The sequence below is a fragment of the Gobius niger genome (assembly GCF_951799975.1).
Source record: "Gobius niger genome assembly, chromosome: 12".
NCBI classification, from domain to species: Eukaryota; Metazoa; Chordata; class Actinopteri; order Gobiiformes; family Gobiidae; genus Gobius; species Gobius niger.
This window is the reverse complement of record NC_136863.1, coordinates 2,257,313-2,329,401: the sequence shown is the minus strand read 5'-3', so window position 1 is coordinate 2,329,401 and position 72,089 is coordinate 2,257,313. Positions and strand designations below refer to the sequence as shown.

General features: G+C 43.1%; 2 protein-coding genes across 2 annotated transcripts; one reads left to right on the top strand and one right to left on the bottom strand.

Moving 5' to 3' along the window:
- Nucleotides 1–12,834: 12,834 nt before the first annotated feature.
- On the top strand, nt 12,835–32,590 carry eno4 (enolase 4; the record flags this gene model as incomplete). Its single annotated transcript, XM_079568422.1, has 13 exons — nt 12,835–13,066; nt 14,411–14,539; nt 14,614–14,762; nt 20,472–20,596; nt 24,919–25,085; nt 26,122–26,250; nt 27,858–27,926; nt 29,634–29,798; nt 29,983–30,108; nt 31,015–31,189; nt 31,310–31,371; nt 31,459–31,576; nt 32,448–32,590. Exons 1-13 carry the CDS (start codon nt 12,908–12,910, stop codon nt 32,588–32,590), a joined length of 1,716 nt encoding a protein of 571 aa, XP_079424548.1. The 5' UTR covers nt 12,835–12,907.
- Nucleotides 32,591–43,127: 10,537 nt separating this feature from the next.
- Nucleotides 43,128–71,667, bottom strand: shtn1 (shootin 1; the record flags this gene model as incomplete). Its single annotated transcript, XM_079568421.1, has 14 exons — nt 43,128–43,253; nt 43,331–43,381; nt 47,444–47,544; nt 49,782–49,867; nt 49,957–50,074; nt 50,641–50,794; nt 51,979–52,125; nt 52,199–52,293; nt 52,356–52,437; nt 53,726–53,886; nt 64,438–64,897; nt 69,747–69,841; nt 71,178–71,238; nt 71,602–71,667. The coding sequence occupies 14 exons, from the start codon at nt 71,665–71,667 to the stop codon at nt 43,128–43,130; spliced, it is 1,803 nt and encodes a 600-aa protein (XP_079424547.1).
- Nucleotides 71,668–72,089: the final 422 nt, after the last annotated feature.

Here is a 72,089-nt window from a genome sequence, read left to right as displayed (position 1 = left end):
AAGTTTGGGCATCTTTGCTGAGACTGCTGCCCCCGCGACCCGGCCCCGGATAAAGCGGAAGAAAATGAATGGTCGCTGCATTTTTGTTTGTTGTTTTCTTTTTTTTGTCATGTTTTTGTTGTTTTTTCATCGCTTTTTTCATGGCTTTGTCGTCACGTTTTTGTCACATTTTGTTGCTTTTCCAGCACATTTTTGTTCTCGGTTGCTTTTCTTTTAAGCTTTAAGATTTGGGTAAAGCTCGGTTACGCCCGGGGGTGAGGGTATAAGGCGGCACGGTAGCGCAGCGGTTAGCGCCTCCGCTTCACAGCTAGAAGGTCCCAGGTTCAATTCCCACCTGGACGGGGCCTTTCTGTGTGGAGTTTGCATGTTCTCCCCGTGTCTGCGTAGGTTTCCTCCGGGTACTCCGGTTTCCCCTACCACTAAAAACATGTGCAATAGGTGAATCCTCCAGCCAGGTGATTCTGACCATCAGCCTGGCTCCACATCATGGAGACGGGTCCCCGGGCGCGGCACTGCCGTCGACCACTGCTCCTTACGGGTCGCCCCAGCGGCATCGAAGGATGGGTTAAATGCAGAGGACAAATTTCCCTACGGGGACAATAAAGTTAACAAACAAACAAAATAAGGTGAAGTGAGAGGCGGGACCGGTGGCCCTTCTGTGCATGTGGCCAGTCCGCCCCTGGGCACAAATCCAGAGACCGCGGTTTAAAATGGATCACCTCGTGATCTAAAACCCGGTCATGTTTCTCCTCTGGGTTTCAGACGGGAAGGAAAAACTAACCAGACCAAAACTGAAACGTCCAGATACAACATGAGAGAGAATAAACTTTTAACCCCTTAACTCCTTAACTAAAAGCTTCTGGAAAAAAGAAATTAGCAACAAAACTGACATGAAAATGATGATGAAAATGTCACGAAAATGTCACAAGAAATTGACAAAAATGTGACAAAAAATTTACAAAAATGTGACAAAAATGTGACAAAAAAAATGACAAAAATTGACAAAAAAATTACCAAAAAATGACAAAAATGTGATAAAAATTTGACAAGAAATTGACAAAAATGTGACGAAAAAATGACAAAAATGTGACAAAAAAATGTGGAAAAAAATGGACCAAAAAATGACAAAAATGTGACAAAAAAAATGACAAAAATGTGACAAAATGTGACAAAAAAATGACAAAAATGTGACAAAAAATTACCAAAAAATGACAAAAATGGGATAAAAATTTGACAAGAAAATTACAAAAATGTGACGAAAAAATGACAAAAATGTGACAAAAATGGGATAAAAATTTGACAAGAAAATTACAAAAATGTGACGAAACCCCCCCCAAAAAATACCAAAAAAATGACAAAAAAGTTACAGAAATGAGTTGAATACCCAAGGAGAGAGAGACAACAAACATGACCCGGAGTCAGACATGACGGAGGGAGACACGGGGAGGATGTGCAGGAGCAGGAAGAGAGTTTCAGGCGGGAAGGAAAAACTAACCAGACGAAAACTGAATAAACATTTAACCCCTTAACTCCCACCTGAACCGAGCACATTTTCTCCAGTTTGGCTTTACCCCAATCCAAAAGCTTCTGAAAAAAAAGGTGTGAAAATAGCAACAAAACTGAGACGAAAACAATGATGAAAATGTCACAAAAAATTGACAAAAATTTGAGAAAATGTGATAAAAAAACATCAAAAAATTACAAAAAATGTGACAAAAATGTGATAAAAATGGACCAAAAAATGACAAAAATGTGACAAAATGTGACAAAAAAATTACCACAAAATGACAAAAATGTGATAAAAATGTGACGAGAAAATTACAAAAAATTGACGAAAAAATGATAACAATTTGACAAGAAAATTACAAAAAATTGACGAAAAAATGACAAAAAAAATTACCAAAAAATTACCAAAAAATGACAAAAATGTGATAAAAATGTGACAAGAAATTGACAAAAATGTGACAAAAAAATAACAAAAAAATGACAAAAATGTGACGAAAAAAATACCAAAAAATGACCAAAAAAATTACAAAAAAGTTACTGAAATGAGTTGAATACTCAAGGAGAGAGCGACAACAAACATGACCCGGAGTCAGACATGACGGAGGGAGACACGGGGAGGATGTGCAGGAACAGGAAGAGAGTTTCAGGCGGGAAAGAAACACTAACCAGACCAAAACTGAATGAACATTTAACCCCTTAACTCCCGCCTGAACCGAGCACATTTTCTCCAGTTTGGCTTTACCCCAATCCAAAAGCTTCTGGAAAAAAGGTGTGAAAATAGCGACAGAACTGAGACGAAAACAATGATGGAAATGTCACGAAAATGTCACAAAAGAGTCACAAGAAATTGACAAAAAAATGACAAAAATGTGACAAAAATTTGATAAAAATTTGACAAGAAAATTACAAAAAATAGATGAAAAAATGACAAAAATGTAACAAAAAAATTACCAAAAAATTACCAAAATGTGACTAAAATGTGATAAAAATTTGACAAGAAAAATACAAAAAATTGACGAAAAAATAACAAAAATGTAACAAAAAAATGACCAAAAAATTACCAAAATGTGACAAAAATGTGATAAAAATTTGACAAGAAAAATACAAAAAATTGACGAAAAAGTGACAAAAATGTGACAAAAAAATTATCAAAAAATGACGAAATTTGACAAAAATGTAATAAAAATTTGACAAGAAAAATCCAAAAAATTGACAAAAAAATAACAAAAATGTGACAAAAAAATTATCAAAAAATGACAAAAAATTGACAAAAATGTGATAAAAATGTGACAAAAAAAAAAAAAAAAAATTGACAAGAAAAATACAAAAAATTACCAAAAAATGGCAAAAATGTGACAAAAATGTGATAATAAATTGACAAGAAAATTAGAAAAAAATTACGAAAAAATGACAAAAATGTGATAAAAATTTGACAAGAAAAATACAAATCGTTGCAAAAATGGAAACCAGGCGTTAAGGTTGTTTTTAAGGCGTCTAAACTCCAATGCTTTTCAATGGGAGACTAGCGACGATATGGAGGTACTACAGCAATGGCGGCCCCCAGTGTCGTGGGCATAAAGCAGAGCAGCCAGTGGGAAACACACACAACAAAGAGGTCAAAGGTCAGCGCTTTGGACCAGGGGGTGATGACTGGATCCAGGACTACATCGCACCTGGACTTTGTAGTTGACCAAAGTGATTCGGCACAGTGGTTAGAGACCATCTTTTAGAGACGAGCTTCTAAACATGATGAATTTCTCTCTCCAGACGGCTGCGTTTAAAGGGGCGGTGGTGAGGCCCCTGTTGAAGAAGAGCAATTTGGACTGTAAAGATTTTAACCAATTTCAGACCAGAATCCAACTGATCATTTTTAAGCAAAATCTTAGAAAAACTTGTCTTTATCCAACTTAATGATTTTATTACTGCACAAAATGTCCTTGAGGAGCCAAACAAAACAAAACGGGCCAGAGCGACCTGAGCCCTGGAGCTTCAGGCCTTTTCTCTGATTGACTTTAACCTGAGCGAACATGTACGACAGGCTCTTTTACACAGAAACATCACATTTACTTTTTAAATAATCTCATTTTACACGACCGGTCACAGGTTTGGAGACGCCTTCATGAGTTGTTTTTCCCGTTTTCGCTGCAGGTCTTCACCGCAGATTCTTTCGCTTTAATCACTGCTTTACATTTTTGACTTTTTCTCAAGGAGCTTCTCAATGTTGTCACAGAAAAGTTTTTCACTTCACAGACGTTGAACCGTTTCAGGGACAAGGACCTGATTATGTGAAGCTCACGGAGGAAACGCCAGGAATTTAAAATATTAAAACACATTTGGAGTTATTTCAGCCATTTTTGTTTCCTGCAGAATCCCATGTGTTCATTTATAGTTTAACGTCTTCAGTGAGAAACAGTGTTTTTTGTTGTTATTTCAGATTCAGGTAAAGTTGTGTTTTTCTGTGTTTGTCTCGGCAACAGTTCAGACCCGGAAGTGACGTCACACCGAACAGACTGTGGTAACTATGGTAACGGTCAAAACGCTGAGTTTCTTGTTAAAGATTCCACCTCGCGGGGTGGGCGGAGTCTCGACTGAGCTCCATCAATCTTTGCCGGCGTCTGAAACCATCAGATTATCTCCTCTATGTCCTAACCCGAGCTCCTGACCTTTAACCTTTCATGGGGTCGACTGTTAGATCTCTATGGAGTTAGTGAACCAGAGCTTCAGCAGCATCTTCCCAATTCGACCGTCCTTACCCAGAGGAAGTGACATCACCAACAGCTGTTTTTCTTCTTCTTTAAGGTTATTGGAAGACTGCAAAAGCGCATGTCGCCCCCTACTGTACTGCATATGCAACAACAACAACAACAACAACAACAACAACAACAACAACAACAACAACAACAACAACAACAACAACAACAACAACAACAACAACAACAACAACAACAACAACAACAACAACAACATAGTGTCCAAACAAAGACATTTAAGTGCAGTGGTTCTCAACCTGGGGGTGTGAAAATGACCTCTTTCTGACTGACCACTTTCTTCTATGGTACAAAAAGAAGAGCCGTGTTTTCCCGAACAAAATCATCTTCATCATGACAACGCCCCATGTCCTGCTGTAAAGAAAACCTCTGTGGCTCTGGGAGGTTATTCTAACATCCTGCAAAGAAATCCAAGCAGAAACTGTCCAAAAACTCACAAGTTTAATGGATTTAAGAATTTTGAAGCTGCTCTCACACAAGGGCTCCTTTGGTAAAATATAACTTGAGCTGTTAATACTTTTTTGATTGAAATAGCTTTTGATTTCAGTAAGTATGACCTCCTAATGCTAAGAATTCAACAAATGACCATTTTCAGTTAATTACAAGCTTTAAAATGTATTGAAACGATGAGTTGCAGAATAAATTGGAACAGTGGATTTTTAGTTTTTTACTATATTTATTTTTGAAAAAAATACTGTTATCACTGGGAGATTTTTTTCAACCACATTTAACCCCTTAACTCCCGCCTGAACCGAGCACATTTTCTCCAGTTTGGCTTTACCCCAATCCAAAAGCTTCTGGAAAAACGCTGTGAAAATAGCAACAAAACTGAGACGAAAACAATGATGAAAATGTGACAAAAAAGTGACGAAAAATGGATGAAAAAGTGGCAAAAATGTCACAAAAATGTCACAAGAAATTGACCAAAAAAATGACCCCAAAAAATCACAAAAAATCACAAAAAATGACCAAAAAATGACGAAAAACTGACAAAAAATGTGATTAAAAAATGTGATTAAAAAATGACAAAAAAATGACAATAAAATGACAAAAAAATGACAGAAATGTGATTAAAAAATGACAAAAAAATGACAATAAAATGACAAAAAAATGACAATAAAATGACAAAAAAATGACAATAAAATGACAAAAAAATGACAAAAATGTGATTAAAAAATGACAAAAAAATGACAATAAAATGACAATAAAATGACAAAAATGTGACAAAAAATGACAAAAAAGTTACAAAAATGAGTTAAATACCCAACAAAAAAATGACGTGAGGAAAAAGATCCTCTCGGTTCAGGCGGGAGTTAAGAGGTTAAATGATCCTCTACCAGTTAAAGACTTGAAAATGATGCTGACTCTCATTTGAGTTGACAATTTGGAACACAGTGTATATTCACAGACCGACTGACGAGCTTTATTTATCCCGTGCTTTTCACACACGAGGCATCTCCAGCGCTCATCCGTCCAATGAGATCAATCATCTGATCTCAGCTTCCTGAATCTGCACAAACAAACAAACAAACGATTCAGAGACGGTTCCCTCGAGCCGCCGGTTGAACCTGCAGACACTTGGAGGGGCGGGTCAAACGGGGAGGACGCGCTCTCCACCGCCGACGACAAAGCGCACCTCAACCCCTGCCTTTGACGGCTCCCAGAATGCTCGGCGGCGTGCGAAAGACCGAAGAACGGCCCATTGTCAGGCGGGGCCAAGTGCGCTCCCTTCGCCGCCGTAATGAGGTGACGGCCATTGTCCCGCCGCGTTAGCATTCAGCGCCCGTGATATTGTTGACGGAGAATGTGGAGATGGAGTTGTTCTGTGAATGCGTTTGGAGAGGCCCCGCGCCCCTCGCTCGCCCGCACCGCTCGCCGGGAGGTTACACAAATACTCCAGCGGCACTCGCGTCCTCCTCCCTCGCCGCGGGGTCAAGTCCGCCGGGTCAGGCTCAGCGCGCGCTCCCATTGGTCCGCCGCTCTCTCTCGGCGCCTTGCAAAGCGGCGAATGGGAGGCGAGGGTCTGCAGAGCGGAGCGCCGCCGCCTCAGGGCCGCGGGCTGGAGCCCCTCGCCTCCTCACGCCGCGGAGGATAAACAAATACTACCACGGGAACGGCAGAAACAGACGGCGACGGTTTGTGTTCTTACAAGGCCACGACTTCACGGAGTTAACTTCCTTTAACACAAAGAAAGATAAGATAAGATAAGATAAGATCGTCTTTACTGATCTCACAAAGGAGAAATTCTCTTGTTACATTCAGCTCTTCGAAGCACTCAGGGCAGACAGAAAATGTGAAAATGAAACAGTAAATAGTGGTATTTTATAGAGAATGACTACCAAGGACTTTGTGAGGACAAAAAATACTATAAAAAACAGTCATAGTCGGTGTGAGCAGTGCAGGTGATAAAGTGATGATAAATACAGTGATTATTGCAGGTGGGGGGAGGTGTTGTCCATGAGGCTCACCTCCATGTACGAGTAAACTGTGCATTTATAAAAGACGGCTCAAACTTACAACTCTCTGTCAGAAGTCCAGCTGATCCTATGGAGAAAAAAATAATCACGATTATTTTCCCACATATTTTTCGATTTTGATTTTTGTGATCGACCTTTATTAAAATCTTGATTAGATTAAAATTCGATTAATTGCTCGGCCCGATCTGACGGATCCTCCAGAGTCTCTGTTTTGCCCAACAGAGAAGTAAACAGCGCCGGCACAGAAAAGCCCCGTCCAGGCGGAAAAGTGAACCCGGGCTGAAAACTGTTCTTTTTGCCCGTGCGTATGATGAATGTATTATATCTGCACTTCTGCCTTTTACTGTAATTAATTAATTAATTAATTCTATGTTTGCAAAAAAGTGACAAAAATCCAGCAAAAAAGTGACAAAAATCCAGCAAAAAAGTGACAAAAATCCAGCAAAAAAGCGACAAAAATCCAGCAAAAAAGTGATAAAAATCCAGCAAAAAGTGATAAAAATTTAGCAAAAAAGTGACAAAAATCCAGCAAAAAAGTGATAAAAATCCAGCAAAAAAGTGATAAAAATCCAGCAAAAAAGTGATAAAAATCCAGCAAAAAAGCGACAAAAATCCAGCAAAAAAGTGATAAAAATCCAGCAAAAAAGACAAAAATCCAGCAAAAAAAGCGACAAAAATCCGGCAAAAAAATGACAAAAATCCAGCAAAAAAAGTGACAAAAATCCAGCAAAAAATAACAAAAATCCAGCAAAAAAGCGACAAAAATCCAGCAAAAAAGTGATAAAAATCCAGCAAAAAAGCGACAAAAATCCAGCAAAAAGTGATAAAAATCCACCAAAAAAGTGACAAAAATCCAGCAAAAAAGTGATAAAAATCCAGCAAAAAAAGCGACAAAAATCCGGCAAAAAAATGACAAAAATCCAGCAAAAAAAGTGACAAAAATCCAGCAAAAAATAACAAAAATCCAGCAAAAAATAACAAAAATCCAGCAAAAAAGTGATAAAAATCCAGCAAAAAAGCGACAAAAATTCAGCAAAAAAACGACAAAAAATCCAGCAAAAAAATGACAAAAATCCAGCAAAAAAAGCGACAAAAATCCGGCAAAAAAATGACAAAAATCCAGCAAAAAAAGTGACAAAAATCCAGCAAAAAATAACAAAAATCCGGCAAAAAAGTGACAAAAATCCAGCAAAAAAGTGACAAAAATCCACCAAAAAAGTGACAAAAATCCAGCAAAAAAGTGATAAAAATCCAGCAAAAAAGTGATAAAAATCCAGCAAAAAGTGATAAAAATTTAGCAAAAAAGTGACAAAAATCCAGCAAAAAAGTGATAAAAATTTAGCAAAAAAAATGACAAAAATACAGCAAAAAAATGACAAAAATCCAGCAAAAAAGTGACAAAAATCCAGCAAAAAAGTGATAAAAATCCAGCAAAAAAGTGATAAAAATCCAGCAAAAAAGTGATAAAAATCCAGCAAAAAAAGACAAAAATCCAGCAAAAAAGCGACAAAAATCCAGCAAAAAAGTGACAAAAATACAGCAAAAAAGTGATAAAAATACAGCAAAAAAGTGATAAAAATCCAGCAAAAAAGTGATAAAAATCCAGCAAAAAAAGACAAAAATCCAGCAAAAAAGCGACAAAAATCCAGCAAAAAAAACGACAAAAATCCAGCAAAAAAGTGACAAAAATCCAGCAAAAAAGTGACAAAAATCCAGGAAAAAAAGACAAAAATCCGGCAAAAAAAGCGACAAAAATCCGGCAAAAAAAAGACAAAAAAACAGCAAAAAAGTCACAAAAATCCAGCAAAAAAGCGACAAAAATCCAGCAAAAAAGTGACAAAAATCCAGCAAAAAAAGTGACAAAAAACCAGCAAAAAAGCGACAAAAATCCAGCAAAAAAGTGACAAAAATCCAGCAAAAAAAGTGACAAAAATCCAGCAAAAAAGTGACAAAAATCCAGCAAAAAAGTGACAAATATCCAGCAAAAAAAGTGACAAAAATCCAGCAAAAAAGTCACAAAAATCAAGCAAAAAAGCGACAAAAATCCAGCAAAAAAGCGACAAAAATCCAGCAAAAAAGCGACAAAAATCCAGCAAAAAAGCGACAAAAATCCAGTAAAAAAGCGACAAAAATCCAGCAAAAAAGTGATAAAAATCCAGCAAAAAAGCGGCAAAAATCCAGCAAAAAAGTGATAAAAATCCAGCTAAAAAGCGGCAAAAATCCAGCAAAAAAGTGATAAAAATCCAGCAAAAAAGCGGCAAAAATCCAGCAAAAAAGTGACAAAAATCCAACAAAAAAGTGACAAAAATCCTGCAAAAAAGTGACAAAAATCCAGCAAAAAAGTGACAAAAATCCAACAAAAAAGTGACAAAAATCCTGCAAAAAAGTGACAAAAATCCAGCAAAAAAGTGACAAAAATCCAGCAAAAAAGTGATAAAAATCCAACAAAAAAGTGACAAAAATCCAGCAAAAAAGTGACAAAAATCCAACAAAAAAGTGACAAAAATCCTGCAAAAAAGTGACAAAAATCCAGCAAAAAAGTGACAAAAATCCAGCAAAAAAGTGATAAAAATCCAACAAAAAAGTGACAAAAATCCAGCAAAAAAGTGACAAAAATCCAACAAAAAAGTGACAAAAATCCTGCAAAAAAGTGACAAAAATCCAGCAAAAAAGTGACAAAAATCCAGCAAAAAAGTGATAAAAATCCAGCAAAAAAGTCACAAAAATCCAGCAAAAAAGTCACAAAAATCCAGCAAAAAAGTCACAAAAATCCAGCAAAAAAGTGACAAAAATCCAGCAAAAAAAGCGACAAAAATCCAGCAAAAAAGTGACAAAAATCCAGCAAAAAAGTGACAAAAATCCAGCAAAAAAGTGACAAAAATCCAGCAAAAAAGCGACAAAAATCCAGCAAAAAAAAGACAAAAATCCAGCAAAAAAGTGATAAAAATTCAGCAAAAAAGTGATAAAAATCCAGCAAAAAAGCGACAAAAGTCCAGCAAAAAAAAGACAAAAATCCAGCGAAAAAGTGACAAAAATCCAGCAAAAAAAAGACAAAAATCCAGCAAAAAAGTGACAAAAATCCAACAAAAAAGTGATAAAAATACAGCAAAAAAAAAAAGACAAAAATCCAGCAAAAAAGTGACAAAAATCCAGCAAAAAAGTGACAAAAAATCAGCAAAAAAGTGACAAAAATCCAGCAAAAAAGTAACAAAAGTGCCTTAAAAAAAAAAGACAAAAACACATAAGGGAAATAAAAAGTGACGACAGTGGCAAAGGGGAGAGACTGCATTAGGTTTTGGCGGGTGGTAAGAGGTTAAACCAGACATTTAAACCCGGCTCTGTCCGTTATTTAGATCACGTCGCTGAAACTATTTTCTTTTTCCCTCATAACCTCTCCAGGTAAAGTCTGTAATTGCATTGTCCCTGTCCCCCTGCGGCGGGGCCTCCAGGGCGGGGCCTGTACGCGCTGGTCTCCGGGCCGCGGCGCCGGGAGCAGCGTCCCCTGGCAACGCGCCACTCCACAGCCGCTAACCTCGGGAAAGCAGGACGGGAGCGGCCTTGGCCTCCGGGTCGACAGCCTCTCAGCCGCCGGAGGAATAATGCAGTCCCTCACCCGCGGGGGAGGCGAGAGCGAGAGGGAGACAAACGGTTAGAACAACAGGAGCCACGAGTGTTGTTCACGTTCCAGAGTCAAACCTGCGGAAAATGAACATTAACTGGTCCAAAATAACAGCGTGTCAATGGGCTTTTCATGAAGTACAGCTACTGCAATACTCTCTGTACTGTACTGCATTCGTGTTGGTACTTTTACTACACTTGAAATATACTGTACATTTCTATAAAGCAGGGGTAGGCAACGTCAGGCCCGGGGGCCAAATCCGGCCCTCCAGCACAGAACCTCTGGCCCTCAAGATGATTTTGAGAAATATTATTATACAAATCAGAAGTACTTTAATCGTTTTAGAGTTTAATCTGAACCTCTTACCCCCCGCCTCAACCAGATGCATTCTGTCCTCTTTGGCTGTTATATAGGCCTGTGTAACACCTCATTTGAAAGCTAAGACCCACAAAACCGATCTTTTTCCTCGCATTGTTGCTGTGTTTTGGATGTTTTTTTTTTTCTTTCTTTTTTTATATTTTTGTTGAATTATTGTCACATTTTTGTTGAATTGTTGTCATTTTTTTGTTGATTTTTTGTTGAATTTTTGTTACATTTCTGTCACTTTTTTGTCACATTTTTTTTTAAATTTTTTGTCATTTTTTGGTTGAATTTTTGTCATTTTTTGGTTGAACTTTTGTCACATTTTTGTCACTTTTTTGTTGAATTTTTGACATTTTTTGGTTGAATTGTTGTCACATTTTTGTCAATTTTTTGTCACTTTTTTGTCACATTTTTTTTAAAATTTTTGTCACATTTTTGTTGAATTTTTGTCATTTTTGGTTGAATTTTTGGTTGAATTTTTGTCACATTTTTGTCACATTTTTGTTGAGTTTTTGTCACATTTTTGTTGAGTTTTTGTCACATTTGTCGCGTTTACATCCTTGTTTTCTTCTCATTTTTTGTGGCTGTTTTGTTGCTTTTTCCCCAAGCAGCTTTTTGATTCGGGTAAAGCCAAACTGGAGAAAATGGGATCCGTTCAGGTGGGAGTTAAGAGGTTAAATGAGGCGTTACACCTATAGGCTGTAAGCTCCAGTTGAGAAGCTTTTAGATTTACGTAATGCCGACCTGGAGGAAATGCACTCGGTTACGGTGAGAGTTAAGAGGTTAAATCCTGAACCGGGCAAACTTTCTCCAGTTCAGATTTACCCAAATCTAAAAGCGACAAAAACAAGGATGAAAAAAAGTGACAAAAAATACAACAAAATGGCAACAAATAAAGGAATTAAAAAAGCAACAACAGAACAAAATAACGTGGCAGTAAAGCAACAATAACACAACAGAAAAGTGAGTGTAGACTCCGGTTGAGAAGCTTTTAGATTTGGGTAAAACTAAAGAAAATGGCGGGGGTCAGAGGTTAATAACACCCAAATAAATAAATAAATGTGTTATATACATTTGTTTGGTATTTTATTTTTGGTTAGTGCTAGATCGTCTGCTCCGGAGGGACGGTCTGCTGTGAGTTTGTATAGATCTATGAGTTGGTTTGTCTAAAAATACAAATAATCCTAATCCTTAAAGTTAACCCCTTAACTCCCACCTGAACCGAGCACATTTTCTCCAGTTTGGCTTTACCCCAATCCAAAAGCTTCGGGAAAAAAGGTGGGAAAATAGCAACAAAACTGAGACGAAAACAATGATGGAAATGCGACAAAAAGTGAGAAAACATTGACAAAAAAAGTGACGAAAAATGTATGAAAAAGTGGCAAAAATGTCACAAGAAATTGACAAAAAAATGACGAAAAAATGACAAAAATGTGACAAAATGTGACAAAAAAATTACAAAAAATTGATTAAAAAAAATGTCAAAAATGTGACAAAATATTGATTAAAAATTGACGAAAAATTGACGAAAAAATGACAAAAATGTGACAAAATGTGACAAAAAAAATGACAAAAATGTGACAAAATGTGACAAAAAAAATTACAAAAATGTGACAAAAATGTGACAAAAAATTGACGAAAAATTGACGAAAATTTGACAAAATGTGAAAAAAAAATTACAAAAATTTGATAAAAAAGTGACAAAAAATTGATTAAAAATTGACGAAAAATTTACGAAAAATTGAAGAAAAAAATGACAAAAATGTGATTAAAAAATTACAAAAAAGTTACAAAAATGAGTTGAATACCCAACAAAAAAATCTGATGACGTGAGGAAAAAGATCCTCTCCGTTCAGGCGGGAGTTCAGAGGTTAACCATTTCCCTGGCCCTAACCTTAATTTGTGTCATGATATCTCACGTTTTCACAGCAGACTGTCCCTCCGGAGCAGACCATCTAGCGCTAACCTTTATTTTTTTTTACCTAGGCCTATGTTAGCAACGGTTGTGGTTAACTGTCGGGCTGGTCTCCATGGAAACAGACAACAAACCAGCCCCGCGCTAACAGCTAACGGCTAATGCTAACGGCTAACGGCTAACAGCTAAACTCTGACACAAACTGTTCCAAACGTGACCGCGCGTGAGCCTCTCGGTGTGCGGAGAACCGGAGGAGCCGATGGAGCTGAGGAAAGGCCGGGGAGAGGAGCCGGAGGACCGGGAGGAGCTGAGACACGCCGCCCTGGAGTTCTACCGAGTCCACCGGGTCCCCGAGCAGCTGGAGCGGGCCCTCAACGAGCTGTTCCTCCGCCGACCGAGCGACCTGTACGGCCACCTGGTGAGGCGGAGTCCCGGGGCTCGTTTAGGATCAAGTATTTCACTTTATAGTTTAGTCACAGGAAACTTTCAAACCACCAATTTCATCTCAATTCAGTCAACTTTATATTTTTGTATTCAAGCGTGTTTAACCGCTTAACTCCCACCTGAACCGAGCACATTTTCTAAAAAAAAAAAAAAAAATGACCAAAATGTAACAAAAAAATGACAAGAATTTGATAAAAAATTGACGAAAAAATGACAAAAATGTGACAAATAATAACAAAAAAATGACAAAAATGTGATAAAAATGTGATAAAACTTTGACAAAAAAATTACAAATATTTGACATACAATTACAAAAAAAGTTACATAAATGAGTTGAACACCCAACAAAAAAATGATGGAAAAAAAATCTGATGACGTGAGGAAAAAGATCCTCTCGGTTCAGTTGGGAGTTAAGAGGTTAATCCCTTAACCCCCGCCTGAACCGAGCACATTTTCTCCAAAAAAAATGACCAAAATGTAACAAAAAAATGACAAAAATTTGATAAAAATTGACGAAAAAATGACAAAAAATGACAAAAATTTGATAAAAAATTGACAAAACAATTACAAAAAAATGACAAATAAATGACAAAAAATGACAAAAAATGTGATAAAAATTGATGAAAAAATGACAAAAATGTGACAAAAAATGACCAAAAAATGACCAAAAAGTTACAAAAATGAGTTGAATACCCAACAAAAAAATGATGGAAAAATAATCTGATGACGTGAGGAAAAAGATCCTCTCGGTTCCGCCTGAACCGAGCGCATTTTTTAACCCTTTGAAAGCTAAGACCTACGAAAGTCACATTGTCTTTGTCACTTTTTTGTCATGTTTTTCTTACCTTTTTTTTTTTTTTTTTCTTGCATTTTTCTTGCATTTTTGTTGCTTTTCCGGCATATTTTTGATGCTTTGTGTTGCGTTGGTCACTTTTTTTTGGTCATTTTATTAAAGCTTTTTTTGTTCTTTTTTTGTCACGTTTTTGTCGCTTTGTCCACATTTAGGCTTTAAAATGTTGAATTTGACTCGTAGAAACCCTGATATAAGTTCTATTTTTACTATAATTAATTTGGAAAACGGGGTATTCGGTTTTATTGTTGTAGAATAGTGGTTCTCGAACTTTTTCACACCGAGTACATCAAATATTAGACCTTCCAAGTACGACCACCAGGCCTAAACCAAGATGAAGAAGTGGTTTTGTTATTTGAATGCTTTAAGTGGAAATGATTCTAATATCATTCTAATATTAAGGGGCCGATCAACTGTTTTTTACAAGAACAAAATAAGCATCTACTTGAAAATGTGACTTGGTTTCAGGCGGACTTCTTCTCGGCGCTCTCCGCTCCTCCTCGGATCAGCCGGGTCCAGGGCCGGGAGGTGCTGGACTCCAGAGGGCAGCCCTCCGTGGAGGCCGAGGTCTACGGCGCCGTCAGGAACCGAGAGCAGGTCCCGCCTGGAGCTGGTTCCACTGCCGTCGGTGTGTGTTTAAACAGTGTTTTAATGTTCTGCTCCGCCCTCAGCTGCTGGCGTCCGGCGCCGTGTCGTCCTCCTGCAGACCCGGAGACGGAGCGGAGCACGTGAGCAACGCACTGCAGTGGATCCAGGACTTGGACCTGCAACTGCGAGACCTGAGCCCTGAAGACCAGAGCCAGGTGGACCACGTTCTCAGGTGAGTGTGGCTCCACATTTATCCTCATCTGCAGTAAGGCTCAGGTCTGCTCTGCTCACGGGGTCACGAGCACGACGGGCGACACAGACACGGACTAGATACTCAGAGTAACGAGTAAAGGAACGAGTAAAGGAACGAGTCAGTTTTGCATCTGCGGGTTAATCTAGCGCTAGTTTCTTTTTCAAATCAGTCACGTGTTCAGTTTGGTCCTGATAAGTAAGTGCTTTATTGTCATTGTACAAGCGCGCGACGGAATAGACTTCAGGTGTCAGTCCCGAGCTGCTGCGACTGTGGGCCAGCCTGACCCGCGTGACCTCGGAGGTCGGGGAAACTGGAACACCTCATCAGTGTCTCAGAAGAAGAAATGTGTAGGTCTCAAAGTCTCGAGTGGAATATAAACAGACAACCACAAAAGGAATAAAGCTTTCCACGTTATTATTTATTTTAACACAGATATTTATTTAATCACTATGTTGTATTCAGATACATTACTCAGATCCCGAAGTCGCTTAAACATCGCAAAAGGCGGACAAACCCGCAGATATAAGCTACACTTCACTTAACACGGCACACCAAAAGCACCACAATGCAGACTCAGGATCGGGTTTGGCATGAATTGGGTTAACAGGGGCGATATTTGTGGACGTAAGGGAAGTGACCAAAACAAAAAAGACAAACAAACAAACAAACAAAAATAAGGAAGGCCGCTCGTACAGTCTATAATACATGTAGTGTTGCCTCCCAGAACGGACTAACGCGAAACAAAAACTATTTACAGGACAGCAGGAAGCGGTAAGAAATACTGCAATAAACAAAAAAGATACATTACTTCATGTGTAAAACACTTTTAATTATACCATTAAAACTCTTAAAATACCGCATACCTGGCGTCGAATTCCCACGCCCGGTCATTCACAATTCTCCCGTATACGACGGTCTCCCGTTAAACCGCGTGACTCTGCCATACAAAACAAACAGCACTGAACACTCTGATCACACAATTAAAACATTCATCCAATTCAAAATATTTACCCCCAATGGTGTCACGCGTTACATAATGCATTGGTTTTATATGGCGCTTTTCTGGACACTCAAAGAGGCTTTACGTGCACTGTCGTTCACTCCATACTCGGTGGTGGTAAGTAGGGCTGCACAATATATCGCGAAAAATATCGTATCGCGATATTAGCTGTTGCAATATCCGCATCGCGAGAAGCCACAATATATCGCAACATCACCATAGCCTTCATCTGACTGAGATCGACCCATTTTTTTTTGCAAACTCAAACTCATGCATTGAAGTCATGTGTAAAAGTTCAGTATTAGTTTAACATTTACTAGCTTTGGTAAATTGTACCCTTGTTTTGATCCTGATTGGGTGTTTTTTAAGTCTTCTTTTGACACAATTTGCGGAAAAAATGGAACATATCGTGTTTGGTGAAAATCGCAATATCGTTATCGCAATATTGCACAGCCGCATCGCATATCGCAAGTCACTTCAATATCGTGCAGCCCTAGTGGTAAGCTACTATTGTTGCCACAGCTGCCCTGGGGTAAACTTACAGAAGCGAGGCAACCAGTCTGCGCCATCGGCCTCTCCGACCACCACCACCACTCACTCACTACATGGTCTTCCATCCGAGTCCTGCCAGGCCCCTCCCTGCTGAGCTTCCCCGGTCTGAGCAAAGGCGGTGTGGCCATGAAAAAGCTGCTTCTTCAGGACCATTTTTGAGTCTCAAAATAACACAAAAAACACAGTAAAGACGTATAAAAGTATCCAGGAACACAGTGTGCAACAGAAACCACAGATGCAGTTCTGAACCAGGAGAGAGGAAGGCTGCTGATCTTTCCCTGGTCTCAGACTCTGACGGCGTCTCGTCAGTGTTCGTAAAAGTACTTCCATTATTTTAAACTTACTGAAGACGAGGACAATACAGACGAAGTTAAAGCAGTACTAAGTAACTCTTCCCCCTAGAGGCCATAAGCGCAACTGCAGGTGTCGTAGCAAGTTACTATTTTTTAACTTACTAATTGTCTTGGAGAGTAAATACTACGCTGACAGGAAAGGCAAAGGACAGAGGGTTACTGTGCATCCAATTATACAATGGAAATATTTTTTTTCACTCAAACTTGGCTGTAAATACTGTTTAAAGTGACGTTAGCCCGCAGTTAGCTTTGCCCGTTAGCCTGTTAGCTTCTTCTTCGTGATTCTATTAGTGTGTATTGCTTTCTCCGGTCCGGTGGCAGACAAGTTGCAAACATGGTTTTCTGTCCAGAGACACCAGGGGGCGATGAAAGACCCTCCAATCATCCCATAAACACTTGTATTACCCCCACAGGGACGACGGGGAGGGTTTATTTAGGTAAACACGTTACTTAGTACTGCTTTAAAGAGGAAAACCAGAATGAAGCTCCCCCCAAAACAACAACAACAACAGCCGCGCTGAGCTTTGGATCAGTCCTTCCAGCTTCATGTGGGTGAGGAAAGCTGTAGTTAATCTGTTGTGTGTTTATTATCACTCATTCAATGCACTTAGTAAAGCGTAAGAGCTCCTTCACAGACGTTCCTTTTGTTTCTGACAGAATAGTAGTAGTTCAGGCTCATTATTGTTGCCTTTAGCTGTTATTTGTCAGCACAAAATAACGCTCAGTGAAGCCGATTAAAGCAGCGACGTTTCCATAGTTACATTTTGTTCTTGCAGCTCTCTTGCGTCTTGCGAAGTCTGAATGAGCCTTAAGGACGTCACACCGGTGTAAAGGCATAAAACGTGTCCCTTAGAAACCCGGCGTTCTCTCGCTGCAGATGTTTCCTGATGGTTCCTCTGAGCGACAGGAGAAGGTCAGAGCTCTCTGCTCCGACAGACCTCCAAATGTCACCGCCAGAACCGGGCCTCTTTTTCCTCTGCCCCCCCTCCCTCTCCCTCTCCCTCCTCCTTTCCTATTCTCTCCCCTTACACTACAAAAAGTCAACATCAAGCATCGGCTTAAATGACTTGAACTGAGGAAATGTATCTTGTTTTGAGCGGTTTTCACTCATTTAGACACTTTTCCTGATTAGTTTGCTTTGCTTGTTTGAGGACATTTCAGACCAGTTCTAGGGTAAATCTCGCTTGAAATAAGAAAGTCAAATTGCCAATGAGATAAGAACAATTTTCTTTCCCCATTGGCAAAGAAAATGACCTGAAATAAGGACGAAATGTATCGAAACGAGTCAGAAACATCTCAGAACAAGTGAAATAATCTAAGACAAATGCCCAACAACTTCTTAACCAGTCAAAACAACTAACATTTGGATTATTATGCTCAAATTGAGATGTTTATACTGATCTAGTTAAATACTTTTTGCAGTGTACTCCCTCCCTCTAGTTCAGGGGTCGGCAACGTCAGGCCCGGGGACCAAATCTGGCCCTCCAGCACAAAACCCCCCAGTAGGGCTGCTCGATTATTGAAAAACTAATAATCACGATTATTTTTGTCATAATTGAAATCACGATTATTCAAACGATTATTTGTTGCCTTTAAAAAAATCCATCAAAAAAAGTGACAAAAATCCATCAAAAAGACAAAAATCCATCAATTTTTTTTACAAAAATCCAGCAGAAAAAAGACAAAAATCCAGCAAAAAAAGTGACAAAAATCCAGCAAAAAAAGTGACAAAAATCCATTAATCGAATTTTTGTCACTTTTTTTGCTGGATTTTTGTCTTCTTTTGATGGATTTCATCAAAAGAAGACAAAAATCCAGCAAAAAAAGTGACAAAAATCCAGCAAAAAAGTGACAAAAATCCAGCAAAAAAAGACAAAAATCCATCAAAAAAGTGACAAAAATCCATCAAAAAATTACAAAAATCCAGCAAAAAAAGACAAAAATCCAGCAAAAAAGTGACAAAAATCCATTAAAAAAAAGACAAAAATCCATTAAAAAAGTGACAAAAATCCAAAAATTTAAAATTTGAAAAAAAAAAATGTGAAAAAATGTGAAAAAAATAAACATTTGAAGAACAAAAAAAAAAAAAATGTAATCGATTTTTTGCGATTACAGCCCTACCCCCCAGTATGATTTAGAGAAATATTATTATGCAGATAAGGGATCAAATACTGGTTGAAGTACTCTTAAAATGCGAGAAATAGCGTCTTCCTGTAGTGTGTTTTTTTATGTCCTTGCAGGATATGCTAATTGGTCATATATAATGTAACACAGTGATTCTCAACTGGTGGGTCAGGACTCAAAAAACATGTTTTCCATCTGAAACGACACTGAAACACACTGGAGTCTGTGAAAATGAGTATTATTGGGTTGTTTTTCAGTCTTAAAAGCAAATCTACGACTAGTCCAATAAAAACGTGTGGCAAATACAATGTTTTGTACGATATATGACAAATGACAGTTTTATTTGGGTCGCAGCTCGTCATGAAGGTAATGGCGTCTCGGAGCCGGACCACTTTAGAACCACTGATGTAAAACATCGGCATTTGCACAAAATGGTTCTTAAGGCGAGACACTGCAGGTGAATAGGGAAAAAAAATAAATGTAGAGATGTCAATTTGAAACTTTTGCTGAACATCACAGATATAAATATGAGAAAAACATGTATTGCACTTTTTCTGTCATTTTATGTTTTCACAGAAACACAAGGCATTTTGAGCATTAACATGACCAAAATTGCCTATATTTTGGGCAACGAAATCAAAATAATGAATTGAGCCGGATTAAATGGTTTTATTTTATTGACATATTAGTAACTAAGATTTTTTCAGAGGGATTTTTGGATATTTTGTTTAGTTTTTCAATAAACTAATCAGCAGTGAAAAAATCTATAAAAAATGAAATTCCGCCTGTTTTTTGTTTGTTTCAAAGCTGAATAAATCAGGCTAGGAATTAGATATTAAAAAATCCCTCTGAAAAAAACTTCTAAATCTTGTTGTGTCTCAGCCTGTAAAGTGTGGAGTCTGTGGGAGCTTCTATAAGGGCTCAGGCTCTGCCCGAGTGCGGCTTCTCTCATTCAGAGAAAACCAGCCCTGAAGTTTTGTAGCGAGTGCTCATGCTCGGCCCGTTCTTCCACTTTTCCGCTCCAGCGTCTCGTAGGAGGAAAAACACCATATTTGGGTGAAAGCGTCATCACGGGGCCCCTTAGCAGGACACGTGGATGTCAAATCTGTCAATATTTATGAATGAAAACCCGCGGGAAAGACGGCCTTTCTACTTCCGGGTCGCCCCCACCTCGCAGACAAAACATCATAAAATAAACATCATCATTTTTATATCTGACATGAAAACTAAGATGTAAAGGGAGGAGAATAGATACAAATCTCCACTTCGACCACTGCGTGAAACATCAATACTTTCACCTGCCGTGTCTCGCCTTAACTTGAAGCTACTATGGTGAGGTTCGGCCCTTGGTGTTTTGGCTATGATGAAAATCGTCCATCCTATCCCTGCTCTAGTGCTCCTCTTCCTCCCTCCTCTCCCCCCCACTCAGTCTTTGATTTATTTAATTATTAAAGTCACTACTCCTTGAACAGACAGTGTTAAACAACAACAGAGCATTTACAAGTAACAAAGTCATAGGTTTGTTTTGTCTGTGGCTGTAAAAATACTGCAGTAAATGTGACTTCCTGCTGATGTGCGAGTCCTTTACTCTTTTGTTTCCTTTGTGTTTCTGTGACGCACTCTGAGCTGCAGGTGAGTTTCTCCTCTCTTCCTCCTCAGTGTTTTTTACTCGTCTCGTCTGCACGAACACGCCGAGGCTCAGAGCAGGACGGAGGAAAGCAGCAGCACCAGCCGCTCCAACATGGCCGACACCCCCGCGCCGCCCGCCGCCGCCAACAGGAAAGGTCTGTCCCGGACTCCGACCACAGACAAACCAGGGCCTAAAGCAGGGGTAGGCAACGTCAGGCCCGGGGGCCAAATCCGGCCCTCCAGCACAGAACCTCTGGCCCTCAAGATGATTTTGAGAAATATTATTATACAAATCAGAAGTACTTTAATTGTTTTAGAGTTTAATCTTAACCTCTTACCACCGCCTGAACCAGCTGCATTCTGTTATATAGGCCTGTGTAACACCTCATTTGAAAGCTAAGACCCACAAAACTGATCTTTTTCCTCGCGTTGTTGCTGTGTTGTCACCTTTTGTATGTTTTTTTTTCTTTCTTTTTTTTTTCATTTTTGTTGAATTTTTGTCACATTTTTGTTGAATTTTTGTCACATTTTTGTCACATTTTTGTTGAATTTTTGTTGAATTTTTGTTGAATTTTTGTTGAATTTTTGTCACATTTTTGTTGAATTTTTGTTGAATTTTTGTCACATTTTTGTTGAATTTTTGTCACATTTTTGTTGAATTTTTGTTGAATTTTTGTCACATTTTTGTTGAATTTTTGTTGAATTTTTGTCACATTTTTGTCACATTTTTGTTTAATTTTTGTTTAATTTCTGTTGAAATTTTGTTGAATTTTTGTTGAATTTTTGTCACATTTTTGTTGAATTTTTGTTGAATTTTTGTCACATTTTTGTTGAATTTTTGTCACATTTTTGTTGAATTTTTGTTGAATTTTTGTCACATTTTTGTTGAATTTTTGTCACATTTTTGTTGAATTTTTGTCACATTTTTGATGAATTTTTGTCACATTTTTGATGAATTTTTGTCACATTTTTGTCAAATTTTTGTTGAATTTTTGTCACTTTTTTGTTGAATTTTTGTCACGTTTGTCGCGTTTACACCCTTGTTTTCTTCTCATTTTTTGTGGCTGTTTTGGTGCTTTTTGATTCGGGTAAAGCCAAACTGGAGAAAATGGGATCCGTTCAGGTGGGAGTTAAGAGGTTAAATGAGGCGTTACACCTATAGGCTGTAAGATCCAGTTGAGAAGCTTTTAGATTTAGGTAAAGCTGAACTGGAGAAGATGTGCTTGTTTAAGGCAGGGGGTTAAGTACTGTAAAAATGTGAGAAACTCTGTCAACGACTTCAAACTTTCCAAACAGGAAACACCAAATGAGGTCATAAATGATGCTCAGCACTGGCTATTGTAGAAAATGGTGCTTTACTTTTACAATAAAGAAAATCGGCTCCACCAAGCAAACCTGCCTAACCCTGTGCTGAAGTCTGCAGACCTCATACTGTACGGTGTTACGCTGAAAGCCGTCCCCCTGGGTCACATTTGTGGCTAATCTTTAATGTGTCCGCTGAGCCCCATTACCGTCTGAGTGGAATCTCATCAGAATCAGCCGTAATGGCGTCTCTGCGGGTCGCCACTAAAATATTAATCTGATAATCTCAGAATAAAGACTCAAAGAGGGATTAACGCGGCTCCACACGGCGCATTAGGTAAGGTCTGCTTTTATTATGGGCCATTACAGCAGAGACTGAGACGATTCACAAACTCCTGATGTCCTCGCGTTTCTCCTGGACGATGGAGTGCGGCGCCAAAGCTCCACAGGAAGTGACTCCACTTTGTTCCCGTTCTCTTTTGAAAGTTGGTTACAGTGTTCCCTCTCTTTCTCTTTATTGAAACAGCTGCTCAGCCAAGGGGAGCAAGAGGAGCGGGGTGGAGGAGGGGCTTATGGGGAAAGCTCTTAAAAGTCAGGAAGTGAAACTGCTAGATATTTAGTTTCAGCTGACACAAATTAAGTAAAAAAAAGAGAATTGACAAAAAAGTGACGACAATGCAGCAACAACACAAGAAGCTCCATTTAGAGGAGTTTGTAGGTCTTAGCTTTCAAATGTGGCGTTACACAGGCCTGTAACCTTATGTTCTCATAAAAACCTGTCTGTAACTAGGGATGCACCGATACCGATACCAGTATCGGGTATCGGGCCGATACCACATGCTTGTACTCATTCATGAGGTCCCGATACCAGAAACCGACACCATTTGAGGCGCAGCTACGAGGCGCAGCTACGAGGCGCAGCTCTCAGCTGAGGAGAGAAGAATCAACAAACTGGAGAATTGGCTTGTTGCACGGTGTGGCTATGCTAGTTCCTCTGACCTGAAGGTGTGAGCGCCTGGACTTCCTGTCTGTTTTCTTTTCCTGGAATAAAAATCATATTTTCTAAAGATTATGTGGTGGGCGGTGAGTTTCCGGTAGATGATCATTTACTGTGTGTTCAAATCATGATGAACAAGTTCAGATCGGAGATGCCTGTGATCATGAAGGATCGATAGTTTGTCTTGAAGCTAGAGGCTAACATGCTATAAAAATATATATAAAAAGGCACTATTTCAAGTTGTGTAATGCATAAACCCCTTAACTCCCACCTGAACCGAGCAAATTTTCTCAACGAAAACAATGATGGAAATGTGGCAAAAATGTCACAAGAAATTGACAAGAAATTGACAAAAAATGACAAAAATGTGACCAAAAAATGACCAAAAAATGACAAAAATGTGAGAAGAAAATGACCAAAAAATGACAAAAATGTGACCAAAAAAATGACAAAAATGTGACAAAAAAATGACCAAAAAATGACAAAAATGTGACAAAAAATGACCAAAAAATGACCAAAAAATGACAAAAATGTGACAAAAAAATGACAAAAAAATGACAAAAAAATGACAAAAAAATGACAAAAAATGACAAAAATGTGACAAAAAAATGACAAAAAAATGACAAAAAAATGACAAAAAAATGTGACAAAAAAATGTGACAAAAATGTGACCAAAAAATGACAAAAATGTGACAAAAAATGACAAAAAATGACAAAAAAATGACAAAAATGTGACAAAAATGTGACAAAAATGTGACAAAAAAATGACAAAAAAATGACAAAAAAATGACAAAAAAATGACAAAAAAATGACAAAAATGTGACAAAAAATGACAAAAAAGTGACAAAAATGATGGAACAAAAAAATCTGATGACGTGAGGAAAAAAGATCCTCTCGGTTCAGGCGGGAGTTAAGAGGTTAAATTAGCCTTTAGTTTCAAGACAAACTCACTGATCCTTACAAACATAAAAGTCTCCTCTATGGAAATATTTCTACCAGGAACTCACAGGTCTAAGCTAATCTTAATGGAAATGAATACGAACAGGAAGTGCTAGCGCCCACAGCTTCAGCTCAGAGGAACTAGCGTAGCCACATTGTGCAACAAGCCAATTGTTTAGTGTAAACACAATAATCCACATAGAGTAAATGGTCTGGGGTGACAGTGGTGCAGATGGTAGAGCGGGTCGTCTCATGATCGGAAGGTCAGTGGTTCGAATCCCACCTCCTGAAAGTGCACACCGCCATTGTGTCCTTGGGCAAGACACTTCACCCACTTTGCCCCCAGTGTCTGTGTACATTGGTGTATGAATGAGAGTATGAATGGGTGAGTGGATCCTTGCTGTAAAGCGCTTTGAGTGCCTAATGTAGGTGGAAAAGCGCTATATAAGTTGAGACCATTTACCACATAGAGCTGACTTTACTACAGACTGCGCTCTCTAAACCAGAGTCTGAGCTGGATTTAACCAGAGCTAAATGTTGTTAGAGCTGCAGCGTCTGCAGTGTTTACAACATACAGGCTAACGTTGCTAACTAGCGGCTAACAGTTCTGGACATTCTGACGCCGTTTTAAGCCCAGGGGTTTATTCATCTGAAAAACTAACCCAGCGACTAAAAAGTCCTCAGAAAATCCAAATTAAAGACGTACAGCATGTTTATATTGAGGGAAAATGAGCTGCAGCAGAACAATGAAAACGCTGTAGCTACTCGCTAAGTTACTACAAACACACGAGAAAATCTACAGGAGCTGAAGTAAAGACGAAAAGAGACCATTTAAGGAACATCTCAATACTGTTGTTAAATAAAAACACATAAATGAATAAAGCTCAGGCATTGGGAGCTTTAGGACATGGGCTTTTCTGTCTATGATGGACAGAGACATAAAAATTAAAAAGTATATTGAATGAAAATAAAATAAATAAATAAATGGCATCAGCACAATTCTAATATAACTGCTCTTAAATGTGTCGCCGACTTTACTTAAGGAAATGTACATGAGTCAATTTACTAATTACAAACTAATCTGCTGTGAAAAAAGTAAGAATGTTGAAGAAAATGCCTTGTACTCGTATCGGTATCTGCGAGTACTTAAATGCAAGTACTCGTATCGGTTTTATAATAAGTGGTATCGGTGCCTCCCTGTCTGTAACTGTACGGCTCAGCGTCTCTGTCGTTGCTCAGGTAAGAAAGGCTCCGCGGTGAAGCTTCTGCCGCCGCCTGAGCCTCCGGAGCCGGTGCTGCCCGGGAGCATCGCTGGGGGGGCCCTGTCTCTGAGCGCGGCCAGGGCCGGAGCTGCGAGCCGCGGGGTTCCCCTGTATCAGCACGTGTGTCTGCTGAGGGGCCGACAGGTGAGAGGGCGTGTCTCTGCTGAGGGGCCGACAGGTGAGAGGGCGTGTCTCTGAGGGGGCGACAGGTGAGAGGGCGTGTCTCTGAGGGGTCGACAGGTGAGAGGGCGTGTCTCTGCTGAGGGGCCGACAGGTGAGAGGGGCGTGTCTCTGCTGAGGGGCCGACAGGTGAGAGGGCGTGTCTCTGAGGGGCCGACAGGTGAGAGGGCGTGTCTCTGCTGAGGGGCCAGGTGAGAGGGGCGTGTCTCTGCTGAGGGGCCGACAGGTGAGAGGGGCGTGTCTCTGCTGAGGGGCCGACAGGTGAGAGGGGCGTGTCTCTGAGGGGCCGACAGGTGAGAGGGCGTGTCTCTGCTGAGGGGTCAACAGGTGAGAGGGCGTGTCTCTGCTGAGGGGCCGACAGGTGAGAGGGCGTGTCTCTGCTGAGGGGCCAGGTGAGGGGGGCGTGTCTCTGCTGAGGGGCCAGGTGAGGGGGGCGTGTCTCTGAGGGGCCGACAGGTGAGAGGGGCGTGTCTCTGCTGAGGGGTCGACAGGTGAGAGGGCGTGTCTCTGCTGAGGGGTCGACAGGTGAGAGGGCGTGTCTCTGCTGAGGGGCCAGGTGAGGGGGGCGTGTCTCTGCTGAGGGGCCAGGTGAGGGGGGCGTGTCTCTGAGGGGCCGACAGGTGAGAGGGGCGTGTCTCTGCTGAGGGGTCGACAGGTGAGAGGGCGTGTCTCTGCTGAGGGGTCGACAGGTGAGAGGGCGTGTCTCTGCTGAGGGACCAGATGAGAGGGGCGTGTCTCTGCTGAGGGGTCGACAGGTGAGAGGGCGTGTCTCTGCTGAGGGGTCGACAGGTGAGAGGGCGTGTCTCTGCTGAGGGGCTGACAGGTGAGAGGGCGTGTCTCTGCTGAGGGGCCGACAGGTGAGAGGGCGTGTCTCTGAGGGGCCGACAGGTGAGGGGGCGTGTCTCTGCTGAGGGGCCGACAGGTGAGAGGGCGTGTCTCTGAGGGGCCCCTGTACCTGTATCTACTCCACAAAAGCCAAACCTCTGTGTTTCTTCTGCAGCCTGGGGGTCCGATGCACGTCCCCTCGGTCCTGGTGACTTTACTGAGCTACGGAAAGTCTTCACCCGGAAAACTCCACCTGTTTGAGGAGATCATCCTGGTGCCGAAACCCGGGCTGACGACCAGACAGGTGCGCCATCGTTCTCCCCTGTGTCAGATGTTTGTCATGTTTGTCACATTTTTGTTGAATTTTTGTCATTATTTGTTGAATTTTTGTCACATTTTGTTGAATTTTTGTCACATTTTTGTCATTTTTTGTTGAATTTTTGTCACATTTTTGTCGATTTTTTGTCACTTTTTGTTGAATTTTTGTCATTTTTTGTCAATTTTGTGTCAAATTTTTGTTGAATTTTTGTCACTTTTTGTTGAATTTTTGTCATTTTTTGTTGAATTTTTGTCACATTTTTGTTGAATTTTTGTCACATTTTTGTTGAATTTTCGTCATTTTTTGTTGAATTTTTGTCACTTTTTGTTGATTTTTTGTCACATTTTTGTCACATTTTTGTCACATTTTTGTCACATTTTTGTCATTTTTTGTTGAATTTTTTTCATTTTTTGTTGAATTTTTGTCACATTTTTGTTGAATTTTTGTCACATTTTTGTTGAATTTTTGTCACATTTTTGTTGAATTTTTGTCACTTTTTGTTGAATTTTTGTCATTTTTTGTCAATTTTGTGTCAAATTTTTGTTGAATTTTTGTCACTTTTTGTTGAATTTTTGTCACTTTTTGTTGATTTTTTGTCATTTTTTGTCAATTTTGTGTCAAATTTTTGTTGAATTTTTGTCACTTTTTGTTGAATTTTTGTCATTTTTTGTTGAATTTTTGTCACATTTTTGTTGAATTTTTGTCACATTTTTGTTGAATTTTCGTCATTTTTTGTTGAATTTTTGTCACATTTTTGTTGAATTTTTGTCACTTTTTGTTGAATTTTTGTCATTTTTTGTCAATTTTGTGTCAAATTTTTGTTGAATTTTTGTCACTTTTTGTTGAATTTTTGTCACTTTTTGTTGATTTTTTGTCATTTTTTGTCAATTTTGTGTCAAATTTTTGTTGAATTTTTGTCACTTTTTGTTGAATTTTTGTCATTTTTTGTTGAATTTTTGTCACATTTTTGTTGAATTTTTGTCACATTTTTGTTGAATTTTCGTCATTTTTTGTTGAATTTTTGTCACTTTTTGTTGATTTTTTGTCACATTTTTGTCACATTTTTGTCACATTTTTGTCACATTTTTGTCATTTTTTGTTGAATTTTGTCATTTTTTGTTGAATTTTTGTCACATTTTTGTTGAATTTTTGTCACATTTTTGTTGAATTTTTGTCACATTTTTGTTGAATTTTTGTCATTTTTTTGTCACATTTTTGTTGAATTTTTGTCACATTTTTGTTGAATTTTTGTCATTTTTTGTTGAATTTTAGTCATTTTTTGTTGAATTTTTGTCCTTTTTGTTGAATTTTTGTTGATTTTTTGTTGAATTTTTGTTGATTTTTTGTTGAATTTTTGTTGAATTTTTGTCATTTTTTGTTGAATTTTTGTCACATTTTTGTAATTTTTTTGTTGAATTTTTGTCACATTTTTGTTGAATTTATGTCACATTTTTGTTGAATTTTTGCAATTTTTTGTTGAATTCTGACGACCAGACAGGTGCGCCATCATTCTCCCCTGTGTCAGATGTTTTCCTGTCCTGTGTCAGATGTTCTCCTGTCCTGTGTCAGATGTTCTCCTGTCCTCTGTGCAGGTGCTGTCCATGGCTCTGGAGCTGCAGAGGGAGGTGCTGAAGATGGCCAGTTCTCAGAGCAAAGCCGTGGTCAGTCCCAAACAACAAACTCTTCTAACCAGAGGCGTGTCCCTGAGTGACTGTGGCGCCCCCTGTCTGAGCGGTGGAGTTACCTCTCTCTTCTTTGTGTGTGTTTTAGGCGTGTCCCGTGTCCCTGAGTGACTGTGGCGCCCCCTGTCTGAGCGGTGGAGTTACCTCTCTCTTCTTTGTGTGTGTTTTAGGCGTGTCCCGTGTCCCTGAGTGACTGTGGCGCCCCCTGTCTGAGCGGTGGAGTCACCTCTCTCTTCTTTGTGTGTGTTTTAGGCGTGTCCCGTGTCCCTGAGTGACTGTGGCGCCCCCTGTCTGAGCGGTGGAGTCACCTCTCTCTTCTTTGTGTGTGTTTTAGGCGTGTCCCGTGTCCCTGAGTGACTGTGACGCCCCCTGTCTGAGCGGTGGAGTTACCTGACTCTTCTTTGTGTGTGTTTTAGGCGTGTCCCTGAGTGACTGTGGCGCCCCCTGTCTGAGCGGTGGAGTTACCTGACTCTTCTTTGTGTGTGTTTTAGGCGTGTCCCGTGTCCCTGAGTGGCTGTGGCGCCCCCTGTCTGAGCGGTGGAGTCACCTCTCTCTTCTTTGTGTGTGTTTTAGGCGTGTCCCGTGTCCCTGAGTGACTGTGGCGCCCCCTGTCTGAGCGGTGGAGTCACCTCTCTCTTCTTTGTGTGTGTTTTAGGCGTGTCCCGTGTCCCTGTGTGACTGTGGCGCCCCCTGTCTGAGTGGTGGAGTTACCTGACTCTTCTTTGTGTGTGTTTTAGGCGTGTCCCGTGTCCCTGAGTGACTGTGGCGCCCCCTGTCTGAGCGGTGGAGTTACCTGACTCTTCTTTTTGTGTGTTTTAGGCGTGTCCCGTGTCCCTGAGTGACTGTGGCGCCCCCTGTCTGAGTGGTGGAGTTACCTGACTCTTCTTTGTGTGTGTTTTAGGCGTGTCCCGTGTCCCTGACTGACTGTGGCGCCCCCTGTCTGAGCGGTGGAGTCACCTCTCTCTTCTTTGTGTGTGTTTTAGGCGTGTCCCGTGTCCCTGAGTGACTGTGGCGCCCCCTGTCTGAGCGGTGGAGTTACCTCTCTCTTCTTTTTGTGTGTTTTAGGCGTGTCCCTGAGTGACTGTGGCGCCCCCTGTCTGAGCGGTGGAGTCACCTCTCTCTTCTTTGTGTGTGTTTTAGGCGTGTCCCGTGTCCCTGAGTGACTGTGGCGCCCCCTGTCTGAGCGGTGGAGTCACCTCTCTCTTCTTTGTGTGTGTTTTAGGCGTGTCCCTGAGTGGCTGTGGCGCCCCCTGTCTGAGCGGTGGAGTTACCTCTCTCTTCTTTGTGTGTGTTTTAGGCGTGTCCCTGAGTGGCTGTGGCGCCCCCTGTCTGAGCGGTGGAGTTACCTCTCTCTTCTTTGTGTGTGTTTTAGGCGTGTCCCTGAGTGACTGTGGCGCCCCCAGTCTGAGCGGTGGAGTTACCTCTCTCTTCTTTGTGTGTGTTTTAGGCGTGTCCCGTGTCCCTGAGTGACTGTGGCGCCCCCTGTCTGAGCGGTGGAGTTACCTCTCTCTTCTTTGTGTGTGTTTTAGGCGTGTCCCGTGTCTCTGAGTGACTGTGGCGCCCCCTGTCTGAGCGGTGGAGTCACCACTCTCTTCTTTGTGTGTGTTTTAGCTGTGTCCCTGAGTGACTGTGGCGCCCCCTGTCTGAGCGGTGGAGTCACCTCTCTCTTCTTTGTGTGTGTTTTAGGCGTGTCCCGTGTCCCTGAGTGACTGTGGCGCCCCCTGTCTGAGCGCGGACCGGCCGGAGCAGCCGTTAGACCTTCTGTCCGAGGCCTGTGTGAACCTGGGCCTGTCTCTGGGCTCAGACCTGTTCCTGGGGCTGAGCTGCGCTGGACCAAACCTCCTGGACTACGTGAGTTCAACAGTAGCTTAAGCTTTTTAACTCGTCCTCAACACTTTTATATCATGTAAATATTTACGTTTTTGGACATTTTACTGACTTGCAGAAAACACTGATCAATGTGAGTCAGATAAACTAATGTGAAATAAAGTCATGACTTTATAGTAAACAGAACCTCCACATTTGTGTGTTTCAGTCCAAGGGGAAGTACGAGGTGAGCTCTGGTCTGCTGAAGTCTCCAGACGAGATGGTGGACCTGCTGCAGTCACTGGTGCTGAAAAACCCGGCCGTGGTGGTTCTCATCGACCCACTGCGCCGCGAGGTCAGAGTCTCCTCCTCAGAGTCTCCTCCTCCCTGGAGCCTCCTCAGAGTCTCCTCCTCCTCAGAGTCTCCTCCTCCTCAGAGTCTCCTCCTCCCTGGAGCCTCCTGCCTGAGTCTCTTTCTCTGAGTCTCCTCCTCAGAGCCTCCTCTCTGGAGCTTCCTCCTCAGAGTCTCCTCCTCCTCAGAGTCTCCTCCTCCCTGGAGCCTCCTCTCTGAGTCTCTTTCTCTGAGTCTCCTCCTCACAGTCTCCTCCTCAGAGTCTCCTCCTCACAGTCTCCTCCTCAGAGTCTCCTCCTCACAGTCTCCTCCTCAGAGTCTCCTCCTCACAGTCTCCTCCTCAGAGTCTCCTCCTCACAGTCTCCTCCTCAGAGTCTCCTCCTCACAGTCTCCTCCTCCTCACAGTCTCCTCCTCCTCAGAGTCTCCTCCTCAGAGTCTCCTCCTCCTCAGAGTCTCCTCCTCACAGTCTCCTCCTCAGAGTCTCCTCCTCCTCAGAGTCTCCTCCTCCCTGGAGCCTCCTCTCTGAGTCTCTTTCTCTGAGTCTCCTCCTCTGAGTCTCTTTCTCTGAGTCTCCTCCTCAGAGTCTCCTCCTCAGAGTCTCCTCCTCAGAGTCTCCTCCTCAGAGCCTCCTCCTCAGAGTCTCCTCCTCAGAGTCTTCTCCTCAGAGTCTCCTCCTCAGAGTCCCCTCCTCAGAGTCTCCTCCTCTCTGGAGCCTCCTCCTCACAGCCTCCTCCTCAGAGTCTCCTCCTCCTCGTCTCCTCCTCTCTGGAGCCTCCACAGAGTCTCCTCTTCAGATTCTCCTCCTCAGAATCTCCTCCTCAGAGTCTCCTCCTCCTCACAGCCTCCTCCTCTCTGGAGCCTCCTCAGATCCCTCTGTGCTCTCTCTGACCGGACTCTGTGTCTCTGCAGGACGTGGAGCAGTGGGAGCGGCTGAGCGCGGCGCTCGCAGGGTCCTGTTCCCTCCTGAGCGACGTCACCTTCAGAGCACAAGCCCCGCCTCCTCCAGGGGTCCAGGGTCACGTGATCAAACACAACAATCATGTGACCGTCAGCGAGCTCGTCCGCATCAGCGCCGAGCAGGAAGGTAGTGAGACGCTGCACTGTACTGTCTGTTCTCTGGCTGATGTCCCTGATCTCCTCTCGGCGGCGGCGGCTCGACCGTGTTGCTCCAGTGCGTGCGGCTCATATGTTTCTCTGTGTCCAGGTTCAGTGCTGTTGGGAGCGTCCCACAGTGAAGCCTCCTCTGACCCCGCCCTCCCGGACCTGGTGAGGACACGTCTCCTGACTTTGTGGTTCCCTCCTCCTGGGCTTTAACCTTTACTACCATGTTTCGTGTCTGTGCTGCGTTGGAAGGCGGTGGGACTGGGCCACGACTTCCTGCGTCTGGGCGGACTGGGCGGAGCCGAGCGGGCGAGCGGCTACAACCGACTCGTCCGCATCGAGGAGGAGCTGCAGAGGGACGGGCGGCTCGGTGAGTGTCGCTATGGAAACGACACACAAACAGGACGCCTCACTGACCCCTGTCTTTAACCTCTTACCTCGCGCCTGAACCAAATGCATTCTGTCCTCTTTGGCTGTTTTATCGGTCTGTGTAACGCCTCATTTGAAAGCTAAGACCCACAAAACTGATCTTGTTCCTCGCGTTGTTGCTGTGTTGTGTCACCTTTTTTATGTTTTATTTTTTTATTTTTGTCAAATTTTTGTTGAATTTTTGTAACATTTTTGTTAAATTTTTGTCACATTTTTGTTGATTTTTTGTCATTTTTTTTTATTTTTGTCAATTTTTGATGAATTTTTGTCATTTTTTTTATTTTATTTTTTTGTCATTTTTTCTTGAATTTTTGTCACATTTTTGTTGAATTTTTGTCACTTTTTTGTTGAATTTTTATCACATTTTTGTTGAATTTTTGTTGAATTTTTGTCATTTTGTGGATGTTTTTTGTTGAATTTTTGTTGAATTTTTGTTGATTTTTTGTTGAATTTTGTCAATTTTTGTTGAATTTTTGTCACATTTTCTGTTGAATTTTTGTTGAATTTTTGTTGAATTTTTGTCACATTTTTGTTTAATTTTTGTCACATTTTTGCTGAATTTTTGTCATTTTGTGGATGATTTTTTGTCACATTTTTGTCACATTTTTGTCGCGTTTACATCCTTGTTTTCTTCTCATTTTTTGTGGCTGTTTTGGTGCTTTTTTAGAAGAAGAAGCTTTTTGATTAGGGTAAAGCCAAACTGGAGAAAATGGGATCCGTTCAGGTCCTGCTTCATCCTTTGTTTCAGCGTCTGCAGAGAAATGTCCAGTAAAAACACCTGATTGTTTTATTTCTAACTGACGTGTTTTCAGTTTTCAAAGAGAAGCCGCTGCCTCCGATCTTCACCCAGAGGCCGGAGCAGGACGGGCCCGGCCCTGAAGACCCGCCCCCCGGGCCCGACCCCGAAGACCCGCCCCCCAGGCCCGGCTCAGATCCAGATCCTGATCCTTCCTGAAGACTCTCCACAAACATCTGCTCATTCCCGTCACTCAGGCAAGACACAGTTAGACCTAAATCATTTTTAAAGATCTAAATCCACTCAGTGAACAGAGGAATGATGGAAATGTGGATATTTCAAAGCAAACCGGACACAACGTGAAACTTGTGAATGTTTATCTTGGACCACACTTTACTTTTCTGTATTTTCAATAAACATCTGGTGTAAAAACGCTGAACAATGTCACGTTTTCAAGGAGATGTTGATTTAATGGCAGTTTTAATTCAATGCAATGACTTTTATGACCTTAATTATTGCTTTTTTTAACATTAACGCTGCAAAGAAAAAGTAAACCTCTCAGCGCTTCCGCTTTCCACTGACTTAATTAAAGCTTGTGCCGTGACCTCACAGCGAGAAGGTTCCTGATATTATATGTTCATAAAACAAAAGGAGGAGCATGTGAGTGTGGAAGGGCTGGTTGTGTTGTTAGCCTCGATCTGGAGTGTTGTTGCTTCTCCCTCATTATGACATCTTAAACTTTACTTCCTGCCGGAGCTAGCTAACGGTTGCTAAGGGGGCGGGGCTTTTGCATCAGTAGAGCTCAATAGTCCCGCCCACATCTGGTCCTTTTTTTTAGATTTGGGTAAAGCTGAGCTGGAGAAAATGCTCTTGGTTAAAGGTAAGAGGTTAACCTTAAGTTGTGCCTCTGATTGGCAGGTGAGTCAGGCTAAACTAATCCAACCTTCACCTCTTAACTCCCGCCTGAACCGAGAGGATCTTTTTCCTCACGTCACCAGATTTTTGTATCAGAATTTTTTATCTGATTTTTTTATCTGATTTTTTTTCCATCATTTTTTTGTTGGGTGTTCAACTCTTTTTTTTCCTTCTTTTTTTTGTTATTTTTTCGTAAATTTCGTATCAAATTTTTGTCCTTTTTGTGTCGAATTTTTGTAATTTTTTTTGTCAATTTTTTGTAATTTTTTCGTCACATTTTTGTCATTTTTTTGTCATTTTTTTGATCAATTTTTTGTCATTTTTTTGTCAAATCTTTATCACATTTGTGCAATTATTTAGTCCTTTTTTTGTCATATTTTTGTATTTCTTTTGTCAATTTTTTATCAATTTTTTGTCAAATTTTTGTCATTTTTTTGTCAAATTTTGATCACATTTTGTCATTTTTTTTGTCACATTTTAGTCATTGGTTCATCAATTTTTGGTCCATTTCTTGTGACATTTTTGCCACTTTTTCATCAATTTTTTGTCACTTTTTTGTCACATTTCCATCATTGTTTTCGTCTCAGTTTTGTTGCTATTTTCACACCTTTTCTCCCGAAGCTTTTGGATTGGGGTAAAGCCAAACTGTAGAAAATGTGCTCGGTTCAGGCGGGAGTTAAGGGGTTAAAAAGATCCTCCGAGCTCGGCAGGTCTGGCTCTGCTCCGCCCCCTGCAGGCTCCGCCCACATCCTGGCCTCACGTTTGCTCAGATCTGGGTCAGACTCCTGTTGTGTTGCTCTCTCTCTCCCAGAATCCTTTGCTCCGGTGACACCGGCTCCACCGGCTCCACCGGCTCCACCGGCTCCACGCTGAGTGGGAGCGCGACCTTCACTAAAGCACTTTTTAAACGCCTCGTTCCACTCGACAACAAAAAACTGAACCAAACCTCGGGCGTTGCGGCTTCAAAACAGTTTAATGGGTGCTCGGGTAAAGACACGCCGCGGATCGTCACAGGTCAAAGGTCACAGGTCACCGCGACGAGGGCCGGGGACGGCACATTAACGCGGAGACCAGTACTTTAACGACACCGAGACCTGCTCTAAAATATGTGTCGTCTCGAACCAGGAAACAGAACAATGATGTGAGGAGGATCAATATATGGGGGGGTCATTTATCTGACTTCCTTTAAAGTGACATAAGTGAAATATGACTTATTTAGACGGAAAACATCAGTTGCAAGTTCATTAAAATTGACTCTGTGTATAACTTCAAATCATAAACAGGAAGTTATGCACAGAGTCAATACGTAAAGGAACAGGCCGGTGTTTTTACATACTGAGACATGTTCTTACCTTAGACGAGTTCATGTGTACCTGTCTGGTCTTCACACGTGTCCTCAGTCACGTAAACACAGACGGCGTTAGCATTTAGCCTCTCCTCCTCTATAGCTCCAAACCAGGTGAAGACAGAAGCTACCGAGCTCTTCCACGTTTCACTATTTAAATATGGTTACGTGAAGTGTTAAAGATAAAGTATAATTACACACAATTAAACAACATTGATTTTCTAAGTGGATAAAAGGTGGACTATATTGTAAGGCGTAATAATACCAGGAGTAGTTCGGCGTCTGCGCAGTAATATCTTCACTTTACTGTGCGGACGCTAGAGATGCGCGGGTCGACCTGAAACCCGTGGTCAAACCGTGGGGCCCGCGGATTCGGTCGGGTCGGGCACCTCAAAATTACGGCAAACTTCGGGTGCGGGTGGGTCCTTATATTGTTGGCTTACTACATACAGTGCATTCTTATCCATAAATGCCACAAAAGTCGACTGTGTTTTGTTGAATGTTTAGTTTTAAGGGGTAAACGTGCCATAGCATGTTATGTTTAGACGTCACCTGGACGATCGCTTCTGTATGACTTTGATCACCGCTACAAATGCGTCACAATAGCCCGAGCACATAATGACACGCACATGTGATGAAAGTAATGCATCAACAAGAAGAACAAGGTGAAACTAATATAAAAGACACAGCATCTGACTGACCTGAGGAGCAACTTCATAGCGTCAGGTAAAGCTGCTCCACTTCAGTCCAAACTCCATTTACTTTGACAGAAAGACTAGTCCATGACGTGGTGGAAGTAAAGTCTCATGATAGTTTCTGCTCCTTGTTTCCTGATAAGTCCATGAGCGATTTCAAAGGTTCCTCAGCGGTGCAGAAGCAAAACAAAGCATCAAGCGCTAATTCTCCTGTAAACTCGCGGTCACGTGACGCGCTCCCGTTTGAGTGACATCCAGCTGCAGCGAGACTCATGCAGCAGTTTTTTAATGTGCGCGGGTCGGGTCGGGTCGGCAAACTGAGAGGCTTTTCTCCGGGTCGGGTTTAAATTACAGCGGGTCGGGTTGGAAAAAAAAAGCCGACCCGTGCATCTCTAGCGGACGCCATAACCATATTTAAATAGTGAAAACGTGGAAGAGCTCGGTAGCTTCACCTGGTTTGGAGCTACAGAGGAGGAGAGGCTAAATGCTAACGTCGTCTGTGTTTACGTGACTGAGGACACGCGTGAAGACCAGACACATGAACTCGTCTAAGGTAAGAACATGTCTCAGTGTGTAAAAACGGTGGCCTGTTCCTCGAAGTGTGACGTCACGACTTCCGCCTCTGGTTCTAGCAGACCCGCAAATATGCAAGAAAAAAACATGAAAAACTCTTAAAAACAACAATCAATATTTCTGAAACTCAGTGGAGAGTTACTGAACCGACTTATTTCTCAGACTCATTAGCCAAAAATTCCACACCTCCTGCCTCTAAAGTCATATTTACTAAAGTCGCTACTTCCAGGGTTAGCGTAGCGTAGCGTTAGCATTTATCTCCACTAACCCGGATGTAGTGATTTTGGTAAATGTGACTTTTACAGCAGCAGGTTCATGTTTGGCTCATGGTTCTGATAAGTAACTGTGCAGTTTCACAAACATTGATTGTGGTTTTTAAGATTTTTTTCTTGCATATTTGTCGTTCTACGCGAACCCGGAAGTGCAGCTGTGACGTCACCACTAAACAAACGTATCATTGTTTTATTTCAGTTTTTATTTTGATTTAGCCGCTCACAGGAAGTGACGTAGATAAAGGTAAAGTTCAGAGCAGTTTGACTCGTTTCCCATTGACTTCACATGGTCGGCACGGCAACAGTTTAACCCCTTAACTCCCGCCTGAACCAAGCACATTTTCTCCAGTTTGGCTTTACCCCAATCCAAAAGCTTCTGGAAAAAAGCTGTGAAAATAGCAACAAAAATGAGACGAAAACAATGATGGAAATGTGACAAAAAAGTGAGAAAACATTGACAAAAAAATGACGAAAAATTGATGAAAAAGTGGCAAAAATGTCACAAGAAATTGACAAAAAATGGACGAATAAATGGCAAAAATGTGACAGAAAATGACCAAAAAAATTTCAAAAATATGACAAAAAAATGTCCAGAATGTAACAAAAAAATTACTAAAATGTGATAAATATTTGAAAAAAAAATTACAAAAAAATTACAAAAAAATTACAAAAAAATTACAAAAAAATTACAAAAAAATTACAAAAAAATTACAAAAAAATTACAAAAAAGACAAAAAAGACAAAAAAGACAAAAAATGACAAAAAATGACAAAAAAATGACAAAAAAATGACAAAAATGTGACAAAAAATGACCAAAGTGTAAAAAAACAAATGACAAAAATTTTATTAAAAATTGACAAAAAAATGAAAAAAATGTGACAAAAAAATTACAAAAATATGATAAATATTTGACAAAAAAAAAAAAAAAAATGACAAAAATGACCAAAAAATGACAAAAAAAAATACAAAAAAATGTGATTAAAATTTATGACAAAATGACAAAAAAATGACAAAAAAGTTACAAAAATGAGTTGAATACCCAACAAAAAAATGTGATGACGTGAGGAAAAAGATCCTCTCGGTTCAGGCGGGGGTTAAGAGGTTAAATGGTTTACCTTCATCTGTGTCACTTCCTGTCAGAGTCCAATCAGGAAGTGAAACTATAAACATCACAGAAATGGGGGGTTCCTGCTTTCGATACTTCCATATTACCCAAACTATTACTATTGCTATTGCTATTTCTATTACTATTACTATTACTATTACTATTACTATTACTATTACTATTACTATTACTATTACTATTACTATATTAGAACCTACTAGAACAGACGGAACAGGCCCCTCTGCAGTGAAGACCCAGGACCCGTCAGTTCCTCTGCGGGGCTGTTTTTAGGAGCGATCATGATTCATGCGGGTTATTATTATGGAGATGACTGTTGAAGCACAGGCCGCCGCCCACTCACCGCCGCCAGGTCACGCTTTAGTCACAAACTCAGTGAAGTGCTTTCAGAGTTTGAAACGCTGCTCCTGCTCTGGTCCAATAGAGTCGTTTATCTGAGAGTTTTCTTCATCGCTTTAACCGGAGGCAGCGTTCACGCCACGTCACAACAGCTAAACAATAAAGAGAATGATAATAATAATAATAATAATAATAATAATAATGATAATAATAATGATAATAATAATAATAATAATAATAATAATAATAATAATAATGGAGCTCAATTTAAAATGCAGCGTGTCTCTTAGTCCACTCTTGCTCCCGCCGCTAGTGAGATGTTTTACAGTGTGATCTGTGGAGAAACGTTCAGACAAAGATGAACTGGAACTTTAATTCATTCATTGCAACGGAGATCATGGGGTGAGGTCATTAAACATGAAGGAAAAGTGCTTAAGATCAGGTTGGAAAGTCAAGTAACATTTGCTGAGGCTGTGGAGAAAGTAAAAGAGCGAGAAGATGTGGAAGAAGATGGTGATCGACTTCAGGAGGAAGTCACTGCCGCCCACACCGCTGAACATCCAGGGGGAGGACACTGAGGAGGTGGACAGTTTCAAGTACCTGGGTGTTCACCTCAACAGTAAACTGGACCAACGCCCTGAACAAGAAGGTCCAGAGTCGCCTCCGCCTTCTGAGGAGACTGAGGTCCTTCTGAGGAGACTGAGGTCCTTCTGAGGAGACTGAGGTCCTTCAGAAGAGACTGAGGTCCTTCAGAGGAGACTGAGGTCCTTCAGAGGAGACTGAGGTCCTTCAGAGGAGACTGAGGTCCTTCAGAGGAGACTGAGGTCATTCAGAGGAGACTGAGGTCCTTCAGAGGAGACTGAGGTCCTTCAGAAGAGACTGAGGTCCTTCAGAGGAGACTGAGGTCCTTCAGAGGAGACTGAGGTCCTTCAGAGGAGACTGAGGTCCTTCAGAGGAGACTGAGGTCCTTCAGAAGAGTCTGAGGTCCTTTAGACTGAGGTCCTTCAGAAGAGACTGAGGTCCTTCAGAAGAGACTGAGGTCCTTCAGAGGAGACTGAGGTCCTTCAGAGGAGACTGAGGTCCTTCAGAGGAGACTGAGGTCCTTCAGAGGAGACTGAGGTCCTTCAGAAGAGTCTGAGGTCCTTTAGACTGAGGTCCTTCAGAAGAGACTGAGGTCCTTCAGAGGAGACTGAGATCCTTCAGAGGAGACTGAGGTCCTTCAGAAGAGACTGAGGTCCTTCAGAGGAGACTGAGGTCATTCAGAGGAGACTGAGGTCCTTCAGAAGAGACTGAGGTCCTTCAGAGGAGACTGAGGTCCTTCAGAGGAGACTGAGGTCCTTCAGAGGAGACTGAGGTCCTTTAGACTGAGGTCCTTTAGACTGAGGTCCTTCAGAGGAGACTGAGGTCCTTTAGACTGAGGTCCTTCTGAGGAGACTGAGGTCCTTCAGAGGAGACTGAGGTCCTTCTGAGGAGACTGAGGTCCTTCTGAGGGGACTGAGGTCCTTCAGAGGAGACTGAGGTCCTTCAGAGGAGACTGAGGTCCTTCTGAGGAGACTGAGGTCCTTCTGTAGAGACTGAGGTCCTTCTGAGTCAGGACTGTTTAAGACTCTGTGGCCTCTCCTCTCCACTACGCTGCCGTGTGCTGGGCCCCGGGCCACACAGAGCGGGTCAGCTCCGTCCTGTGCTGCCCCCTGGGGGACAGGAGGGTGTTAGCCAAGCTCACCTCCATCATGGACAACACCTCCCACCCACTGCACGGGACTGTAGAGGAGCTGAGCAGCTCTTTCAGTGGCAGAAGGAGCAGGTCTTGTAGATTTATATTTCTTTTAGTAATTTGGTCCAGTAGGTGGCAGTGATGCACTTCCTGTCTAAGTGTCGTCTGCTGTAAATCCATAGCCTGGCTCCAGACTAATCTCCGATGTTTATCCATTAATAAACAGGAGACTAGTCTGGCGACCCTGTCGTAGAAAAGCTACTGCTGGAGGCGGGACTAATGTGGGACGACCGAAGCGCAGCCAATGAGAACAAAGCGGATGTGACGACAGAAACAGCGACAGAAACAGCGCCACACGGAGTTCAGTAAATGACTTCTGTCGTTTATGTCAGAAAAACGTAAGAACACAAGCATACGGAGCATTACGTGAAGCTTGTGTTGAAAAACTACAAAACGAAGGCGCAACAACGTGACGTTCAGGGAGCTGCTCTGATTGGTCGGTCGGCTCCACATCGCTGCGTCACTTCCTTTGAAAGCGCGAGTGTTGCCAGAGCCTCTTCTGTAAAGTCTGGTTGGCGAGACTAGTAAATCCTCCAGAGTCCAGTTCCCGTCGGGTCTGGAGTTTATGTGTGAGCTTCTGTTCGTGCTGACGCTCCTCACGAAGAAACAACAATTCTTCTTCAAACTTCTTCAATACTTTGTGATTGTGGGAATAATCTTAACTCTTTGAACTGGTTTAAAGTTAAGAACGTGTAAAATGGCAGATCTGTGATAAACACGGCACTTTCCTCTGGCACAAACAGCAAAACAAACGGAGAAACATTTGCAACGATTTGACATTTTTACTTTGAACAAATTGTGTGTTTTTTTTCCCCCATCGTGACGGATTCTGGCAGAGATATTTCGGTGTTTCGTGACATTCAGAGCGAGCGGCCAAACACAAAACATTCCCAACAGTAATCAACATTTTAACATTTCACTCAAATCTCTGGGTTTGGCGTGAAACCGTTTGTGGCTGAATCATCCTTTTACAGCCGGCGTTCCAGACACATTACAGACACGTTCCAGACACATTACAGACACGTTCCAGACGCTGCAGCCACTCTCAGGATTCACACGTTAAAGGGACAAACACGACTCTCCTGGTGAAGCTCTCGCCTCCTTCACCACGTTCTGTCGATTATATTAAAGGGATATTTCAGGATTTTTCACATAGGGTCTTATTTTCTTTTTCAAGCTTTCCATCATGTTATTCTGTCACTCCCTCATTAAAAACATGCCTGAAGTGTTGCCTTGGCACATTCACGTATTTCTGAGTCATCTGTAAAAACTCTGATGGCGGCCATTTTAGGGATAGGTTTGCCTGAGTCCTCCTAGGAACGCCCCCACCTCCTGGAGACGCCTCCGAGCTTTCGTCACCAGCCGAGTAACCAACCACTGCTCCTCAGCAGAACCCCCTCCCCACTGATGCCACAGACAGCGTGTGGAGGGGGCGTGTCGGAAAGGCTCAGAGGTTCTTAATCCCTTAACTCCCACCTGAACTGAGCACATTTTCTCCCAGTTTGGCTTTACCCCAATCCAAAAGCTTCTGGAAAAAAGCAACAAAACTGAGACGAAAACAATGATGGAAATGTGACAAAAAAGTGATGAAAAAGTGGCAAAAATGTCACAAAAATGTTAAAAGAAAATTGACAAAAAAAACGACCAAAAAATGACCAAAATGTGACAAAAATGTGAAAAAATTTGACAAAAAAATGACAAAAATTTGACAAAAAATGACAAATATTTGACAAAAAAATTACAAAGAAATGACAAAAAATGTGACAAAAATGTGATAAAAAATCGACGAAAAATGACAAAAATTTTATAAATATTTGACCCAAAAAAAGACCAAAATGTAGCAAAAAAATTAAAAAAAAATTGAGAAAAAATGACAAAAAATTGAGAAAAAATTGAGAAAAAAATGAGTTAAATACCCAACAAAAAAATGATGGACAAAAAAATCTGACGTGAGGAAAAAGATCCTCTCGGTTCAGGCGGGAGTTAAGAGGTTCTTAAAGAGACAGAGGCCATTTTCAAGACATTCACTACAGCCATTTTGAGAGAGACATTTTATACAAGGCAGTTATTCTAATTTACTGCATTTACAGACCAACAGAAGGTTTGTCATCATTGTAGTGTGATATAGACTGGTGCTGTGGGACTGAAAAAAGCAGAAAACCCCCTCTTTAAGTTCAAATAGCAGCAGCTTCCCACTTTTCTAAATAAAAGGAGCCGTGACGCAGTGATTTGGAAAAGTAACTTTAATCTGATGACCTGTTTGGAAATTGTACCGCGTTAGATTAGTTACTGAATCCACTACTAAGTTCCATAAACAACAGAAAATACTTGATCTCTTTGTCATTGTAAATTAACAACAAATAAAAAGCTGTTTAAATATTATAATAATGTGCGTTTTAACCTCTTACCCCCCGCCCTCATCATGAGCCACAGTGTAACGCCTCATTTGAAAGCTAAGACCAACACAACTGATCCTAACTGTTTTGTTGCGTTGTTGCCGCATTTTCTTCTTTTTTTTTGTGTGGCTTTTTTGTTGTTGTTTTGTTGAGACAAAAACAACAATGAAAAAGTGACAAAAAAGTGATGAAAACATGACAAAAATACGGCAACAAAAAGTCACCGTCACTTTTCTAGATATTATCTTACAAATGAGGCGTTACAGTGTTGCTCTCCAGTCAAGAAGCCTTTAGATTTGGGTAAAGCCGAACTGGAGAAAATGCTCTCGGTTAATACGGGGGGTAAGAGGTTCACAGGTCTTTGTGGAAGTGTCGCATTTACGCTAGTTTGGGCCGGGCTGGTCAGAGTCCAGGGCTGGTTCTCAGTCCCAGTCCGGCCCTGACTGGAACATGTAGGAAAACACTTCATTTTAACATTTTTAAACTCCGTATAGTCCCTTTAACCCCTTAACTCCCGCCTGAACCGAGCACATTTTCTCCAGTTTGGCTTTACCCCAATCCAAAAGCTTCTGGAAAAAAGGTGAGAAAATAGCAACAAAACTGAGATGAAAACAATGATGGAAATGTGACAAAAAAGTGAGAAAACATTGACAAAAAAGGGACAAAAAATTTATGAAAAAGTGGCAAAAATGTCACAAAAATGACAAAAATGTGTTTAAAATTTGACAAAATGTGACAAAAAATGACAAAAAATTGATGAATATTGACAAAAAAATGTGACAAAAAATGTGACAAAAAATTACCAAAAAAAAGACAAATATGTGACAAAAAAATGACTAAATGTGACAAAAAAAGACAAAAAATTGATAAATAATTGACGAAAAAATGACAAAAATGTGACAATTTTTTTTTACAAAAATGTGATTAAAATTTGACAAAATGTGACAAAAAAATGACAAAAAAATGACAAAAAAAAAAGATAAAAATTTGACAAAAAAATGACAAAATGTGCCAAAAAAAAAATAAAAAAAAATTGATAAATAATTGACCAAAAAATGACAAAAATGTGATTAAAATTTGACAAAAAAAATGACAAAAAAGTTACAAAAATGAGTTGAAAACCCAACAAAAAAAATGATGGAAAAATATCTGATGACGTGAGGAAAAAGATCCTCTCAGTTCAGGCGGGAGTTAAGAGCTTAATGATCGCACGTATGTTCCATTAGATCATTCAGTTCTTCTCAGTTCTTCAGTCTCGGCCGTTTCACTTTGCTTCGTTTCGCTGTTGCATCTTCACGCTGATCCACCACGACGCTCCTGCTCCTCACAGCCTCTGGACCTGAGTCTCCAGCGCGCCTCGTCTCCTCAGCAGAACCTGGCTGAGCTCCGAGGCCCGCTCCTCGGACTCGTCCCGGCCTCTGGTCCGGGGGCTGCTCCGGCTGAGGTTGTCCTGAAAAAAAAAACGCAACGGACGCCGTGAGTCGTTTCCGCGGTAACGCCGGACGCTCGGAAACCCGGGAGACCTACCATGAAGCCCCGGAGCTCCTGGATCGCAGAGCTGGACGCTTTCTTCTCCAGCTGGAACAAAAACACGAGGAGAAGCGTGAAGTCGGGTCCACGAAGCCTCGAGGAGAAGTGACCTGCTCAGTTTGTTCTTCAGCTAAGTTCTCCTGGCTCTGGAAGCTGATTGGTTGTTTTCCTCACCTGTCTCTTGGCTCTTGAAGCTGATTGGTTGTTGTCCTCACCTGTCTCCCGGCTCTTGAAGCTGATTGGTTGTTGTCCTCACCTGTCTCCTGGCTCTTGAAGCTGATTGGTTGTTGTCCTCACCTGTCTCTTGGCTCTTGAAGCTGATTGGTTGTTGTCCTCACCTGTCTCTTGGCTCTTGAAGCTGATTGGTTGTTTTCCTCACCTGTCTCCTGGCTCTTGAAGCTGATTGGTTGTTGTCCTCACCTGTCTCCCGGCTCTTGAAGCTGATTGGTTGTTGTCCTCACCTGTCTCCCGGCTCTTGAAGCTGATTGGTTGTTGTCCTCACCTGTCTCCCGGCTCTTGAAGCTGATTGGTTGTTTTCCTCACCTGTCTCTTGGCTCTTGAAGCTGATTGGTTGTTATCCTCACCTGTCTCCTGCCTCTTGAAGCTGATTGGTTGTTATCCTCACCTGTCTCCCGGCTCTGGAAGCTGATTGGTTGTTTTCCTCACCTGTCTCCTGGCTCTGGAAGCTGATTGGTTGTTATCCTCACCTGTCTCCTGGCTCTGGAAGCTGATTGGTTGTTTTCCTCACCTGTCTCCTGACTCTTGAAGCTGATTGGTTGTTATCCTCACCTGTCTCCTGGCTCTTGAAGCTGATTGGTTGTTTCCCTCACCTGTCTCCCGGCTCTTGAAGCTGATTGGTTGTTTCCCTCACCTGTCTCCTGGCTCTTGAAGCTGATTGGTTGTTTCCCTCACCTGTCTCCTGGCTCTTGAATCTGATTGGTTGTTTCCCTCACCTGTCTCCTGGCTCTTGAATCTGATTGGTTGTTTCCCTCACCTGTCTCCTGGCTCTTGAAGCTGATTGGTTGTTTCCCTCACCTGTCTCTTGGCTCTTGAATCTGATTGGTTGTTTCCCTCACCTGTCTCCTGGCTCTTGAAGCTGATTGGTTGTTTCCCTCACCTGTCTCCCAGCTCTTGAATCTGATTGGTTGTTTCCCTCACCTGTCTCCTGGCTCTTGAAGCTGATTGGTTGTTATCCTCACCTGTCTCTTGGCTCTTGAATCTGATTGGTTGTTTCCCTCACCTGTCTCCCGGCTCTTGAAGCTGATTGGTTGTTTCCCTCACCTGTCTCCTGGCTCTTGAAGCTGATTGGTTGTTATCCTCACCTGTCTCTTGGCTCTTGAATCTGATTGGTTGTTTCCCTCACCTGTCTCCTGGCTCTTGAAGCTGATTGGTTGTTATCCTCACCTGTCTCTTGGCTCTTGAATCTGATTGGTTGTTTCCCTCACCTGTCTCCCGGCTCTTGAAGCTGATTGGTTGTTTCCCTCACCTGTCTCCTGGCTCTTGAAGCTGATTGGTTGTTTTCCTCACCTGTCTCCCGGCTCTTGAAGCTGATTGGTTGTTTCCCTCACCTGTCTCCCAGCTCTTGAAGCTGATTGGTTGTTATCCTCACCTGTCTCTTGGCTCTTGAATCTGATTGGTTGTTTCCCTCACCTGTCTCCCGGCTCTTGAAGCTGATTGGTTGTTTCCCTCACCTGTCTCCCGGCTCTTGAAGCTGATTGGTTGTTTCCCTCACCTGTCTCCTGGCTCTTGAAGCTGATTGGTTGTTATCCTCACCTGTCTCTTGGCTCTTGAATCTGATTGGTTGTTTCCCTCACCTGTCTCCTGGCTCTTGAAGCTGATTGGTTGTTTCCCTCACCTGTCTCCCAGCTCTTGAAGCTGATTGGTTGTTATCCTCACCTGTCTCTTGGCTCTTGAATCTGATTGGTTGTTTCCCTCACCTGTCTCCCGGCTCTTGAAGCTGATTGGTTGTTTCCCTCACCTGTCTCCCGGCTCTTGAAGCTGATTGGTTGTTTCCCTCACCTGTCTCCTGGCTCTGGAAGCTGATTGGTTGTTACCCTCACCTGTCTCCCAGCTCTTGAAGCTGATTGGTTGTTTTCCTCACCTGTCTCCTGGCTCTTGAAGCTGATTGGTTGTTATCCTCACCTGTCTCCCGGCTCTTGAAGCTGATTGGTTGTTTCCCTCACCTGTCTCCTGGCTCTTGAAGCTGATTGGTTGTTATCCTCACCTGTCTCTTGGCTCTTGAATCTGATTGGTTGTTTCCCTCACCTGTCTCCCGGCTCTTGAAGCTGATTGGTTGTTTCCCTCACCTGTCTCCTGGCTCTTGAAGCTGATTGGTTGTTATCCTCACCTGTCTCTTGGCTCTTGAATCTGATTGGTTGTTTCCCTCACCTGTCTCCCGGCTCTTGAAGCTGATTGGTTGTTTCCCTCACCTGTCTCCTGGCTCTGGAAGCTGATTGGTTGTTACCCTCACCTGTCTCCCAGCTCTTGAAGCTGATTGGTTGTTTTCCTCACCTGTCTCCCGGCTCTTGAAGCTGATTGGTTGTTTCCCTCACCTGTCTCCCGGCTCTTGAAGCTGATTGGTTGTTATCCTCACCTGTCTCCTGGCTCTTGAAGCTGATTGGTTGTTTTCCTCACCTGTCTCCTGACTCTTGAAGCTGATTGGTTGTTTTCCTCACCTGTCTCCTGTCTCTTGAAGCTGATTGGTTGTTATCCTCACCTGTCTCCTGACTCTTGAAGCTGATTGGTTGTTTTCCTCACCTGTCTCCTGGCTCTTGAAGCTGATTGGTTGTTATCCTCACCTGTCTCCTGGCTCTTAAAGCTGATTGGTTGTTTTCCTCACCTGTCTCCTGTCTCTTGAAGCTGATTGGTTGTTTCCCTCACCTGTCTCCTGGCTCTTGAAGCTGATTGGTTGTTTCCCTCACCTGTCTCCTGGCTCTTGAAGCTGATTGGTTGTTTCCCTCACCTGTCTCCTGTCTCTTGGAGCTGATTGGTTGTTTCCCTCACCTGTCTCCTGGCTCTTGAAGCTGATTGGTTGTTATCCTCACCTGTCTCCTGGCTCTTAAAGCTGATTGGTTGTTTTCCTCACCTGTCTCCTGGCTCTTGAAGCTGATTGGTTGTTATCCTCACCTGTCTCCTGGCTCTTAAAGCTGATTGGTTGTTTTCCTCACCTGTCTCCTGTCTCTTGAAGCTGATTGGTTGTTTCCCTCACCTGTCTCCTGTCTCTTGAAGCTGATTGGTTGTTTCCCTCACCTGTCTCCTGGCTCTTGAAGCTGATTGGTTGTTTCCCTCACCTGTCTCCTGTCTCTTGGAGCTGATTGGTTGTTTCCCTCACCTGTCTCCTGGCTCTTGAAGCTGATTGGTTGTTATCCTCACCTGTCTCCTGGCTCTTAAAGCTGATTGGTTGTTTTCCTCACCTGTCTCCTGTCTCTTGAAGCTGATTGGTTGTTATCCTCACCTGTCTCCTGACTCTTGAAGCTGATTGGTTGTTTTCCTCACCTGTCTCCTGGCCCTTGAAGCTGATTGGTTGTTATCCTCACCTGTCTCCTGGCTCTTGAAGCTGATTGGTTGTTATCCTCACCTGTCTCCTGGCTCTTGAAGCTGATTGGTTGTTATCCTCACCTGTCTCCTGGCTCTTGAAGCTGATTGGTTGTTATCCTCACCTGTCTCCCGGCTCTTGAAGCTGATTGGTTGTTATCCTCACCTGTCTCGTGTCTCTTGAAGCTGATTGGTTGTTATCCTCACCTGTCTCCCGGCTCTTGAAGCTGATTGGTTGTTATCCTCACCTGTCTCGTGTCTCTTGAAGCTGATTGGTTGTTATCCTCACCTGTCTCCTGGCTCTTGAAGCTGATTGGTTGTTATCCTCACCTGTCTCCTGGCTCTTGAAGCTGATTGGTTGTTATCCTCACCTGTCTCCCGGCTCTTGAAGCTGATTGGTTGTTATCCTCACCTGTCTCCTGGCTCTTGAAGCTGATTGGTTGTTATCCTCACCTGTCTCCCGGCTCTTGAAGCTGATTGGTTGTTATCCTCACCTGTCTCGTGTCTCTTGAAGCTGATTGGTTGTTATCCTCACCTGTCTCCCGGCTCTTGAAGCTGATTGGTTGTTATCCTCACCTGTCTCCTGGCTCTGGAAGCTGATTGGTTGACGGGTCTGAGCTGGACTCCTCTCTTGATCCTCTGCATCATCTCGTCCACCGCCTGCTGCCGAACGTCCACTGGAGAAACATGAGTTCAAAATCCACTTATAATTGTTTTTTCTTATTTAATTTCTTGTTTTTGCCAAACTTTCCGCTCAGTTTATTCCATTTTCCCCACATGTCTGGAGGGGAGGACGTCTCTGTGTTTGAGGCTAACATTAGCATGGAGGACGTCTCTGTGTTTAGGGCTAACGCTAACATTAGCATGGAGGACGTCTCTGTGTTTAGGGCTAACGCTAACATTAGCATGGAGGATGTCTCTGTGTTTGAGGCTAACTCTAACATTAGCATGGAGGACGTCTCTGTGTTTGAGGCTAACATTAGCATGGAGGACGTCTCTGTGTTTAGGGCTAACGCTAACATTAGCATGGAGGATGTCTCTGTGTTTGAGGCTAACATTAGCATGGAAGACGTCTCTGTGTTTAGGGCTAACGCTAACATTAGCATGGAGGATGTCTCTGTGTTTGAGGCTAACTCTAACATTAGCATGGAGGATGTCTCTGTGTTTGGGGCTGATGCTAACATTAGCATGGAGGATGTCTCTGTGTTTGAGGCTAACTCAAACATTAGCATGGAGGACGTCTCTGTGTTTGAGGCTAACATTAGCATGGAGGACGTCTCTGTGTTTAGGGCTAACGCTAACATTAGCATGGAGGATGTCTCTGTGTTTGAGGCTAACATTAGCATGGAAGACGTCTCTGTGTTTAGGGCTAACGCTAACATTAGCATGGAGGATGTCTCTGTGTTTGAGGCTAACTCTAACATTAGCATGGAGGACGTCTCTGTGTTTGAGGCTAACATTAGCATGGAGGACGTCTCTGTGTTTAGGGCTAACGCTAACATTAGCATGGAGGATGTCTCTGTGTTTGAGGCTAACATTAGCATGGAAGACGTCTCTGTGTTTAGGGCTAACGCTAACATTAGCATGGAGGATGTCTCTGTGTTTGAGGCTAGCGCTAACATTAGCATGGAGGACGTCTCTGTGTTTGAGGCTAACATTAGCATGGAAGACGTCTCTGTGTTTAGGGCTAACGCTAACATTAGCATGGAGGATGTCTCTGTGTTTGAGGCTAACTCTAACATTAGCATGGAGGACGTCTCTGTGTGTGAGGCTAACATTAGCATGGAAGACGTCTCTGTGTTTAGGGCTAACGCTAACATTAGCATGGAGGATGTCTCTGTGTTTGAGGCTAACTCTAACATTAGCATGGAGGACGTCTCTGTGTTTGAGGCTAACATTAGCATGGAGGACGTCTCTGTGTGTGAGGCTAACATTAGCATGGAGGACGTCTCTGTGTTTGAGGCTAACGCTAGCATTAGCATGGAGGACGTCTGTGTTTGAGGCTAACGCTAACATTAGCATGGAGGACGTCTGTGTTTGAGGCTAACGCTAACATTAGCATGGAGGACGTCTGTGTTTGAGGCTAACGCTAGCATTAGCATGGAGGACGTCTCTGTGTTTGAGGCTAACACTAACATTAGCATGGAGCAAGTCTCTGTGTTTGAGGCTAACGCTAGCATTAGCATGGAGGACGTCTCTGTGTTTGAGGCTAACACTAACATTAGCATGGAGCAAGTCTCTGTGTTTGAGGCTAACGCTAACATTAGCATGGAGGACGTCTCTGTGTTTGAGGCTAACATTAGCATGGAGGACGTCTCTGTGTTTGAGGCTAACATTAGCATGGAGGACGTCTCTGTGTTTGAGGCTAACATTAGCATGGAGGACGTCTCTGTTTTTGAGGCTAACTCTAACATTAGCATGGAAGACGTCTCTGTGTTTGAGGCTAACATTAGCATGGAGGACGTCTCTGTGTTTGAGGCTAACATTAGCATGGAGGACGTCTCTGTGTGTGAGGCTAACATTAGCATGGAGGACGTCTCTGTGTTTGAGGCTAACGCTAACATTAGCATGGAGGAAGTCTCTGTGTTTGAGGCTAACATTAGCATGGAGGACGTCTCTGTGTTTGAGGCTAACATTAGCATGGAGGACGTCTCTGTGTTTGAGGCTAACATTAGCATGGAGGACGTCTCTGTGTGTGAGGCTAACATTAGCATGGAGGACGTCTCTGTGTTTAGGGCTAACGCTAACATTAGCATGGAGGATGTCTCTGTGTTTGAGGCTAACTCTAACATTAGCATGGAGGACGTCTCTGTGTTTGAGGCTAACATTAGCATGGAGGACGTCTCTGTGTTTGGGGCTGATGCTAACATTAGCATGGAGGACGTCTGGGGGGGCGTGAGGGCGTCTGACTGACCTGTGGGGTCGGGGGGCGTGTCCTGTGGGGTCAGAGGGATGTCCGCGCTCACGTCCTTCTTCTTCCTCATCAGAGCCAGGAGGGAGCTGCAACAGGACGGGAAGGGGGGGGGGGGGGGGGGTTACTTCACATGCTTGGAGTGCGCCCCCTGGAGCCCGGGGGGGGGGGGAGTTACCTGAGGGGGTTAAGCAGCGGCGCCGAGGGGGGAGGCGGCGGCGGAGGGGGGGGCGGAGGCGGGGGGGGTCCAGGCGCAGGGTTGGACAGAGTCTGGATCTTCTTCTGCAGCTCCTCCACTGGATCCAAGAAAGTGACAAGAACGCAGCAACAACGTAAGGAAAGATCAGGTCTTAGCTTTCAAATGAGACTCTGGCCTACAGGCTGTGAGCTGCAGTCAAGAAGTAGTTTAGGTCCGTGTAGTTTGGGCTAACATTAGCATGGAGGACGTCTCTGTGTTTGGGGCTAACGCTAACATTAGCATGGAGGACGTCTGTGTTTGTGGCTAATGCTAACATTAGCATGGAGGACATCTCTGTGTTTGGGGTTAACGCTAACATTAGCATGGAGGACGTCTGTGTTTGTGGCTAATGCTAACATTAGCATGGAGGACGTCTCTGTGTTTGAGGCTAAAGCTAACATTAGCATGGAGGACGTCTCTGTGTTTGAGGCTAAAGCTAACATTAGCATGGAGGACGTCTCTGTGTTTGGGGCTAACATTAGCATGGAGGACGTCTCTGTGTTTGAGGCTAACATTAGCATGGAGGACGTCTCTGTGTTTGAGGCTAACATTAGCATGGAGGACGTCTCTGTGTTTGACGCTAGCGCTAACATTAGCATTAGCGTGTAGTTTGCCGTCACTGACCCGTGAACCGCAGATCCTTGGCCTCGTCTCGGGACGCGGACCACAGCTTGGACGTCTCCTCCTTCTGCTCCTCCATGAGCTGCAGGCGGCTCCTCAGACTCTGCTGCTCCCTCTGCTGGTCACTGCAGGAGAGACGCTGCTCCAGGGCCGTGACCTGCGGAGCACACGCGTGTGAATGTCAGGACAGCGGCCTCATAAATCAGAAAAACCCTCCTGACCTTTGACCTTTCATGGGGTCGACTGTTAGATCTGTGCAGTTAGTGAACTAGAGCTTCAGCAGCATTTGCCCAATTCGACCGTTCTTACCCAGGGGAAGTGAAATCACCAACAGCTGCTGTTCTTCTTCTGTAAGGTTATTGGCAGACTGACAAAAGCTCATATCGCCCCCTTCTGTACTGCATATGCAACAATAGTGTCCAAATAAATAAATTTAAAGGGATATTTCAGGATTTTTTGACAAAGGGCCTCATTTCCTAGTTATCCAGAGTGTTGTTGATTTCTGGAGATATTTTTTTCTTAACCTCTTAACTCCCGCCTGAACCGAGAGCATTTTTTCCAGTTCAGCTTTACCCAAATCCTGTAGGCCAGTGTAACCCCTCATTTGAAAGCTGAGATCTACAAAACTAAATTGATCTTTTTCCTCACATCATCAGATTTTTTTTCATCACTTTTTTTGTTGGGCAGTCGTCTCATTTTTGTCAAATTTTCATGACTTTTTTGTGTCACTTTTGCGTCAAATTATTGGCATTTTTTGGTCAAATTCTTATCACTTTTTTGTCAAATTTTTGACAATTGTTGTCGTTTTTTGTGCATTTTTTGTACATTTTTTGTCACTTCTTCGTCAATTTTTTCTCACTCTTTTCATATTTTCATCCTTGTTTTCGTCTCAGTTTTGTCGCTATTTTCACACCTTTTTTCCAGAAGCTTTTGGATTGGGGTAAAGCCAAACTGGAGAAAATGTACTCGGTTCAGGTGGGAGTTAAGAGGTTAAAAAAACGATTCTCTCGACATTTATATGGTTAGTCTGGTGTTATAAGTGATTTGTCTCAGGTGCTCTGTGGAGCGGGTCAGACTGTTTTTAATGCAGGCTAGCTGATACCATAGCCTAGCACTAGCCTAGCACCACGGAACTCTTCAAATATAAGAACTGCATGAATTACAGTGCAGTGGCTTATGGGACGGCACACAGCTCCTAATCACCGGTGAGTTAGCATCAGAGGTCCCTATGCTAAAGTGGCTATGATAGCTAGCATTGAGGCTCCTCCCCCTAACTCCTTCCTAACCAACAGCCCGATTCGGACGCTTCTTATCATCTGCAGAGGCCTCTCTGGGACCGACCTGCAGCTGATGCTCCAGTCTCTCTCTCTCCAAGTCCCCCGTCAGTCTCTGGACCTGCTCCAGGGCCTGGCTCAGGGCCTGGTCCGGGGCCGAGCTCTGCATCAGGATCTGGCTCTGGCGCTTCAGCTTCTTCTGCTCCACGAACATCTGCAAGAGTTCAGACCCGTCAACATCTGCCCGTGTTTGTGGATCTGTAGATGTTACCCGGACGGATCGTGACCTCTCGTGCGAAGCTCTCGGCCTCGGTCCTCAGGTTCTTCTCCAGATCCAGGTCCGACTGCAGCTCCTCGAACTCCTCCAACGCAAACAACGACACTGAAGCAAACACACGGGTGAAACCGAGGTCACGTGACGGGCTCAGAAGGTCCGGCTCTGACCTCTGTTGTAGCTGCTGAGGAGTTTGTTGAGCTGGACCTTCTCGGAGATCAGCAGGGTGTTGTCGTGCTTCTCCTTCAGCAGCTGCAGAAACAGAGAGGAGTTGCTTTATTCACGTTCAGATGGACCTGAGTCGGATGCCCAGAGCCGTGGCAAGATGTTTTAGTTAGGGGGTGCTGAGAGACAAAAATGTACCCCCAAAACGCTTTTCCTGCGCATATTTCCTATTTATTAACCTCTTACCCTCTTGTTGTCACTTTTTCACATTCTTTTTCATCTCATATTTGCCAGAGTTTGACACATTTTTGTTGTTTTTTGTCACATTTTTATTTATTTTTTGTCACATTTTTTAATAATTTTTTGTCACATTTTTGTTGTTGTTTTTTTGTCACATTTATTATTGTTTTTTGTCAATTTTTCATTTATTTTTTGTCACATTTTTTTGTCACATTTGTATAATTTTTTGTTAAATTTTCACTTTTTTATTTATATTTTTGTCAATTTTTTATAATTTTTTGTCACATTTTTTGGGGGGGGGTTGTATTATTTTTTGTCCATTTTTTGTATCATTGTATGTAACATTTTCGTTGGGATTTTTTTGGTCACATTTTTTATTGTTTTTTGTCACATTTTTTTTGTCACATTTTCACTTTTTTATTTATATTTTTGTCACATTTTTTATTGTTTTTTGTCACATTTGTATTATTTATTGTCAATATTTCATTTATTTTTTGTCAATTTTTTATCATTTTTTGTCACATTTTTGTTGGGGTTTTTTTGTCAAATTTTTTATTGTTTTTTGTCACATTTTTTATTTATATTTTTGTCACATTTTTATTGTTTTTTGTCACATTTTTTATTGTTTTTTGTCACATTTTTTATTTATATTTTTGTCACATTTTTATTGTTTTTTGTCACATTTCTTTGTCACATTTTCACTTTTTTATTTATATTTTTTGTCAATTTTTTATAATTTTTTTGTCACATTTTTTATTGTTTTTTGTCAATTTTTCATTTATTTTTTGTTAATTTTTTATCATTTTTTGTCACATTTTTGTTGGGATTTTTTTTGTCACATTTTTTATTGTTTTTTGTCAATTTTTCATTTATTTTTTGTTAATTTTTTATCATTTTTTGTCACATTTTTGTTGGGATTTTTTTGGTCACATTTTTTATTGTTTTTTGTCACATTTTTGTCGCTTCCTTTTTTGTTTTGTTTTTAACACTTTTTCCAATAAGCTTTTACATTTGGGTAAAACCAAACTGGAGAGAAAGTGCTCTGTTCAGGTGGAAGGTAAGAGGTTAATATTGCCTCCACCAGGGGGCGCTGCAGCCCCCTCAGCACCCCGGGTTCCCACGGCCTTCCCAGGACCTGCTCTCTGGTGGACTCCAGCTCCGCCCTCAGCTCCTGCAGCTCCGCCCTCAGCTCCTGCAGCTCCGCCCCCAGCTCCTGCAGCTCCGCCCCCAGCTCCTGCAGCTCCCTCTGGCTCCTGGCTTTGTCCTGACGCAGCAGCTCCAGCTCCCCCTGCAGGCCTGGAGGAGACAGACACACAGGGTCAGGAAACGCACAGCTTCGTCCTTTCACTGCAGAGGAAAAACACTCACCACAGCTTCATCCTTTCACTGCAGAGTAAAAACACTCACCACAGCTTCATCCTTTCACTGCAGAGTAAAAACACTCACCACAGCTTCATCCTTTCACTGCAGAGGAAAAACACTCACCGCAGCTTCATCCTTTCACTGCAGAGTAAAAACACTCACCGCAGCTTCATCCTTTCACTGCAGAGGAAAAACACTCACCGCAGCTTCATCCTTTCACTGCAGGGTAAAAACACTCACCGCAGCTTCATCCTTTCACTGCAGAGTAAAAACACTCACCACAGCTTCATCCTTTCACTGCAGGGTAAAAACACTCACCACAGCTTCATCCTTTCACCGCAGAGGAAAAACACTCACCGCAGCTTCATCCTTTCACTGCAGAGTAAAAACACTCACCACAGCTTCATCCTTTCACTGCAGAGGAAAAACACTCACCGCAGCTTCATCCTTTCACTGCAGGGTAAAAACACTCACCACAGCTTCATCCTTTCACTGCAGGGTAAAAACACTCACCACAGCTTCATCCTTTCACCGCAGAGGAAAAACACTCACCGCAGCTTCATCCTTTCACTGCAGAGTAAAAACACTCACCACAGCTTCATCCTTTCACCGCAGAGGAAAAACACTCACCGCAGCTTCATCCTTTCACTGCAGGGTAAAAACACTCACCACAGCTTCATCCTTTCACCGCAGAGGAAAAACACTCACCGCAGCTTCATCCTTTCACTGCAGGGGAAAAACACTCACCACAGCTTCATCCTTTCACTGCAGAGTAAAAACACTCACCGCAGCTTCATCCTTTCACTGCAGGGTAAAAACACTCACCACAGCTTCATCCTTTCACTGCAGAGTAAAAACACTCACCACAGCTTCATCCTTTCACTGCAGAGGAAAAACACTCACCGCAGCTTCATCCTTTCACTGCAGGGGAAAAACACTCACCACAGCTCCATCCTTTCACTGCAGAGGAAAAACACTCACCACAGCTTCATCCTTTCACTGCAGAGTAAAAACACTCACCACAGCTTCATCCTTTCACTGCAGAGTAAAAACACTCACCGCAGCTTCATCCTTTCACTGCAGGGTAAAAACACTCACCACAGCTTCATCCTTTCACTGCAGAGTAAAAACACTCACCACAGCTTCATCCTTTCACTGCAGAGTAAAAACACTCACCACAGCTTCATCCTTTCACTGCAGAGTAAAAACACTCACCACAGCTTCATCCTTTCACCGCAGAGGAAAAACACTCACCACAGCTTCATCCTTTCACTGCAGAGGAAAAACACTCACCGCAGCTTCATCCTTTCACTGCAGGGGAAAAACACTCACCACAGCTCCATCCTTTCACTGCAGAGGAAAAACACTCACCACAGCTTCATCCTTTCACTGCAGGGTAAAAACACTCACCACAGCTTCATCCTTTCACTGCAGAGGAAAAACACTCACCGCAGCTTCATCCTTTCACTGCAGAGGAAAAACACTCACCACAGCTTCATCCTTTCACTGCAGAGGAAAAACACTCACCGCAGCTTCATCCTTTCACTGCAGGGGAAAAACACTCACCACAGCTTCATCCTTTCACTGCAGGGGAAAAACACTCACCACAGCTTCATCCTTTCACTGCAGGGTAAAAACACTCACCACAGCTTCATCCTTTCACTGCAGGGTAAAAACACTCACCACAGCTTCATCCTTTCACTGCAGAGGAAAAACACTCACCACAGCTTCATCCTTTCACTGCAGGGGAAAAACACTCACCACAGCTTCATCCTTTCACTGCAGAGGAAAAACACTCACCACAGCTTCATCCTTTCACCGCAGAGGAAAAACACTCACCGCAGCTTCATCCTTTCACTGCAGAGGAAAAACACTCACCGCAGCTTCATCCTTTCACTGCAGGGTAAAAACACTCACCACAGCTTCATCCTTTCACTGCAGAGTAAAAACACTCACCACAGCTCCATCCTTTCACTGCAGAGGAAAAACACTCACCACAGCTTCATCCTTTCACTGCAGAGGAAAAACACTCACCACAGCTTCATCCTTTCACTGCAGAGTAAAAACACTCACCGCAGCTTCATCCTTTCACTGCAGGGGAAAAACACTCACCACAGCTTCATCCTTTCACTGCAGAGGAAAAACACTCACCACAGCTTCATCCTTTCACTGCAGAGGAAAAACACTCACCACAGCTTCATCCTTTCACTGCAGAGTAAAAACACTCACCGCAGCTTCATCCTTTCACCGCAGAGGAAAAACACTCACCACAGCTTCATCCTTTCACCGCAGGGTAAAAACACTCACCACAGCTTCATCCTTTCACCGCAGAGTAAAAACACTCACCACAGCTTCATCCTTTCACCGCAGAGTAAAAACACTCACCGCAGCTTCATCCTTTCACTGCAGGGTAAAAACACTCACCACAGCTTCATCCTTTCACCGCAGAGTAAAAACACTCACCACAGCTTCATCCTTTCACTGCAGGGTAAAAACACTCACCGCAGCTTCATCCTTTCACTGCAGAGTAAAAACACTCACCACAGCTTCATCCTTTCACTGCAGGGTAAAAACACTCACCACAGCTTCATCCTTTCACCGCAGAGTAAAAACACTCACCGCAGCTTCATCCTTTCACTGCAGGGTAAAAACACTCACCACAGCTTCATCCTTTCACCGCAGAGTAAAAAACACTCACCACAGCTTCATCCTTTCACCGCAGAGTAAAAACACTCACCACAGCTTCATCCTTTCACTGCAGAGTAAAAACACTCACCACAGCTTCATCCTTTCACCGCAGGGTAAAAACACTCACCACAGCTTCATCCTTTCACTGCAGAGTAAAAACACTCACCACAGCTCCATCCTTTCACTGCAGGGTAAAAACACTCACCACAGCTTCATCCTTTCACCGCAGGGTAAAAACACTCACCACAGCTTCATCCTTTCACCGCAGAGTAAAAACACTCACCACAGCTTCATCCTTTCACTGCAGGGTAAAAACACTCACCACAGCTTCATCCTTTCACCGCAGAGGAAAAACACTCACCGCAGCTTCATCCTTTCACTGCAGAGTAAAAACACTCACCACAGCTTCATCCTTTCACCGCAGAGGAAAAACACTCACCGCAGCTTCATCCTTTCACTGCAGGGTAAAAACACTCACCACAGCTTCATCCTTTCACCGCAGAGGAAAAACACTCACCGCAGCTTCATCCTTTCACTGCAGGGGAAAAACACTCACCACAGCTTCATCCTTTCACTGCAGGGGAAAAACACTAGCCACAGCTTCATCCTTTCACTGCAGAGTAAAAACACTCACCGCAGCTTCATCCTTTCACTGCAGGGTAAAAACACTCACCACAGCTTCATCCTTTCACCGCAGAGGAAAAACACTCACCACAGCTTCATCCTTTCACTGCAGGGGAAAAACACTCACCGCAGCTTCATCCTTTCACTGCAGAGGAAAAACACTCACCGCAGCTTCATCCTTTCACTGCAGGGGAAAAACACTCACCACAGCTCCATCCTTTCACTGCAGAGGAAAAACACTCACCACAGCTTCATCCTTTCACTGCAGAGTAAAAACACTCACCACAGCTTCATCCTTTCACTGCAGAGTAAAAACACTCACCGCAGCTTCATCCTTTCACTGCAGGGTAAAAACACTCACCACAGCTTCATCCTTTCACTGCAGAGGAAAAACACTCACCACAGCTTCATCCTTTCACTGCAGAGGAAAAACACTCACCGCAGCTTCATCCTTTCACTGCAGGGGAAAAACACTCACCACAGCTCCATCCTTTCACTGCAGAGGAAAAACACTCACCACAGCTTCATCCTTTCACTGCAGAGGAAAAACACTCACCGCAGCTTCATCCTTTCACTGCAGAGGAAAAACACTCACCACAGCTTCATCCTTTCACTGCAGAGGAAAAACACTCACCGCAGCTTCATCCTTTCACTGCAGGGGAAAAACACTCACCACAGCTTCATCCTTTCACTGCAGGGGAAAAACACTCACCACAGCTTCATCCTTTCACTGCAGGGTAAAAACACTCACCACAGCTTCATCCTTTCACTGCAGGGTAAAAACACTCACCACAGCTTCATCCTTTCACTGCAGAGGAAAAACACTCACCACAGCTTCATCCTTTCACTGCAGAGGAAAAACACTCACCACAGCTTCATCCTTTCACTGCAGAGGAAAAACACTCACCACAGCTTCATCCTTTCACCGCAGAGGAAAAACACTCACCGCAGCTTCATCCTTTCACTGCAGGGTAAAAACACTCACCACAGCTTCATCCTTTCACTGCAGAGTAAAAACACTCACCACAGCTCCATCCTTTCACTGCAGGGGAAAAACACTCACCACAGCTTCATCCTTTCACTGCAGAGTAAAAACACTCACCGCAGCTTCATCCTTTCACTGCAGGGGAAAAACACTCACCACAGCTTCATCCTTTCACTGCAGAGGAAAAACACTCACCGCAGCTTCATCCTTTCACCGCAGAGTAAAAACACTCACCACAGCTTCATCCTTTCACCGCAGGGTAAAAACACTCACCACAGCTTCATCCTTTCACCGCAGAGTAAAAACACTCACCACAGCTTCATCCTTTCACCGCAGAGTAAAAACACTCACCGCAGCTTCATCCTTTCACTGCAGGGTAAAAACACTCACCGCAGCTTCATCCTTTCACCGCAGAGGAAAAACACTCACCGCAGCTTCATCCTTTCACCGCAGAGTAAAAAACACTCACCACAGCTTCATCCTTTCACCGCAGAGGAAAAACACTCACCACAGCTTCATCCTTTCACCGCAGAGTAAAAACACTCACCACAGCTTCATCCTTTCACTGCAGAGTAAAAACACTCACCACAGCTTCATCCTTTCACTGCAGAGTAAAAACACTCACCACAGCTCCATCCTTTCACTGCAGGGTAAAAACACTCACCACAGCTTCATCCTTTCACCGCAGGGTAAAAACACTCACCACAGCTTCATCCTTTCACCGCAGGGTAAAAACACTCACCGCAGCTTCATCCTTTCACTGCAGGTAAAAACACTCACCGCAGCTTCATCCTTTCACTGCAGGTAAAAACACTCACCACAGCTTCATCCTTTCACTGCAGGGTAAAAACACTCACCACAGCTTCATCCTTTCACTGCAGGGGAAAAACACTCACCGCAGCTTCATCCTTTCACTGCAGGGGAAAAACACTCACCACAGCTCCATCCTTTCACTGCAGAGGAAAAACACTCACCACAGCTTCATCCTTTCACTGCAGAGTAAAAACACTCACCACAGCTTCATCCTTTCACTGCAGAGTAAAAACACTCACCACAGCTTCATCCTTTCACTGCAGAGTAAAAACACTCACCACAGCTTCATCCTTTCACCGCAGAGGAAAAACACTCACCACAGCTTCATCCTTTCACTGCAGAGGAAAAACACTCACCGCAGCTTCATCCTTTCACTGCAGGGGAAAAACACTCACCACAGCTCCATCCTTTCACTGCAGAGGAAAAACACTCACCACAGCTTCATCCTTTCACTGCAGAGGAAAAACACTCACCGCAGCTTCATCCTTTCACTGCAGAGGAAAAACACTCACCACAGCTTCATCCTTTCACTGCAGAGGAAAAACACTCACCACAGCTTCATCCTTTCACTGCAGAGGAAAAACACTCACCGCAGCTTCATCCTTTCACTGCAGGGGAAAAACACTCACCACAGCTTCATCCTTTCACTGCAGGGGAAAAACACTTACCACAGCTTCATCCTTTCACTGCAGGGTAAAAACACTCACCACAGCTTCATCCTTTCACTGCAGGGTAAAAACACTCACCACAGCTTCATCCTTTCACTGCAGAGGAAAAACACTCACCACAGCTTCATCCTTTCACTGCAGAGGAAAAACACTCACCACAGCTTCATCCTTTCACTGCAGAGGAAAAACACTCACCACAGCTTCATCCTTTCACTGCAGAGGAAAAACACTCACCGCAGCTTCATCCTTTCACTGCAGAGGAAAAACACTCACCACAGCTTCATCCTTTCACTGCAGGGTGAAAACACTCACCACAGCTTCATCCTTTCACCGCAGAGGAAAAACACTCACCACAGCTTCATCCTTTCACTGCAGGGTAAAAACACTCACCGCAGCTCCATCCTTTCACTGCAGAGTAAAAACACTCACCACAGCTCCATCCTTTCACTGCAGGGGAAAAACACTCACCACAGCTTCATCCTTTCACTGCAGAGTAAAAACACTCACCGCAGCTTCATCCTTTCACTGCAGGGGAAAAACACTCACCACAGCTTCATCCTTTCACTGCAGAGGAAAAACACTCACCACAGCTTCATCCTTTCACTGCAGAGGAAAAACACTCACCACAGCTTCATCCTTTCACTGCAGGGTAAAAACACTCACCGCAGCTTCATCCTTTCACTGCAGAGGAAAAACACTCACCGCAGCTCCATCCTTTCACTGCAGGGGAAAAACACTCACCACAGCTTCATCCTTTCACTGCAGAGTAAAAACACTCACCGCAGCTTCATCCTTTCACTGCAGGGGAAAAACACTCACCACAGCTTCATCCTTTCACCGCAGAGGAAAAACACTCACCGCAGCTTCATCCTTTCACCGCAGGGTAAAAACACTCACCACAGCTTCATCCTTTCACTGCAGAGGAAAAACACTCACCGCAGCTTCATCCTTTCACCGCAGGGTAAAAACACTCACCACAGCTTCATCCTTTCACCGCAGAGGAAAAACACTCACCACAGCTTCATCCTTTCACCGCAGAGGAAAAACACTCACCACAGCTTCATCCTTTCACCGCAGAGTAAAAAACACTCACCACAGCTTCATCCTTTCACCGCAGAGTAAAAACACTCACCACAGCTTCATCCTTTCACCGCAGAGTAAAAAACACTCACCACAGCTTCATCCTTTCACTGCAGGGTAAAAACACTCACCACAGCTTCATCCTTTCACTGCAGGGTAAAAACACTCACCACAGCTTCATCCTTTCACTGCAGGGTAAAAACACTCACCACAGCTTCATCCTTTCACTGCAGGGTAAAAACACTCACCACAGCTTCATCCTTTCACTGCAGAGTAAAAACACTCACCACAGCTTCATCCTTTCACTGCAGGGTAAAAACACTCACCGCAGCTTCATCCTTTCACTGCAGAGTAAAAACACTCACCGCAGCTTCATCCTTTCACTGCAGGGTAAAAACACTCACCACAGCTTCATCCTTTCACTGCAGAGTAAAAACACTCACCGCAGCTTCATCCTTTCACCGCAGAGTAAAAACACTCACCGCAGCTTCATCCTTTCACTGCAGAGTAAAAACACTCACCACAGCTTCATCCTTTCACTGCAGAGTAAAAACACTCACCGCAGCTTCATCCTTTCACTGCAGAGTAAAAACACTCACCGCAGCTTCATCCTTTCACTGCAGAGTAAAAACACTCACCACAGCTTCATCCTTTCACTGCAGAGTAAAAACACTCACCACAGCTTCATCCTTTCACCGTAGAGGAAAAACACTCACCGCAGCTTCATCCTTTCACCGTAGAGGAAAAACACTCACCGCAGCTTCATCCTTTCACCGTAGAGGAAAAACACTCACCGCAGCTTCATCCTTTCACTGCAGGGGAAAAACACTCACCACAGCTTCATCCTTTCACTGCAGAGGAAAAACACTCACCACAGCTTCATCCTTTCACTGCAGAGTAAAAACACTCACCACAGCTTCATCCTTTCACTGCAGGGGAAAAACACTCACCACAGCTTCATCCTTTCACTGCAGAGTAAAAACACTCACCACAGCTCCATCCTTTCACTGCAGAGTAAAAACACTCACCACAGCTTCATCCTTTCACTGCAGAGGAAAAACACTCACCGCAGCTTCATCCTTTCACTGCAGAGGAAAAACACTCACCACAGCTTCATCCTTTCACTGCAGAGGAAAAACACTCACCACAGCTTCATCCTTTCACTGCAGAGGAAAAACACTCACCACAGCTTCATCCTTTCACTGCAGGGTAAAAACACTCACCGCAGCTTCATCCTTTCACTGCAGAGTAAAAACACTCACCACAGCTTCATCCTTTCACTGCAGGGTAAAAACACTCACCACAGCTTCATCCTTTCACTGCAGAGTAAAAACACTCACCGCAGCTTCATCCTTTCACTGCAGGGTAAAAACACTCACCGCAGCTTCATCCTTTCACTGCAGAGGAAAAACACTCACCACAGCTTCATCCTTTCACCGCAGGGTAAAAACACTCACCACAGCTTCATCCTTTCACTGCAGAGTAAAAACACTCACCACAGCTTCATCCTTTCACTGCAGGGTAAAAACACTCACCGCAGCTCCATCCTTTCACCGCAGGGTAAAAACACTCACCACAGCTTCATCCTTTCACTGCAGGGTAAAAACACTCACCACAGCTTCATCCTTTCACTGCAGAGTAAAAACACTCACCACAGCTTCATCCTTTCACTGCAGGGTAAAAACACTCACCGCAGCTTCATCCTTTCACTGCAGGGTAAAAACACTCACCGCAGCTTCATCCTTTCACTGCAGGGTAAAAACACTCACCGCAGCTTCATCCTTTCACTGCAGAGTAAAAACACTCACCACAGCTTCATCCTTTCACTGCAGAGTAAAAACACTCACCACAGCTTCATCCTTTCACTGCAGAGTAAAAACACTCACCACAGCTTCATCCTTTCACTGCAGAGTAAAAACACTCACCACAGCTTCATCCTTTCACTGCAGGGTAAAAACACTCACCGCAGCTTCATCCTTTCACTGCAGAGTAAAAACACTCACCACAGCTTCATCCTTTCACTGCAGAGTAAAAACACTCACCACAGCTTCATCCTTTCACTGCAGGGTAAAAACACTCACCGCAGCTTCATCCTTTCACTGCAGAGGAAAAACACTCACCACAGCTTCATCCTTTCACTGCAGAGGAAAAACACTCACCGCAGCTTCATCCTTTCACTGCAGGGTAAAAACACTCACCACAGCTTCATCCTTTCACTGCAGAGTAAAAACACTCACCACAGCTTCATCCTTTCACTGCAGGGTAAAAACACTCACCACAGCTTCATCCTTTCACTGCAGAGGAAAAACACTCACCGCAGCTCCATCCTTTCACTGCAGAGGAAAAACACTCACCGCAGCTCCATCCTTTCACTGCAGAGTAAAAACACTCACCACAGCTTCATCCTTTCACTGCAGAGGAAAAACACTCACCGCAGCTTCATCCTTTCACTGCAGGGGAAAAACACTCACCGCAGCTTCATCCTTTCACCGCAGAGGAAAAACACTCACCGCAGCTTCATCCTTTCACTGCAGAGTAAAAACACTCACCACAGCTTCATCCTTTCACTGCAGGGTAAAAACACTCACCACAGCTTCATCCTTTCACTGCAGGGTAAAAACACTCACCGCAGCTTCATCCTTTCACTGCAGAGTAAAAACACTCACCACAGCTTCATCCTGTCACCGCAGAGGAAAAACACTCACCGCAGCTTCATCCTTTCACTGCAGAGGAAAAACACTCACCACAGCTTCATCCTTTCACCGCAGAGTAAAAACACTCACCGCAGCTTCATCCTTTCACCGCAGAGTAAAAACACTCACCACAGCTTCATCCTTTCACTGCAGGGGAAAAACACTCACCACAGCTTCATCCTTTCACTGCAGAGTAAAAACACTCACCGCAGCTTCATCCTTTCACTGCAGGGTAAAAACACTCACCGCAGCTTCATCCTTTCACTGCAGAGGAAAAACACTCACCACAGCTTCATCCTTTCACTGCAGGGTAAAAACACTCACCGCAGCTTCATCCTTTCACTGCAGAGGAAAAACACTCACCACAGCTTCATCCTTTCACCGCAGAGTAAAAACACTCACCACAGCTTCATCCTTTCACTGCAGGGTAAAAACACTCACCGCAGCTTCATCCTTTCACTGCAGAGGAAAAACACTCACCACAGCTTCATCCTTTCACCGCAGAGTAAAAACACTCACCGCAGCTTCATCCTTTCACTGCAGGGTAAAAACACTCACCACAGCTTCATCCTTTCACTGCAGGGTAAAAACACTCACCACAGCTTCATCCTTTCACTGCAGGGTAAAAACACTCACCACAGCTTCATCCTTTCACTGCAGAGTAAAAACACTCACCACAGCTTCATCCTTTCACTGCAGAGGAAAAACACTCACCGCAGCTTCATCCTTTCACTGCAGAGTAAAAACACTCACCGCAGCTTCACTTCACCCACACAGTGTTTTATACAGTTTCTCTTTATGGAAACAGCTCCACAGCAAAGGGGAGCAGGATGAAGCTTACGGGAGATCGCTTGGAAATCAGGAAGTGAAAAAAAAAAAACACAAGAGAGAAAAAGTGAACAGAGAGGGAGGCGTCTGGGGAGAGGGAGAGCACCTGCGAGAGTCGCCTGGCAGGTCCCAGATGGACAGCTGCGCTCTGGGCTCTGCTCCTGAAGGTCCTGAGGCTCCTGAAGGTCCTGAGGCTCCTGAGGCTCCTGAAGGTCCTGAGGCTCCTGAAGGTCCTGAGGCTCCTGAAGGTCCTGAGGCTCCTGAGGCTCCTGAAGGTCCTGAGGCTCCTGAAGGTCCTGAGGCTCCTGAGGCTCCTGAAGGTCCTGAGGCTCCTGAAGGTCCTGAGGCTCCTGAAGGTCCTGAGGCTCCTGAAGGTCCTGGAGCTCCTGAAGGTCCTGAGGCTCCTGAAGTTCCTGAAGGTTCTGACCCGGGTCCTGCGGGTCGTGGAGCTCCTGAAGGTCCTGGAGGTCCGGCTCCAGCAGGTTGATGTGGACCACCAGGTCTGGGCTCAGGTGAGACATGAACATGGCACTGCGGCGCTTCAGGGAGCGGTTCTCACGAGACAACTGTGAAAACAACAGTAAAAGCAGCTTCGTTTGTACATGTGAAGTTTCAGGAACACTTTGGTCTGAGTTAAAGGGACACTGTGTAACATTTTGGACTATACTGTTGTCATCAGTGCACAACATGCTCCTATTGACCAGCTCAACACAGAAAATGCTCTTTCTGCAGAGAATAATAAAGAGTGATTTTAGATGAGGACCTAACCTATTTTAATATCAAATTCTACTGACTTTAATCACATCTCCATGGAGACGAGCTGGAGACGTGCCCACTCCTGGTAAAGTTACCACCGTCTTAGGGGAGCTGAGCCGCTCACAGCAAAAATACATGTTTGTTTGTTCATTTATGAGGTATTTTTCCAATGATGAAATTATCCATCATAAATTAAATGCTATTATTTCAATTTTATTTATAAGTGAAAATCCTACGCGGTGTGGCTTTAAATATGAACTCCGGCAAAGTCCTGGGTTTAGTTGAACATAATCAACAGTTTTAAAGTCGCCCACAGTGACTTTACCTCTTTTAACTCAAAGAAAATGCCACATTTGATCATTTTGAAAAGTCAGTTTTTAACTCGTGTTGACGTAAACGACCAGTGTAATAAAAGTCGTAAAACTGAAAGTCGATGCTACGACGCTCAGTGAAAAACACCACGACTCCACAAAGGTGTTTCCTTCACTTTGCGAAAGGGGTGAAACAGCGCCCCCAATTTGACGCTGGTGGCCGAAAAGTGTACTGCAGGGGTGGGCAGGTCTGTGAGGTGAAGGGCCGATTTTCATCATCACCAAATCACCGAGGGCCGAACCACTGAAGCCTCCAGTTCGGCTTTACCCAAATCTAAAAGCTGCAGAGCAACAGTGTAGTGCCTCATTTGAAAGCTAAGGCCTGCAAAACTAATGGTAGATTTTTGTTGCGTTGTTGCCGCTCTTTTGTCACATTTTTGAAGCGTCTTTGAAGTTTTTATTGTGGGTTTTTAAGTATTTTTGCCCTTTTTTCTCGTCACTTTTCTGTTGTTTTATTGTTGCTTTTCTGGCATATTTTAGTCGTTCTTTTGTGGTGTTTATGTCGCTTTTTCGTCACTTTGTTGTTGTGTTTCGACGCCATTTTGATGCTTTCTTAGGTTTGGGTAAAGCCAAACAGGGGAAAATGTGCTCAGTTCAGGCGGGAGTTAAGAGGTTAAATAACACATGTAAACAGCAACATTTTGTATTTATATTATACTGTTTTTACACAAATTTCAAATGATGCTGTCCAGTCGAGACGCTTTTAGATTTGGGTAAAGCCTCGGGTTGAGAGGTTGGTCTGATTATTCTGCCTCGCGCCTGTTTGTTTCCCTCTGATTCCACATCTGTAAACGTTCCCGTGGTGATGGTTTATCCGTCTCCGTGGCGACGCACAGATGTCACTGTCAGACCGTCCTGGACAAAGCCGCGTCTGCTTTACATAAAAATAATAATAATAATAATAACATGATGGCGGCGCGTCCGAGTCTGTAATCAGGGAAATGACGGGGTCCGAGGCGCCATCAAAACAACGCCACAATCACCGACGGCAACCGCGGCGCAATCACCGCGGCGACGCCACACACACCCACAGAGCCGCAGGAAAACATCTGTCAACAGCAGCCCGGGTCAGGAGGAAACACGGAAACATCAACATGGAAACATCAACACGGAAACATCAACACGGAAACATCAACACGGAAACATCAACACGGAAACATCAACACGGAAACATCAACACGGAAACATCAACACGGAAACATCAACACACGGAAACATCAACACGGAAACATCAACACGGAAACATCAACACACGGAAACATCAACACGGAAACATCAACACGGAAACATCAACACGGAAACATCAACACGGAAACATCAACACACGGAAACATCAACACGGAAACATCAACACGGAAACATCAACACGGAAACATCAACACGGAAACATCAACACGGAAACATCAACACGGAAACATCAACACACGGAAACATCAACACGGAAACATCAACACGGAAACATCAACACGGAAACATCAACACACGGAAACATCAACACGGAAACATCAACACGGAAACATCAACACGGAAACATCAACACACGGAAACATCAACACGGAAACATCAACACGGAAACATCAACACACGGAAACATCAACACGGAAACATCAACACGGAAACATCAACACGGAAACATCAACACGGAAACATCAACACGGAAACATCAACACGGAAACATCAACACGGAAACATCAACACGGAAACATCAACACGGAAACATCAACACGGAAACATCAACACGGAAACATCAACACGGAAACATCAACACGGAAACATCAACACGGAAACATCAACACGGAAACATCAACACGGAAACATCAACACGGAAACATCAACACGGAAACATCAACACGGAAACATCAACACGGAAACATCAACACGGAAACATCAACACGGAAACATCAACACGGAAACATCAACACGGAAACATCAACACGGAAACATCAACACGGAAACATCAACACACGGAAACATCAACACGGAAACATCAACACGGAAACATCAACACGGAAACATCAACACACGGAAACATCAACACGGAAACATCAACACGGAAACATCAACACGGAAACATCAACACGGAAACATCAACACACGGAAACATCAACACGGAAACATCAACACACGGAAACATCAACACACGGAAACATCAACACGGAAACATCAACACGGAAACATCAACACGGAAACATCAACACGGAAACATCAACACGGAAACATCAACACGGAAACATCAACACACGGAAACATCAACACACAGAAACATCAACACGGAAACATCAACACACGGAAACATCAACACACGGAAACATCAACACACGGAAACATCAACACGGAAACATCAACACACGGAAACATCAACACACGGAAACATCAACACGGAAACATCAACACGGAAACATCAACACACGGAAACATCAACACACGGAAACATCAACATGCGAGGAACATCAACACACAGAAACATCAACACGGAAACATCAACACGGAAACATCAACACACAGAAACATCAACACGGAAACATCAACACACAGAAACATCAACACGGAAACATCAACACGGAAACATCAACACACGGAAACATCAACACGGAAACATCAACACGGAAACATCAACACGGAAACATCAACACATGGAAACATCAACACATGGAAACATCAACACGGAAACATCAACACGGAAACATCAACACACGGAAACATCAACACACGGAAACATCAACACGGAAACATCAACACGGAAACATCAACACACGGAAACATCAACACGGAAACATCAACATGGAAACATCAACACGGAAACATCAACACGGAAACATCAACACACGGAAACATCAACACGGAAACATCAACACGGAAACATCAACACGGAAACATCAACACGGAAACATCAACACGGAAACATCAACACGGAAACATCAACACGGAAACATCAACACGGAAACATCAACACGGAAACATCAACACGGAAACATCAACACGGAAACATCAACACGGAAACATCAACACACGGAAACATCAACACGGAAACATCAACACGGAAACATCAACACGGAAACATCAACACGGAAACATCAACACGGAAACATCAACACGGAAACATCAACACGGAAACATCAACACGGAAACATCAACACGGAAACATCAACACACGGAAACATCAACACGGAAACATCAACACGGAAACATCAACACGGAAACATCAACACACGGAAACATCAACACGGAAACATCAACACGGAAACATCAACACGGAAACATCAACACGGAAACATCAACACACGGAAACATCAACACGGAAACATCAACACGGAAACATCAACACACGGAAACATCAACACACGGAAACATCAACACGGAAACATCAACACGGAAACATCAACACGGAAACATCAACACGGAAACATCAACACGGAAACATCAACACGGAAACATCAACACACGGAAACATCAACACGGAAACATCAACACGGAAACATCAACACGGAAACATCAACACGGAAACATCAACACGGAAACATCAACACGGAAACATCAACACGGAAACATCAACACGGAAACATCAACACGGAAACATCAACACGGAAACATCAACACGGAAACATCAACACGGAAACATCAACACGGAAACATCAACACGGAAACATCAACACGGAAACATCAACACGGAAACATCAACACGGAAACATCAACACGGAAACATCAACACGGAAACATCAACAAGGAAACATCAACACGGAAACATCAACACGGAAACATCAGCACACGGAAACATCAACATGCGAGGAACACATGTACTGAGCAGGGCGGCCCGGGGGCCAGGACCGGCACCACAGGGGATAAGATCTGGCCCAGAGAGGAGGAGTCACCAGAGTCTAGTTCTGTAATGTGACCTGTAGGGGGGGCTGTTGCACTTTAGCCTGAACTCACTTTCCCTCTTAAGTCTGGGATCAGCTAATTAATGTGACTCCCCCATGGACGTGATTGACAGGTGCATCAGCCAATCAGAGAACAGCCGGACGTGACACAGACCCGCCTTTTGTAAACGAGGAAGTTCGAGTTTTTATGAAGCATCGAGCGACTCGAATGTGTTCATTACGTTTGGAACGGGATGAAAAATACTTTGGACTGACGGCAACGAAGCAGCGACATTCAGGACATTACAGAAAATATATGTGATATATATATATATATATATATATATCACCTAACTCAGACACCGAGTAATCAGTAATCCGATTACTATTTCAAGTGGCAACCCCGTTTGTTTATGTCAGGACAGTGTTACCTTGGTGGCCAGAGCCTCGGCGTTCTCTCTGCAGGACTGTTGGATCTGAAGGTTCTTCTGGATCTGCCCGACCTCCTCCAGCACCAGCTCCGACACTGAGAGTCAACAAACATAAACATCAGGAACATGACTGTGTGAAGCAGAAGAACCTCCTCCAGCACCAGCTCCGACACTGAGAGTCAAACATAAACATCAGGAACATGACTCTGTGTGAAGCAGAAGAACCTCCTCCAGCACCAGCTCCGACACTGAGAGTCAAACATAAACATCAGGAACATGACTCTGTGTGAAGCAGAAGAACCTCCTCCAGAACCAGCTCCGACACTGAGAGTCAACAAACATGAACATCAGGAACATGACTCTGTGTGAAGCAGAAGAACCTCCTCCAGAACCAGCTCTTACACTGACACAGGGTCAACCTTTAACCTCTTACCACCCGCCTGAACCAAATGCATTCTGTCTCTTTGGCTGTTATATAGGTCTGTGTAGCACCTCATTTGAAAGCTAAGACCCACAAAACTGATCTTTTCCCTCGCGTTGTTGCTGTGTCACCTTTTTTTTTGTCACTTTTTTGTTGAATTTTTGTAATTTTTTTGTTGATTTTTTGTGTATTTTGTAGATTTTTTGGTTGATTTTTTGTCATTTTTTTGTCATTTTTTTGTTGATTTTTTTGTCATTTTTTTGTTGAATTTTTGTCATTTTTTGTTAATTTTTGTCACATTTATGTTATTTTTTTGTTTAATTTTTGTTGATTTTTGTTGATTTTTTTGTTGATTTTTTTGTCACATTTTTGTTGAATTTTTGTAATTTTTTTGTTGAATTTTTTTCACTTTTTTGTTGAATTTTTGTTGAATTTTTGTCACATTTTTGTTGAATTTTTGTCACATTTTTGTTGAATTTTTGTCACATTTTTGTCACATTTTTGTTGAATTTTTGTTGAATTTTTGTCACATTTTTGTTGCGTTTACTTCCTTGTTTTCTTCTCATTTTTTGTGGCTGTTCTGGTGCTTTATACCTAGAGAAGCTTTCTGAATGGGGTAAAGCCAAACTGGACAGAATGGGATCCGTTCCGGTGGGAGTTAAGAGGTTAACAAACTAAACATCTGGTCCACACTGTAACTCTATCTAAAGCAGAAGCTCCTCCTCCAGTTAGTGAGAGCGCCCTCTGCTGTCCGTGACAGAGCGCCCTCTGCTGGCAGGAGCGGATCCACCACTATATTTTATGTTTTACAACTGTATTGTTCGGGTCAGCTCTTTAGGATTCAGGTCGTTTGGGAACAAAAATAACAAGTAATTCCGCTGCTGTTCTGAGTCATGTCTCTGTATCTGTAGCTCCTCCAGGGGGCGCTCTCTCACGGTGGACCTGTGGGATAGAATGGTGTGGTACCTGTGTGGTACCTGTGTGGTACCTGTGTGGTACCTGTGTGGTACCTGTGTGGAAATGCTGCAGTTTGTGAACGGCCTCATCTCGCTCCTGCTCCAGACGCCGACACTGACCACAAACAAAACTCTTTCAATATATATATTATAAAGTACTTTATACACAGGGTAATATCATAAAGTACTTCATACACAGGATAATATTATAAAGTACTTCATACACAGGATAATATTATAAAGTACTTCATACACAGGATAATATTATAAAGTACTTCATACACAGGATAATATCATAAAGTACTTCATACACAAGATAATATTATAAAGTACTTCATACACAGGATAATATTATAAAGTACTTCATACACAGGATAATATTATAAAGTACTTCATACACAGGATAATATTATAAAGTACTTCATACACAGGATCATATCTTAAAGTACTTCATTCGAGTCACTGATGAAGTTCGTACCTTGTTCTGAGCCTCGTCGTGTTTCCTCTGAAGAGCATCGTACTCCTCTCGGACTGGGAACAACATAGGACGCCACATTATGGTTTAGTCCTGGTTTAGTCCTGGTTTAGTCCTGGTTTAGTCCTGGTTTAGTCCCGGTTTAGTCCCGGTTTAGTCCCGGTTTAGCCCTGGTTTAGTCCTGGTTTAGTCCCGGTTTAGTCCCGGTTTACTCCCAGCTAAGCCCTGGTTTACTCCTGGTTTAGCCCGGGTTTAGTCCTGGTTTAGTCCCAGTTTAGTCCTGGTTTAGTCCTGTTTTAGCCCTGGTTTAGCCCTGGTTTAGCCCTGGTTTAGTCCCGGTTTAGACCCTGGAATAGTCCTGGTTTAGCCCTGGTTTAGTCCCGGTTTAGACCCTGGAATAGTCCTGGTTTAGCCCTGGTTTAGTCCTTCTTTACTCCCGGTTTAGTCCTGGTTTAGTCCTGTTTTAGCCCTGGTTTAGCCCTGGTTTAGCC